This window comes from Hemiscyllium ocellatum, chromosome 23, assembly GCF_020745735.1.
Source record: "Hemiscyllium ocellatum isolate sHemOce1 chromosome 23, sHemOce1.pat.X.cur, whole genome shotgun sequence".
Classification (NCBI taxonomy): Eukaryota; Metazoa; Chordata; class Chondrichthyes; order Orectolobiformes; family Hemiscylliidae; genus Hemiscyllium; species Hemiscyllium ocellatum.
Window position 1 is genome coordinate 23,688,844 of NC_083423.1, and position 72,089 is coordinate 23,760,932.

The 72,089-nt window shown below is 45.1% G+C and overlaps 1 protein-coding gene across 7 annotated transcripts; it reads right to left on the reverse strand.

The window, feature by feature from the left end:
• Positions 1–2,271: 2,271 nt before the first annotated feature.
• flncb (filamin C, gamma b (actin binding protein 280)) lies at positions 2,272–60,638 on the reverse strand. Of its 7 annotated transcripts, XM_060842769.1 has the most exons (49): positions 60,113–60,637; positions 50,162–50,410; positions 47,955–48,052; positions 47,616–47,763; positions 47,226–47,344; positions 46,974–47,051; positions 45,802–45,964; positions 43,862–44,062; positions 42,228–42,353; positions 41,221–41,358; positions 40,461–40,587; positions 39,747–39,883; positions 39,287–39,480; positions 38,405–38,518; positions 37,766–37,909; positions 37,363–37,486; positions 36,270–36,430; positions 35,013–35,103; positions 34,187–34,356; positions 33,803–33,920; positions 32,717–32,979; positions 31,023–31,620; positions 30,517–30,690; positions 29,225–29,387; positions 28,707–28,867; positions 28,157–28,324; positions 27,807–27,930; positions 26,833–26,989; positions 23,940–24,129; positions 23,183–23,206; positions 22,189–22,436; positions 19,335–19,430; positions 18,166–18,265; positions 16,264–16,404; positions 15,739–15,867; positions 15,235–15,408; positions 14,434–14,595; positions 13,148–13,351; positions 12,268–12,420; positions 11,865–11,987; positions 10,011–10,250; positions 8,668–8,937; positions 8,343–8,480; positions 6,873–6,988; positions 6,329–6,461; positions 4,724–4,900; positions 4,118–4,336; positions 3,570–3,773; positions 2,272–3,418 (listed from the first exon to the last, which is right to left on the reverse strand). In XM_060842769.1, the coding sequence occupies exons 1-49, from the start codon at positions 60,447–60,449 to the stop codon at positions 3,231–3,233; spliced, it is 8,274 nt and encodes a 2,757-aa protein (XP_060698752.1). In that variant the 5' UTR covers positions 60,450–60,637; the 3' UTR covers positions 2,272–3,230. The 7 variants fall into 7 exon arrangements, with proteins under 7 accessions (XP_060698752.1, XP_060698753.1, XP_060698755.1 ...); XM_060842770.1 differs by lacking the exon at positions 23,183–23,206 and having other exon boundaries at positions 60,113–60,638; XM_060842772.1 differs by lacking the exon at positions 42,228–42,353.
• Between the last annotated feature and the right edge of the window lie 11,451 nt (positions 60,639–72,089).

Below are 72,089 nucleotides of genomic sequence, written 5' to 3' on the forward strand. Positions count from 1 at the left end.
ATGCTGTACATCTCTATGACCGACTCCCAAAACCCACTGTGCTGTCACGTTCTTCATTTAAACAACATTCAGCGCCTCTATTCTTGTTGCTAAAGTACACATCTCCCCACATCATGTTCCATCTGCCAAAGCTTTGCTTGCTCATTCAGCCCCTCTAAAGACTGTTAGCCTCAATACCCTATGATGTCATCCACAGACTTGGCCATTGTATACTCCCTTTCCTCAGCCAAGTCATTAATATATTGCAATAATTACAGCCCCAGAACAGATCCCTGTGGCACTCCACTCACTGGAGTGAACGGAAAATGTCACTTAAAAAACCCACCTCTCCTTTAACCTTCTTAGGGAAAGAAATCAGCCATCCTGACTGGGACTGACTGAGGGGACTCCAGATCCACAGCAATGTAATGGACTCTTAACCCTCTGAAATGGCCTCAGTTCAAAGGCAGTTTAGGGATTGACAAATGCTAGCTTTGTCCTTACCATATGCATCCCAATTTTATTCAATGTAAATGTTAGAGATAGGCAAGTGGCAGTTTGTCAGCATTGAAGACTGCATGATGGCCCATCAAAGAGAGGTGAAGACCTTAAATGCATTGAGTTCACAGGAAAACATTAAGAGCGGTGGGAGAAAATACAATCTCAGAAGCTTCTTTAACCAGGTGTTCATGGGACGTGGACTAAGCTAGCACCTATTACCCATCCTGAATTGCTCTGAACAAGCTGGTGAGCTGCAGTCCTTGAAGTGTAGATACATTCCCAGTTAGAGGTATCCTAGTTTTTTTGACCCAACATCTATATGGTCTGAAATCAGGATAATATGAGGCATTTGTAGGTTATGGGGTTCCCATCCATGATCTGCACATCCTGCTAGATGGTTTGGTTGCTATCAGAGGAATCTAATTGAGTTTACATGACCAATGATACAGACTTTCCCCTGTGATAATCATACTTTTTAGCAAGTGATTGCTGACAACAAATGAGTTCACTGCAACAACAAATGGTACATACAGCTGACACTGAGTGAGTGCTGAAGGGAGTGAATATTGAAGGTAGCAGATGGAGCTGCCAATCAAACAGACTGCTTTATCCTAGAGCCTCGAGTGTTGCTGGAACTGTGTTCATCCAGGCAAGCTAGGAGTCTTCAATCACACTGCCTTGGGATAGGCTTTAAAAGGACACTAACTTGTGGCCACACCCCACAGTACTCCTAGGATTAGTATGAAGTCAGTTGGTGTGGAATGGTGGATGTTGAGGGCTGTGCTCAGATTCAGGTTTGGGAAGGTCAGTGAGGAGGATCATCATGATCCTAAAACTTTAAACTACATGTACCATTCAACTTATCAGCAACAAAGGATCTTGATCAAATGGACATTAAAGGAAAAAAGACAGCTAGATTTCAACCTGGATAAATACAAGGTGTTGCATTTTGATACAAACAGGGATAGGACTTATAATAATGGTAGGGCATTGGGTAGTGTTCTAGAACAGAAGGACCAAGGAATGCAGGTCATAATTCTTGGAAGCTTACTTCACATAGATATGGTTAAAAAAAAAGGTATTTAGCATAGCTGCCTTCATTGTTCAGTCCTTTGAGCATAGGAGTTGGGAAATCATGTTGAGGTTGTACAGCACATTGGTGAGGCCCCTTCTAGAATACTGTGTCCATTTCTGGTCACCCAGTTATAGGAAGGATATTATTAAAACTGGCGAGGGTTCAGATTTACTAAAATGTTGCTGGCTGTGGAAGGTTTGAGTTATTAAAAAAAGCTGGATAGGCTGGGTTGTTTTTCACTGGAGTGTCAGAGGTCAAGAGGTGACCTTATAGAAATTTATAAAATCTGAGGGGTAGATAGTGAATGGTAGCTCTTTTCCCTAGGATGGGGGATTTCAAGATTATGGGGCAGATCAATGAAGAGAAAGATTTTTTTTTTAAGATTGAGGGGCAATTTTTTATTAAAAAATTAAGAAAAAGGGTGGTTCACATGTGAAATGATCTTCCAGAGGAAGTGGTGGATTTGGGAGCAGTTACAACTTAATACATTCTGATATGTACATGAACAGGAAAGGGGTGGAAGAATAATGTCCAGGAGCAGGCAGGGTGGGGCTGGTTTAGTTTGAGATTATATATTTGGCACAGACTGGTTGGACCAAAAGGGTATGGTGCCTTGCTATATGACTGACTCCACAAATGGAGAAAATAAAAGGCAGCTCAAAAATGGTGTCACAGGTACAATTCCATGAAGGAAAATAGGAGATCGAAAACTCATGGCAAGTTAGCAGGTGTATTTTATTATTCTGCAGTTTCTTACCAACTGGATAAATGTACCAAACACATGGGTATAACACTTTCGTACAAATCAGTTCTCTAGAAATGGACAGCATAACAACTTCAAACACATCCCCGAGGGCACCCCCGTGTGTCATCACCATCACACGGTCAGGCTCATTTCCAAGAGCACAGCAGTCCAACAATTAATTGCCTTCCTCCAAACTGTGTCAGTGCAGGTCAAGAGATCAGGGTCAAGAGGATTGACCATCTAGTGAAGGGAGAGGCGGGGAGAGTGATGACTGATTATTTCTGGGGACCAAACACCCAGGAGGTCCTAAGGCAAATCCTGTAGCTCCATAAAGCTACATCACAGGACCAGAGTGGAGATACTACCTGGGTGGTTCATCCCTTCCAGTACTGCAACACCACACACACTGGCCCAGACTGGAGGGGGTGGGAAAGAAATACAGACAGCCAACATTAAAAACAAAGTCCTTAATATGTTTTGCCAACTTTGGGTCTCTTGTCAGAGGAGGAGAAGCTGAAAAAAAAGTTAGTGTACAGGTGATGCACCTCTTCTCCACCCTCAAAAAAAAGGACTGTTATAGACCAGCCTAGGGCTGGAGCACCAGGAGACAGCAGGGTGGGGAGGGGGTACAGAGACAGACTGAGAGTCAGTACTGATTCTGTTAAACACCCTCCAAACAAGACAAAAACCATACAAAAATATTTCAACAGCTTTTAGTTACTAGGGAGCCTTACAAGAAAAAGAATTACTAACCATTACGGCAAATTCAGGCACTTCCAAATCCATTTGGTATGCAGCTTTTGACCAAAGACTCCCTCAGTTGGGGACAAAGTAAAAAAAAAAGAAAGTCTTTGGATTTAAAGTTAAATGTTTGTGAATTTGATAGTTTGGATCCTGGAAGATTGAGAGAAAAACTTAGTTCTCAGCCACTCAGGGGACAGTGGCATGGAAAGGGCTGCCAGGCACACTCTCATCTCCCCACTTCACTATTAGTATGTAGTCACCCTTCTCCTTCACAGTGTATGTGACATTGTAAACCCGGTTCCCCATGTGTTTCACATACACCTCCTCACACGGGGTCTTCGGACCATGAACGCCCACCATCAACATGTTAGTTCCTGCAACAAACAAGGATTGGGATTATTTCCAGTTCACCACACAGGGAGACAGTTGTCAACCACAAAAAACAGCCACATGTCCTCCCCCTCCCCTCACCATGAGGCTGATTGTATTGGAAGATTCCCCTTCACTTTGTTGTCTGACCCCTACCTGCTTTGCTGCAGTCTACAGTGAAGTTATTCTTCTGCCCAATGAAAGCCTTGGACAGGCCGGGCCCTCGAGCTACCACCTTGCTGGCATCCGATGCAAACTTAGGCATCGCTCCATACCTGCCAACTGTGGCCGACTTGGTGACCGTTTCAACCAGAACAGTAGATGTCTCGTGTAAACTGTGACCCCCAGAGAGGCGGACACCTGCAACAGGGGGAAAAAAAGATATGCAACCTGGCAGTTAGTCTGGTATTCAGCTCCAGCTTTCACATTTCAGTGCAGCCTGGAACCCCCAGCTCCCTGCCAGCAGCTAACACCAGGGCCTAGGCCCTTACTGAGCGCCACGCAAAAGCCCCAGGCCAAGGCTCACAGATTTCCTTCAACCAGATGGTAGAGCAAGGTGAAGGTCCCAGCCTTCAATTCAAGTGGTAATGCAGAGCCCACACCTGAGCAGGGACCATAGCCCACAAACACGCACAAAGATTCTCTTCCCCCACCCCCACCCCCTCACCTCCCCCAAAAATAGACATTTCCCAACCTTTCCTCACCTGTGACTTTGGCTTTGAATGGACTACCAACGATATGCTGAGGACCACCGTACTTGATGGAGATCAGGTAGTTTCCAGGAGCCATTGGGGTATAGGTGACCTTATAACCCTCAGGACAGTCCTGACAGTCCATCTTCACTTTGGATGGGCCATCAATGGTGACAGAAAGCGCACCGGCTCCAGCATCGCATGTATTGACGATAAACTCCGAGGGGACGCCTAAACAGAGAACACAGTTACCATGGAAATTCACAGCCCGTCTCCCATCCAGGTATAAACAGGCCTACCAACACTCATTCTTTTCAAATATCTAAACCCTCACGTCCTCCTTATTCCCTCTTCTGTTAGATCCCAGCTGAAAGACAAAGACAATCTATTCCACACACAAAACTACATTGCCTCTGCCTCTGCTCCCCCCTGCCACTCTCCTCCAAACCTCAAATTAGATTACAGCCTGCAGGTCTCCTTCTAGGTACTGAAAAAGGTATACCCAGTCACACCCCTTAACTTCAGCTGGTCACTCACTCTGGTGAGTCTGGGTTGCAAATTTTACATGAGGTATTCTCTGAAGAATATGCTGGGCTAGTTTGCCCTGAAGAACTGTACCTGTGACTCCTCCTTCCAGGCCTGGGCCATAGGCAGAGACCAGACCGGGATCACCCGTCTGGCCGGGCTCACCCACTCGGATCCTGAAGGGGCTGCCTGGGATGTGGCAGGAGTTGAACTTGACATCTATGGAATGGACACCATTTTCCCGTGGAATGAAGCGGATTGCAAAATTATCTGTGAACAGACAGAGGTATTTTAAGATGATAACAAAAAAAGTGCGCGCAGGAAAGCAGAAACAGAACCAAAATATACAAAACCGTTCACGCCTGACCACTTCTAAACAAAAAGGGAGAAAACGAGCTAATTAAAGTGTTTCAGGTCATTGACTCTTCTTCCATCACCTTTAAACTTTGCAAGGAACATTCCCAGCATTTGCTGCAAACCATGGTGTGTTGTTCTGGCCACTTCCTGGACATGTGCCATGATTAGCTTAACCATCACACTGTAAAGCTACGTGTCAAGAAACAGCATGGAATGTTCTAGGCTCTAAAGTAGCAGCCCTCGTGCTGCAGTCCTTTAGCCTCATGCTATGATCATGAACGGGCCTTTGCACTGAGGGACCAAGTCTGTGGTTAACCCCACCATCTACCCAAGCAGACCATCCTGGCCCCTCATTGTGTATATCACAGCATCCAAAGTGAAGGAGATAGCAGGAAGATGTCCTTATTTCCTCTCAAATAAATAGCTCACCCCTCTCTTACTTGCCCCCCACACACACTGCTCTGTTGTGTTCCAGTTAAAGTCTTAAGTCACCTTACTGTAGAAAGAAAGATATGAATACTTCCATTCCCCTCTAGTGTCTATGCCAGTCATTAGATTTTAAACAGGATCCACCCATCCCCAGCAGAGGGCACTGTGGGTATAGGGAGCAGAAATACCTGCACAGGTCAGAAACAGACATGGGCAGGCAGGCTGATGTACACAGTCCGACACCAGGAGAGAGAGAGAGAGAGAGAGAGAGAGAGAGAACAGAAAGACAGAGACACACAAAGACAAAAAAAGATTGACAATACAAGGTTGTATAGAAATTGCAACAACTAGAGCAAATACTAAAAAAGCAAGCTCTGGAAAAAGGTGTGTGGAGACAAAGAGGTTAAAATGACCTTGTTCTGTCCTTCTAGAAGTTTCTGAGTGTTATTGGAAGCTTCTGGTCCCTGAGTCTCATGTTACAGCTTAAGCCTGAGGCAGCTGCTGTGAGAGCAGACAAACCACGTGGTATGGGAATGAGCAGTTATTCTGGGTCAGGTCACTGACACCCCACAGCTAAGTGCTCCACATCTGTCTAGACTGTTCCCACCTCCCCCCACAGCTTGGGGGACTGCTTTGCTCCCAGACTGCCTCCCAACACCACCATTCCTGTGGGAGACAACTTCCCTCTAATCACTTTTCCTCTTGTTCCCTCAGAGACTCACTACCTGGGAATTCCATGCTCTGAATTTACACACCAGTGCCTTATTGGAACCTCACCCTGAATCAGGAAGCAAATTTGGTCTGCTCATTATAACAAATTATGAAATAGTGAGAGTGGCACAAAAAAAAATGAAACAAGCAGCAAACGAAACTTGGTAAGTGACATTACCCAAACCGGTCCCAGTTACTTACCAGCATCCACCTCAGACACGTAGCATTCCTCCACAGAACCCGATGGAGTCCGCACTTTTGCGTCAATGATCCCTCTTGCTCCGTTCAACTGAACTGCGAATGAGGCCTGTTGATTAACTTTTAATCCAGATTCCTAAAATACAGATAGGCAGATTAAATAAACCAACCAAGAAAGCTCCTTCTCTATTCCCAAACCAAGGATTCCTTACCCACAGTAAGTCCCAAAGAACATCCCCACCCCCATTACTTTTTTTTTTAAAAAAGGGAGGCTAGTGGGGTTGTGTCTCCAAAATAATATGGACTGGGCAATATCTGGTGGTGTTAAATTACTGCAGAACCTGTGGCCAAAGTAGTGACTGGACAGGCTGGACCTAAAAGCTGGGACACAACTCGAGTTTCCAGTGCTGCTGCTGACTCCTAATTGCAGGAACCTTGCCATCATTCAGTTGCCCTCTAACTAGTTTCAGATCTCCAGCAATTGCCTGTCTCCCCTGCAGCAGCAGTCCCCTCCCACATACCCCTCCACTCCCACCCTGGGCCTCACCTGGAGGCTAGTAACGGTGAGTCTACGAGCAGCGTCAGAGGGAGAGGCAATCGGAACAACAAACGGTGAGTCAGGAATATGCTCATCATTGAACTTGATGGATACTTCATAGTCACCTGGAAAATGAAGAGGAACTCCATTTAGATCAGCTGGCTACAGGGTTAGGGTAGAGAGACTGAGGGCCTGTGGTCAGGAGGCACAGTTGCTGCCCAGTGTACAAGTAGCAGCTGTATGTCAGACCAGGCACAGCAGAGAGTACCCTATAGTCAGCATACATCAACGGCATATCTAATGATATCTTGTCCATGTTGGACTGCACTCTCCACAATATGAAACAACTTGTAAAGAATCCAGGGATATCCCAAATCAGGTTTATTGGCTAATGAACGAAAACTTAAGTACAATTGAAGTGCAAAGTCATTGTATTATGGGATAGTTTACTGAATTAAGTTTGTTCTAGGGAGTGTTGCTGAACAAAGAGACCTTGGAGTGCAGGTTCATAGCTCCTCGAAAGTGGAGTCGCAAGTAGATAGGATAGTGAAGGTGCTGGTATGCTTTCAGTTATTGGTCACAGCATGAGTTGGGACGTTATGATGTGGCTGTACAAGATGTTAGTTGGGCCACTTTTGGAATATTGCATGCAATTTTTGTCTCCTTCCTACTGAAAAGGAAGTGTGAAACCTGAAAGGATGCAGAAGAGATTTAAAGGATGTTGCCAAGGGTTAGAGGATTTGAGCTATAGGGAGAGGTTGAATAGGCTGAGGCTGTTTTCCCATGAGCAGAGGCTGAGGGGTAATCTTAGAGGTTTACAAAATCACGAAGGGCATGAATAGGGTAAATAGACAAAGTATTTTACTTGGGAATAGGGAGCCCAGAACCAGCAGGACACCGGTTTAGGGTGAGGGGAGAAATATATAAAAGTGACCTAAAGGGTAACGTTTTCAGAGGGTGGTGTGTGTATGGAATGAGCTGCCAGAGGAAGTAGTGGAGGCTAGTACAATTACAACATTTAAAAAAGGCAACCAGATGGGTATATGAATAGGAAGGGTTGGGAGGGATATGGACCAAGCGCTGACAAATGGGACAAGATTGGGTTGGGATATCTGGTCAGCATGGACAAGTTGGACCAAAAAAGGGTCTGTTTCTGTACTGTACATCTTTATGACTAACTGTTAAGTAGCTGAGAAATTACAGTCTGGCTTTCATTGTACACGTTTTCAACCTCAAAGTTTGGAAAAAGGGACCAAAAAAAAAACTTTAAAAAATACTAAAGACTTCAGCAAGAATCTAGCAGAATGCAAAGGGGCAACTCAGAACAGAAAGGAGAAAGACCAAGACGTTAGCAGAACTCCAGGAGGCCCCAAAAAGGGCAGCGTACCAACAGATAAAATAACAGTAACAAAGTCATACAAAAGATAGATGTTTGGGGTTATCCAAACTCCAGAACGATTCAGGGTCTGATTTACTAACCAGGTTCTTGTACAATGTAGGAAACTCCACATGATCCATCCTTACGATCCTCAAATGAGATCTCGGCTTTGCTTGGGCCTTCCACAGCAATGGAGAGGCCTCCAGCTCCTGCCTCACGGGTCCAGATACTGAACTCCGCTGAAAGGAAAAGGAATGAGAATGTTAAAATGGCAGGAAGGATAGAGATGTCCAGACTGATCACCATCCTATTAGGCTGAACATCCCAGAGACCGACCAGTCATCCAACCTGACCTCCCCAGAACCTGGGCCCTTGTTCCTTAGATTGAGCTCTGATGAAACATACAAGTAACCAATGGCAACTCACCTGCCACAGCAGCAACTCCCCGCTCCAAACCAGGACCACCAGCACGGACCTTGTGGGAGCCTCCCTCGCCCAGAGGCCCGACTGTGAATTGGAAGGGGCTACCAGGAACATGTTGGCCACGGTATTTGACATTGACAGTGTGGGAGCCCATCTCCTGTGGTATGAAGCGCACACTGTACGTGCTGTCATCGCCTTCAATGATCTCTGCTTCATCAATCTTCCCAGACGGGCTGGTGACCTGTGCAGTCATCTCCTTAGCCCCAACCTCCACTGTCAGAAAAAAAAAACACAGGACACCATTACAAACTAACTTGGCCAAAAACACAACTTCCTGTTTTAAATACTTTGTCACCCTCTAATTCTGAAGCTGACAGAACAGACAGCAAATATTCAAACCAGGGTGACTGTCACTTGCTTTTGAGTTAATGCGTAGACAGCAGGCAGCTATTCAAAATGTGACTAGTGACTTCCCACAGGGATCAACAGTGCTAACATCCTGGTTACAGTGAGTAAAGAGAAAATGGTGTCCATCTTCACTGAAAGATCAGCATCACTGCAAGCAATATAGTTGGAAGCATAAAAGTACCAAAAAATATTTACAGATTAAAACTAGTAGTTAAAAAAAATCTTTGCCAAGTTGGTTTCAGTACAAGTGAATACAAGCTTTGGACCTAAAACAGTTTTAAGATGGTGAAAGCTTAAAAACAAAGGCAGCCCAAATAGCTTTGGAGATCTTGCATTGTAAAAATTACTACAGTTTCCTGATCTGCTACAGAAAATTCTTAAAGTCTCTCCTCTATTTTTTTTCTAAAATTCACTCATGGGAGATGGGTGTCAATAGCCAGGCTAGCATTTACTGACCACCTCTAATTACCCAGAAGGCAGTTAAGACTCAACCACATAGCTGTGGGTCTGGAGTCACAGGTAGGCCAGACCAGGTAAGGATGACATTTCTTTCCCTTAAAAAAAAGGTGACTTAGTGAACCACATGAGTTTTCCAATGATTGACAATGGTTTCATGGTCATTATTAAACTCTTAATTCAATTCTTTATGGAATTTACAATATCATCTGCCATGGCAGGATTGTCCCCACAATTAATCCAACATTAGTTAATTGGATTAATAGTGTAGTGACAGTATCACTAGGCTACTGCCTCCCCATTTAGAGAGGGTGATGATTTGAGCTTTTCATGGTATGTTTAACAAAAAAAAGGAGAGATACACACGCTTACAACAATTGCACTGATTGGCAGAGCAAGCTCAAAGACCTGAAAAACCTCAAAACAAGCCTAGTTTCTCTTTTTTTTAAAAAAAGGGCCAGCCCAGTGGGTCTGATACACACCTTCAGCCCGAGGGATGTTGGTGAAAGTGCCTAGACTGTCCCGGCCCATGAACTCGCCAAAGACATTGTGGAAAGGATCCCCTCCAACCTGCGTGGACTCCTCCACTCGCACCTCTCGTTTGGTCTCTCCACCCCGGGTCTTACTGATCTCTGTGCGCTCTGTGCGTGTGTAGGTGTGGCTACTGCGGGTAAAGGTCCGCGTCAAACGCTCCTGGGCAGATACCATCTGAAACCAGTTTCCTGAGGGATGGGGGCAGGAGGAGAGAAGAACAAAGAAGGTCATTAAAGAGAACACAGGGCCATCTCATCCCAGACCTATATTTGAACCATAAATATTACATCAAGATCTTCAAGTGATTGATGTTAATCTTAATTCAATCAATCAGCTTCTGTTGTTGCTAACACTGGACATGGATCAACAACATGACCATTGGTCTCTCCATATGTGGACTGTGTTAATCAAATCACTCACTATAGGAAAATTGCTGCAAATAGCTCAGTTCCTGGATCAGGTGAGCAGCTGGAAAAACTTTACTGCGGAGGAGGATTGAGAAACAGGAGGAAGGAGGAGGAGGACTAGAAGGACATGCTGATAAAATGGTAGAGAAGGCAACTTGCTGAGGAGCACGATTACCAGCGTAAAGCTGTTGAATTAATGCCTTGGCACTTAACGTTAGAATGTGACATTTGTATTCCCCAACAGGGCAATTCCTACAAATTCCAAATATAGTTATTCTATTTGGAATGTCTTTTTCTCCCCCTTCAGTGTCAAGATTCCTCCAGCTCCATTTCCTCAGCAAGTGAGAAGGAAAGCTTAGACTAAACAGTGTAGTCGAGCTGTAGTGAGGCAAATCAAAAATCTAATCCTGATAGAGAGAAAAAGAGCAGGGAGGTGATGACATTTTAGAAGAAAAAAAACAATAGGATCCTGGGAAGTACTGAGGATCAGGAGGACCTTGGAGCCTCTAGATCCTGAAGGACGACAGGACAAGTAGGTTTAAGATGGGATCTTTGCTATTTCCAGACAAGGCATTGATTATAAGAGCAAGGAGGAGGAGGAGTTTATGATAAAGCAGTGTATACAATGCTAGTTATGCAAACGCTGGAGTACTGTGTGCAGTTCTGGTCATCACACAACAGGAAAGGAGGTGATTACATCAGAGAGCATGCAGAGGACTTTCACCAGAACGCTGCCTGGGCTGGGAATGATTCAGATATGCAAGTGGGACAACAACCCAGCCTCGAGAGCAGAGAAAGCGAAGGGTTTGGTTGGGGGCGGAAGGGGGAGCTGAAATGTCATTGAGGTGTACAACATTTGAGGGGCATATGCAGAGTAGATAAGGGGAAATATTCCTCCCTAGGAGGGATGGATAACCAGGAAGCACACTGCTGAGGGCATCTTGAACACTCCCAGAAAAAGGGTAGAGTTTTTCAGTATTTGGATGAGCACTCGAGATTCCACAGCATGGGAGAGGCTCCTGGCTAAGTGCTGGGAAATGGGAAGAGATGGATGTTTGATGACTCACATCTTTCCATGCTGTAAAAGCTTTGAAAATCAAGAACCGGGAACCTAAGCATGAGCAGTTGAGAACCCTCCTCCCACCACTGGAGTGAGTGAAGATGGGAAACCCATTGCTGCTAAACCCAAACATGGATCTTGAGAGATTGTCCTCAAAAAAACCAATCCGTGACACTTGGGTTGCTTCCAGTCAGTCAGAACAGAACTTGAAAGAACAGTATCCAGTTACACCAAGCAAATACAGGTTAGGATGAGGAGAGATCAGAACAGAAAGAGGAATAATGAAAAAGTTTACCCAGTTACAGAATAACTCCTTGCTGGAGGTCTACACATACCTGGAATCTTCAAGTTGAGGTCACAGGTGCTGCCCACAGTGGCAATGGAGGGAGCCTGGCGTCGCCTAGTGATACTCTCCTTAATCCTTCCTTCACCAGTCACCTTTACCGTGAAGGGGCTTCCTACAACACAATCACAGTACTCAGTGTTACAGAGTTACACTGAGTGGCTCATGGGATGGAGTTTCACTACAAATCCAATGTTATTAAAACCATAACTGGACTTTTCCCCAGTGCCTGTCTCATCTGCCCCCTTTTCATCTCTGGGCCCACTCTGAACTTTATGTCCTTAACTATGACCCTTGACCATCTTCCATCTGCAGTGACCAGCAGCCTGCCCTTTGTTATCCCCTTCCGGTGTTTGGTTACTGAGGGAAAGCAGCTGGATTTCTCACTCCCTTACCTGGCACATGATGATCAGCAAATTTAATGTTGATGATGTAGTTGCCTGGTTCAGTTGGACAGTAGGTCACTTTGCACGTTCCATCCTCTAGATCCTCACAATTAATGTCAACTTTGCTGGGACCCTCAATGGACAGACCGAGTCCTCCATAACCTGGTAAGTGAGAAGGAGGGAGAGAGAGAAAAAGCAGAGAGTTCCTTCTGTTAATGTTTGGAATTGTCTGTCACAGAAAGCGGTGAAGGCTAGCTCATTTAATTTATTGAAGGCAGAGCTACTTTAATTGATAGAAGAGGTCAAGGGATAGGAGGCACAAGTGAAATTAAGGCCACAATCTGATCAACCAATATCAGAACGCGGAGTAGACTCAAGGGGCAGAGGCATTACTGCTAGCTTCACTCTTTTAGAGGAAGCTCATCAGCAATTTCCACTCCCCACCCACAAATTTAAACTCTACAATCGCAATGAAACATACAAAGGATTGTCATTTTTTTTTAAAAAAGTATAAACTTGAACAGTCTGTTCATATCTGCACAGAATAATCCCATTGCCCAATCAACAACCAGGTCAGTGATTGTAAGCAAAAATGGAATCCTAGTAGTTACATACAAAAAGAAAGCCTCACCACTGAGGACCACTCAAGTGGCACTGAAGGGCAGCCCTGGTTAGGAGTAGGGGTCTGGAGCACTGACCAAAAACATCCAGCCACATTTTCCACCCCCCCACCTCCAAGTTTACCGCCAGCTTCAAAAAGGCCCAAAATCGATAACCTGGATTATAGGAGAACTCTCAGAATGGGTCCAATTGTTAAATGTTAGTCTTGGTGATCAGTTTAAGGTTGCCCAATGCAATAACTTGCTACTTTTTTTGGAAAGGGCCGTACCTGCACCTCGCGTGTCCACGATGAATTCAGACACCTCAAATGTTTGACCCTCCACCAGGCCCTTCCCAGAAACCTTCACTTTGCTGGCATCACCAATCTCAGAGGCCCCGACCACGATCTTGAAGGGGCTGTTTGTAACATGCCGGTTGTTTTTCTTCACACTCACCACATGTTCTCCTACCTCCTTTGGGGTGAATGAAATACCTGTTGAAGGAGGGGAAAGAGGTCAGGGGGCTGACTCATTCTGCGGAAGCCAAATGTTTTCATTACTTCATGTACCATATCAAACAAGACCCTCCCATACTCTGATCCCACATTCTGGAATCTATATAATCATAAGGATGTGATTGCAATGGAGAGTGTAGAGAGGAGATTTACCCAGATGCTGCCTGGGCTGGAGAGTTTCCGTTACGGGGAGAGATTGGATGGACTGGGGTTATTTTCCTTGGAGCAGGAAACTGAGGAGAGAATAATATAATGAGAGGCCTTGACAGAGGAATCAAGGACCAGGGTTCACGCATTTAGTGTGTGAGGAACAGGAGGTTTATAGGAGATCAGAGGAACATTTCTCCTGTCCAAAAGTTATTGGAAATCTAACTCACTGCCTGCAAGGGTGGAGGGGCAGAAACTTATAACATTTAAATAATGCCAATATACTTGGTACCAAGGCATACTTGAAAAGTGGGATTAGAAGCTCAGTCAGAGTTTAAGGCTTTTAATCTGAGTGTCTAGGATTCATGTTGCTGTTTGGGCGTCTCTACTATTCGGAGGGTCAGCATGGACTTGTTGGGCCAAACGGCCTGTTTCCACACTGTAGGGATGATCACTGGTTAGCACTGCTGCCTCAGTGCCAGGGACCCAGAGTTTATTCCAGCCTCAGGTGACAGCTGGAGTGGAGTTTGCACATTCCCCCAGTGTCTGGGTGGGTTTACTTCAATAATCCAAAGATGTGCAGGTCAGGCGAATTGGCCATGCTGAATAGCCTGTAGTGTTCGGGGATGTGTATGTTAGGTGCATTAGTCAGCAGTAAGTGTAGAGTAATAGGGTAGGGAGGAATAGGTCTGGGTGGGTTACTCTTCAGAGGGTCAGTATATACTAGTTGGGCCAAATGGCTTGTTTCCACACTATAGGAGTTCTGTGAATAGCTAGCCATTTGATGAGCGACATAGACTTGATGGGCTGGAAAGCCATTTTCTGTGCCATTGATCTGTCTGACTGTGACTCAGGCAAAGACAAAGACCACCTGGCAGTCAGTTTCTGGGCACTGACCCTGGTTGGAATCTTACCAATATGCCTGTTGGGCAGCCTCTTGAGCAAGCAGGGCTCCTCATTACCAGATGGAGCTTTGATGCTGGCATTGAGTAGGTTCAGATCAGTTTCTGTAATCTTGAGCGAGACCTCTGTGGATGTGCCGACATTGAGTTGCGATGTTCTCATCGAGTCATCACCTACATAGAAATGGTTTCGTCAGTCAGGTACAATTCAAAGACACCTGCAGTTCCTGGCATCGGAATCCAGGTCCAATGTTTACAAATTAATCCCATCACTGCACCGCTGTAGGTGACTGGCCATCAGTCTGGCTGAAGGACAACAGGGAACTGGTTACTCACCCAAAGAGACATTAATTTACCCTTTTCTATACCATTCACCCAACACTCCCATATGCAGCAATGACACACTCACAACAGTGCTCCATCTTCAACTATCATCTACTCACTCAACAGAAACCGTGCAATTGGCCAGAAAACACCTCCCCACTAACAGGCAGATGAGACCCTGACATTGTGAACGTGATGGTTCACTTTATCCACCGCTCCCCCACATACAAACTCCCTACTCCCTCTTCTCGTGGACCTACCACTAAGTGGCTAAGATCAGAATAAAAACTTAAAACAAAAAACGGAAAAAGAAAATAAACTTAAAACAAGACCATGATAGAAGGTACATGGCCACAACAGCAAACCCAGGTTAGGAGCATTCTTATCAGGTGGGAGTGTCAGTCTGAGAGCACCAGGATCCACAACCATTGGCCGACATCAGGCACCAGAGCCGCGGTTTGAAGAGTGGAATAAGAGCGCGGGAATTACCCATGATCTTGGCAGTGAAAGGGCTTCCCGCAATGTGCTTGTCGTCAAAACGAACAATGATGTTGTAATCTCCAGGGGCTGTGGGCAGGTATGACACAGTGCAGGTGCCATCCTTATTGTCCTTGCATGTGATTTCAGCTTTAGAGGGACCTTCTACAGCGAGAGAGAGTCCACCTACAGTGACACACAGGCAGAGAGAGAGAGAGAAAAAACATTACAGCAAACTGCTGAAAAGCACCTGAACATCCCCATTCCAATGCTTACTTCAAATAAATCTGCATCCCTGGTTGTTCACCATCTCCAATCAAATCCTTCCCTTCAAGTCGCTCCCTCCAACCCCACCAAGCCTCACCCCTCAATCACACCTCTTCCCTAGTCAGTGTCCAGCACAAATGCTGATCCCTCTCACCCATGCTCACTGTCTTCCTCCCCACCCCACCCCAAAACCTTCACATTGCAGCACCATCGGTCACCCCTCCAGGGCTCAGCCCACATCCCACCTACCTTCACCAGCATCCTTGGTGACTATGGTGAAAGTTGCAGGTTTGTTCACCATTCCATGGCTCAGACCAGGACCAAAAGCAGTCACATGACGACTGTTGATGGCATCCACGTAAAACTGTAATGGGCTGCCTATTATCAGAGGAATAACCAAATATTAGAGTCAATGCAGCAATCAAGGTCAATGCAAAAGGTCAGCCTCCCCCCAGGGTAACAGCTCACAGTCAACATGGAGCAGGACCAATATTCACTTAGGCAGACCCACAATCTGCAGAACCTTTTGTATGGGGTAACTATTCTTTATGCACATCCTCTCAATCCTAAGATTAAAAGGAGGTGGTGGTGAATGTGATGGAGCTCAGTGTCACAGCCATCCTTGGAAAAGTAAAAGATTCAGACTTGGAGGCCTAGAGACAAGAATTAGCCCACTGACAGTAAACAGACATGCGCACATACAGAAACATGCATTTGATGTGGACAGACCATAAAATCTCTGGGCTGGGCAGGTAGTCAGCTTATTTCACTCACCTGGGATGTGGTTGCCATCATACTTTATGTCCATCTCATGCAGACCCTTCTCAATGGGAGCGTATTTAACAGTGATGGTTCCATCCTTGTTGTCAGTAATATTTGGGCGGCCAGTTTTACCAGATGGCATTCGGACTTCACCTGGAATAAAAGGAATGTTCCAGAATGAGTCCCAAGAAAACAGGTCACATGCAATTTTCAATGCACAAGTTACTTTTCCTCAGTAAATAAAGATTAAATTGACCTTTCACCTCTTAGTTAAAATCTAGTGCAGACATAAGGGGACAAGGCCTCCTCAACTCAATAGGATAGGGAGATAGAAAAGTAGTCAGATCTTTGGGAAATAGTGATCATAACCTAGAGTGCCTGCAGAGACTCCTCTCAGCCAGATGTTGGGTTCAAATCTCAACTTAGACACGAGCCTAGAATCAAATTTGTCCTATGTAGTACTCTTCCATGCTCTGCAACTGGATCCTCAGTTTCCTGACCCACAGGCCACAAATCAGTGAAGATTGGGGACAATATTTCATCCTCACTAAACACTGGAGCCCCCAGGGATGTGTACTCTGCCTCTGATTGTACTCCCTGTATACCCATGACTGCATCACCAAATACTAGACTAATGCCATTTGCAAGGTCACTGACAACACCACCATAGTCCGTCGAATCGCAGACGGCAACAAAACACTACAGACAGGAGGAGGTGGAAGACCTGGATAAAATGGTGCACTGACAACATAGCTCAGTGCTGGTAAAACCAAGGAACTCATTGGCTTTTGGTGGGATGTTACTCATGCCCCCTACACATTAACAGCACAGAGGTGGAATGAGTGCAGAGTGTCAAGCTCAGAAGTGGTCATCAACAAGCTTTCTTGGACTCACGTGGATGCACTGGTTACAAAGGCCCAACAATAGCTCTTCCTCAGGAAGTGGAGGAAGTTTGGGCATGACGGCAAATACTCGTGCAAACTTTTATAGGTGTGCCATCGAGCACATTCTGTCTGGGTGTATCACTACCTGGTATGGCAACTGTACCATTCAAGATTAGAGACTGTTACAGAGAGTGGTGAACTCAGCCCGGACAATCACAAAGGCCAACGTCCCATCTATAGAATCCATTTACCAGGCCCGCTGTCAAGGAAAGGCCGCCAGAATTCTCAAAGATCCATCCCACCCTGAAGGTTTTTCTACAACCTCTACCATCGGGGAGAAGGTACAGAAGCCGGAACACACACCAATCAGTTTTGAAACAGTTTCTACCCTACTGTTAGAATACTGAATGGACTCTCACCTGTACCTATGTTTTTGCTGCTGATTAACTATTGTTTACTTATCTATGCTACTTCACTGATCTGCCTGTATTGCTTGCAAGACAAAAGCTTTTCACTGTGCCTTGGTCCATGTGACAATAAATTCAATTCAGTACAAAGGGAGTGCTGTACTGTCAGCAGCACAGTCCCACACTACCGGCCAGAGGAAAGTGTGATTTTCAGAGGAGTTAAATCAGAGAGGCCATCTTTCCTCTCAGCTCAGTGTTAAGGGTCTCACTAGTGACTAACAGGGGTGTGGGAATTCTGCCACTTACATTGGGAATAATGCTAAATAAATAGTTGAGGAAATCTAAGTCAGGGTGAGATGAAGGGTTTGGCACCGATAATTGATCTCAGCCAATTAATTTTTTTGACTAGAGCTCTTATGTTCTAAAGAATTCTACACTTTCATTTCTGAAGCATCACTGGCCCCATATAATGCATATCTCAGCACCAGCTCATTCTGGCACACCACGTGTGTCTCAGTGTCAACACAATGAACCAAAACAACATCGCAATGGAAGTCTCAACACCAACAATTTGCACCATCTAAACCACCCTGCTGCTGCAGAGAGAAGGATTGCAATCCCACCTGTGATTTCTCCTTTCTGCACGGTGAATGGGATGACCAGGTTGAATGGCCGGAGACCATGATCTAGAACGTCAACTGGGACAGCAGACTCCTCAGTGGCCTGTATGGAGCAACAGAAGGTGAGCAAACTTTAATATCCAGGACTCAATATTAGGTGATCACAAAAAGGAAACTTTATGATAAGCTACTGAAAGGAAGTGACAAAATTTATGGAATGCTGAGATCCCAATTTAATGCTGGTTCAGAAGAAAGTATGAATATCTGCAAAAGGAAAGATGGTCTGATGAATGGGAGAGAAAAGAGGAGAGTGAGAGTGACAAAAAGTGACTTAGACAACATCAAAAGAGAGACAAAAAAGGAAATACTGCACTGGGACTGGGTCACATTGATGTCATTGGAAAGCATGTCAGCCAGCCTTAGCAAAACCAGCAGCCTATGTGGCAAGCTCTGATTGGATGTCACTCAAGATCCCAAGGGATGTTCAAAATGGGTGGTGGTCTTGGTCCTCCACCAAAATGCAGTTTAAAATCATTCGATAGTTAACCCCATCCATCACTGTCCGAGCTGCAGACAGACCCTCGTAGCACGTGCACTCCTTGGTGAGATTGCAAACTCCCAGTGATCTGAATCCACTAGTTGTGAACAAGGTGACAGCAAACTCAGCTCAGAGGTAAAATCTTTCATTTCTCAGTGTTCCCCAAAGCTATTTGAAAGCCAATGAAGGCATGAGAAGGACAATTGTGTGGTAGGAACTAACAGAAGACCCCTGGAGCCCCATGACTACAGTCTCTAGACTAAACTGACCCCTAATAGAGGTCAACAAAAGATGACATCAGGCCACAGTTTTATAACAAATAAGTGATATAAAAATGAGAGAGTGAGTGAGTAAGACAGCTTTCTGGATGATAAATTAGGTTAACAAATGTAGGAAATTACCAGGAGCTTTACTCCAATTAATAAACTTTGTATTGAGAGACAAGAATCAGCAATAGATGACCCAATAACAGCAGTGCTGCAAGATAGGATTACACCTCAATAACTAGCAGCTGCAAGATTAAACAGAGAGCAATTTGGGTAAAGAACACAAGATGATAGGTAAGCAGGAAAACAAAGCGCATGAGAAAGAGCAGTCCTGTTTGAAGTAACTAGTTAGTGGTTGAATCTTATACCCAGTGTGTTGGATAGCCAGCATGGGAAGGCACGTAGGGCTGGTGTAGCTGCAACGTTTCACAGGGCTCCTCTATGGTGGGGATGGCATCACAGGCCTGTGATGGAGGCAAGCTAAAGGTTAATCATGAAATGTGTCCAATGCACAACCTCCAAAAACTTGGACCTGCACAGTCCATACAACAAAAAAAAAAAGCAAACATGGTAGACACCACTTTCAGCTACAGAAATATCAGTCCAGTGAGCAAAGAAATTACTTTACTTCAGTCAGAGCCTCTGAGCATGTTCCTTACAGCTGTTGTCAGAATTCTTATATCCCATGTACCACAGACTGCCCATTCAATTCATACTTGTGACCTAACAGCCAGATGTTCTCAGTTTGTCTCACACAGTCAGACTGAATGCAAGGAATCTGGGTGTTCAAGAGTTTCAGATTACTAGAAGCTCTGAGCAGGTATGACAGTAATTATTAAAGAGGGATATGAAACTGAGTCGTACAGATCATTGGTTAAACCCCAACTCAAATACAGGACTGAGTTTGGATGTGGCATCACCCAGGGTTGTAAGTGACCTTTGGGGCTAAAAAGGATTTCAGAGGATGCACTCCCTTCAGTGTAGAACTTTAAAGAACTTTCGTAAATAGGCGTTTAGTATGGTTAATGGATTCAATTGACAGAAACAAAGTTTTCCCAACCCCCACACACTGGGCTGAATGGCCACCTCCTGTGCTGCAACAATTTGGTGATGGGGTGTGACCAGAGAGAAAATAAAAGTCAGATCTCAGCCATTCCAGAATTGACATGAGGAAGTGTGTCTTCACTCCCAAAAGATGGGGAGATCTGGAACTTGCTTCTCAAAAAAAGCTGAGGCTGGAGGTCAGTAGAAATTTTCACGAGAGAAAAAAAGTGTATCAAGGTGATGACAGAAACGAGGCAGGCGAATGGATTTTACATCAGCCACAATTTCACTAAATGGCAGAGTAGATTCAACAGAACTAAAGACAGACTTCTGTTTCGGTCTTTCAAGCAACTAACCTTCTCACTCTCAACCCATCAGGTCACTTCTTTCACCTCAGAGCTTGGCCTCTGACCCCCAAGTCTCTGGTATCTTCCCACACCACCCAATTCCCCAGTTAGATGCAGAGAGAAATTCCAGCTTGGATCTTACAAACAAACCCTGGGATTGGAATAGTTCAGCACAGGAGGGGTTTCCCTGGATCAGAGGTCATACGGAGGGAATTGTGACGACCAACATCTTGGAGAATGTGATCACTGGCTGATGACAGCACACAAAAAAATTCCATTTAAATGATTGTGGGTGGTTACTGCTCATTCAACATTCTCCAAAAAAAAGTACCACTTCCCAGTTCTTCACACAGATTGGATTGTTTTCACTTGAGTATTTATCCATTTGAAAGCTAGGATTGAATCTAGATCCACCATCCTGCCAGGGAATGTTCTGCAGAGTATCATTTTTTCCTGTACAAAATGATTTATCTTCATTATGCTGGCACTTTTGATAATTATCAAAAACCTGTATTTTGATTACAGACATTTGTCATAATTAACTAATTGTCTCCTTTCACATTAAAAGTGACAGACATCTCAGCAGGATTGTTTGGATCCCCATTATGTGAATAACATCCTTCCTTTTAAAAAAAAAATGCAATAGCAGTGCTGGACACGTTACAAACAAAGTCCAATTAGGTTGACCAGAGTTTATTACAACTCCACCACTTGTGCTGTATGGAGGAAGGGCTTATGCCTGAAAACGTCAATTCTCCTGCTCCTTGGATGCTGCCTGACCTGCTGCACTTTTCCAGCAACACATTTTTCAGCTTTGATCTCCAGCATCTGCAGTCCTCACTTTCTCCTGCTGTATGGGAGATGTATACAGATGCAAAGGAACTCTTACATCTCCTTTTACTTGTTTTCAAAAGGAAAAGAAACATTTGGTGATTCATCTTGCCAACATTAAAGGATTTGATATGCACACTGCCCCAGATCCAGCTACTGCACCTTTCCGTGGTAATAGTAAGGTTTTACATTATCAGGCAACAGATTACATTTTTATTAATACTCAAACTGGAGTACTCCTGATGCTGGAAATCAAATCAAAACAAGTTTTGGAATTACTGGCGGTCCCCAGGTTGCAAAAGGATTCTGTTCTGGAATCTGTTTGCAAGTCCATTTGTATGCGAGTCAGAATGCAACATGAATGAGCTGCTTGTGAGTGAGTACGGGAAACATTTGTATGACACATTTAAAAATACACCCTGATTAGGGTCGCATTTGTACACAAGAGTGTGTTCTTCAGCTGGACATTCCAACTCCGATCCCTTGTATTCCACACAACCCTGTGCAGAGGCAATGTTTCAGGCCAGCAACTGCTCATCAGAGCTGGGAAGGTTAAAAAAAAAAGTTGCAAAAAAAATGGGAGAAGAAGCCTGAATTTGACAGCAAACAACAAGGTCAGTTTGTGGTAAATTGCAAGATGAGACAGCAAGAGGGATTAAGTGCCAGAAGAGGATTAGTCTGCCAAGGAGGAAAAAGGTGATGGAGCAAGCTGAAACAAATAAGAAAATAATGTTGAGAACAGATGGGTTGCTGTCTGAAAGTTTAAAAAAAAAATAAAGATTTGAAATTGTTGAACTCAACGTGGAGTCTGTAAAGTCCCAACCTAAAACAGGTCACGGGGCAGCTTCTCCCAGTTTGAAGCAAGCTCACAGAGCTGAAACCTATCCCTGTTTCTCTCCACAGATGCTGCCTAACCTGTTGAGTATTTGTAACAATTTTCATTATTTCAGAGTTTGGAAATGTGTGCACACTCTGGCGTTGTTAGACTGACATCACTTACCACCACATGGAAGGGGCTGTTGGGTATGAGCTCACCACCAAAGCGAATGGTGATGACATATTTGCCAGGTTCAGGTGCAGTGTAATAAATGTCGAATGTCCCATCTCTATTCTCCACCACATCAACATCGAGCTCAGCTCCATCAGGGGTCGAGACCTTGCAGGTGACCTTCCCTTTGCCGGCAGCCTTAGCATCCACAGTGATGACCGTCTGCTGGCCAATCTGGATGGTGGGACCAAGTCCTGCTGCTGTAAAAGGATCAAATGTCATCATGAAGTTGATGAGAAATATACAGTTCAGTATCAGCCACCATACTTGGAGTGGTTTTTTTTTCCTGGGCGAGTCAGTCAGTCTCTCTCAGGGCAAGACCCACACGATGTTTTGTCAACAATGAGCTTTTATATTTAAAAGAATACAATACAGCCTGCAGTGGAGATTGGGACAAAGGGAAACCTGCTCACCCCCTGGTGTGTAACACGTGCAAGTACGCCAGAAGAAGGAGTTCATCCTAGCATGGGGGAAGGTCAAAGGGCAGTGGGATGTGGCCAGCACAGGTCAAAAGGGAGACAAATTCCATAATGCCTAGCTCCATCTCGCTGGGTTACAGAGAGGGTCAAAGATAAAAATCAGTGTTCCTGCTCCCAAAGCAGAATACTAAACCTGCAGCAGATTGGAAATAAAAACAAAAACATCTGAAATACTCAGGTCATGCAGCATTTGCGGAGGAAAAAAGGTGTATTGGTGATGATGATCTTAACTCAGTTCTGGTGAACGGATATCAATCCAAAACATTAAAATGGTATCTGTCTGTCACCCTCCGCAAACAATGAGTGACCTGCTGAATATTTCAGCAGATCCTGTTTTTACTCCTGCTCTAGATCAGTCTAGTGGCCCCTGGGTGGAGGCAGTGTCGGTAAGGGGACAGTGCAGGAGAGCAGATGGCTTGGTGGATGGTTGAAGATGGAAGGAGCAAGTGTGGTGGATGGTCACTCACCGAGTCCATGGCCGCCGATCGACACTGTGGAGGGAGAGCAGCCGGTTAGAAACAAACAGTCACCCATAAACTCAAACATACAAAGAGACGTCAGCAAGAATTGCAAGATACGTAGAAGGAAGTTAAAGTCAGTCCCTGGTTTCCTGTACAGCTCTGCTCTCAGGCCATAAAAGAAAGAGGGGTCCTGGACATGGCTCGAAAGGACAGACCCAAATCCCCAAACTTTGTCTCCTGTGTAATGGGCTGGGGCATGGGACAGCACACACACCGTGCCAGACACACAGCGCAAACCAATAGCTGACAGTGCTTCCCCAGGGACTTGTACCCCTGAAATACACACTAAATGACAGCCCCTGTGAACACCTGCAACCAGGTATGTAAAGCTGGCCAGAGTCAGAGGTCACTGGTTGGGTTGCAATGGCCTTGATAGTTTCTGCAATCCCACTGCATACTCAGTTGTGAATGTTAACCATTCCAGAGTAGCTGCACTCCCTGCTAGTGAGTTAACCACATGGAACAGTGCCTGCTGGTAGTGTGGGGATTGATGGCATGTACTGTCATGTATCAGTGTACCCATCTCATTCTCTCACATACACACCTTCCAAGGAATCCAGGGATCCACCTGGAACTCCTCTCAATTTTCCCCTCACCAGATTCCAGCAGCTGATTGATTACCAGATCCAAGTCTCTGTACCCCAGAGAAGAGAATCTCTGTATTCGTCAGTCATGCAGAGATGGCTGTGAGCACTGATCATACCTGTGACCAGACATTTGCTGGCATCTCCAGTTGGCACAGCATGGATACGATATGGTGAGTAGGGGATTTCATCACCGCCGTATTTGATTGTGATGGTGTAATGTCCAGTCATATCAGGAAGGTAGGACACAGTGTATGTTCCATCTCCATTATCACGGATGTTGGCTTTTTTCGGTTTTCCCTCAGGATCCTGGGAGGATATGGCAATGTCACAAATCAAAATGCAGCAGGAATGGAACTTAGAAATAAGGCTTTTGCACACACCCCATGTGTCTATTCTCCCACCACTCAGATTCTAACAGGAACCTCAGCCAGATTAATTTGATATATCTAATTAGATAACCCAGACCTGGTGATCCAATTAGTTATATTTTGCATTCAAAAATGTTCTGCAACACAGTCACCAGATTGTCTGCCTGCCTGTGAGACCAGTCTCATCACATGGCCTGAGCATTAAATCTCAGCAAACAAACCAGAGTGTCATAGAGTCAGATGTACAGCACGGAAACAAACCCTTCAGTCCAACCCGTCCATGCCAACGAGATATCCCAACCCAATCTAGTCCCACCTGCTAGCACCTGGCCCATATCCCTCCAAACCCTTCCTATTCGTATACCCATCCAGATGCCTTTTAAATGTGGCAATTATACCAGCCTCCACCACTTCCTCTGGCAGCTCATTCCATACATGAACCACCCTCTCCACGAAAACATTGCCCTGTAGGTCTCTTATATCTTACCCCTCTCACCCTAAACCTATGCCCTCTACTTCTGGACTCCCCGACCCCAGGGAAAAGACTTTGCCCATTTATCCTATCCATGACCCTCAAATTTTGTAAACCTCTAATGTCACCCCTCAACCTCTGACGCTCCAGGGAAAATGGCCCCAACCTGTTCAGCCTCTCCCTATAGCTCAAATCCTCCAATCCTGGCAACATCCCTGTTAATCTTTTCTAAACCCTTTCAAGTTTCACAACATCTTTCCGATAGGAAGAACAGAATTGTACGCAATATTCCAACAGTGGCCTAACCAATGTCCTGTACAGCCACAACATGACCTCCCAATTCCTGTACTCAATACTCTGACCGAAAGCATACCAAACGCCGCCTTCACTATCCTATCTACCTGCAACTCCACTTTCCAGGAGCTATGAACCTGCACTCCAAGGTCTTTGTTCAGCAACACTCCCTAGGACCTGACCGTTAAGTGCATAAATCCGGGTAAGATTGGCTTTCCCAAAATGCAGCACCTCGCATTTATCTGAATTAAACTCCATCTGCCACTCAGCCCATTGGCCCATCTGGTCCAGATCCTGTTGTAATCTGAGATAACCCTCTTCGCTATCCACTACACCTCCAATTTTGGGGTCATCTGCAAACTTACTAACTGTACCTCTTATGCTCGCATCCAAATCATTTATGTAAAATGACAAAAAAAAGTAGAGGACCCAGCACCGATCCTTGTGGCACTCCCCTGGTCACAGGCCTCCAGTCTGAAAAACAACCCTCCACCACCACCTTCTTTACCTTTGAGCCAGTTCTGTATCCAAATGGCTAATGTTTCCTTATATTCCATGAGATCTAACCTTGCTAAATCAATCAATCAATCAAGTCTCCCATGGGGAACCTTGTCAAACATCTTACTGAAGTCCATATTAGATCACATCTACCACTCTGCCCTCAAATCCTTTGTTACTTCCTCACAATGCTCCATCAAGTTTGAGACATGATTTCCCATGCACAAAGCCATGTTGACTATCCCTACTCAGTCCTTGCCTTTCCAAATACATGTACATCCTGTAGCTCAGGATTCCCTCCAACAACTTGCCCACCACCGACATCAGGCTCACTGGTCTATAGTTCCCTGGCTTGTCTTTACTGCCCTTAAGCAGTAACACCATGTTAGCCAACCTCCAGTCTTCTGGCACCTCACTTGCGACTATCAATGGTACAAATCTCTCAGCAAGAGGCCCAGCATTCACTTCTCTAGCTTCCCAGAGTTCTAGGGTACACCTGATCAGATCCTGGGAATTTATCCACCCTTACCCATTTCAAGACAACCAGCACTTCCTCCACTGTAAAACAGACAATTTTGCAAGATGTCACCATTTCCCCTACAGTCTATATCTTCCATATCCTTTTCCACAGTAAATGTGGATGCAAAATACTAAATTTAGTATCTTGCTCCATTTTCTGCAGCTCCACACAAAGCCACCTTGCTGATCTTTGAGGGGGCTATTCTCTCCCTAGTTACCCTTTTGTCCATAATTCTATTCGCCAAAGCTCTCTCATGTCCTTTTTGCTCTCCTGATTTCCCTCTTAAGTATACGCCTACTGCCTTTTTACTCTAAGGATTCGCTCAATCTATCCTATCTGTCTATACCCTACATAGGCTTCCTTTTCCTTAAGGAAACTCTCAATTTCTTTAATCATCCAGCATTCCCTATACCTAACAGCCTTTCCTTTTACCCCAACAGGAATATACTTTCTCTGGATTCTTATCATTTCTGACAGCTTCCCATTCTCCAGCCATCCCTTTACCTGCAAACATCTGTCCCCTATCAGCTTTCAAGAAAAAAAAAAGGTCTTGCCAATACTGTCAAAAATTGGCCTTTCTCCAATTTAGAACTTCAGCTTTTAGATCTGGTCTATCTTTTTCCATCACTATTTTAAAACTAGTAGAATTAGGAGTGGCCCAACATGCCCCACAGACCAATCGGAAGCAGCAATTCTTCATGAAAACAGTGCTTGATGGGCACTCCCTAACAGTGCTATATAAACATTAACACCACAGGATATAGGATGCTGTTGGTTCTTTAGGTGACATGAGCAGGAACTGGGGAAGCATCTGACCTAAGTCAGAGGAGCAGGAGACACACACACACTTGACTTACAATGATTTGCACAGTAAGCAGTCCCTCTCCGGCATCCCTGGCATCAATAGTGAACTCAACAGGAAGACTAGCTGGCACTCCAGAAGCATTAAGTCCTGGCCCACTTGCTCGCACCTTGCTGGCATCATGGGTTGGCAGAACCTTGATCTTGAAGGGACTGAAAAAGAAGGGCATTATAAAAAAGGTTAACTGGCACTTGGAGAAATTTAAAGCAGCAAGGGCTTAAAGCAAATCATGCTGAACTAATTTAATCCGATTCTTGGAGGTTGTAATCGAGGATTGGTTAGGATAATTTGGTTAAAGACTTTGCTTTTTAAAATCAGCGATTAATGAAATACCACATTAGCAACACTGAATCCCATGAGATTAAAAAAAGGACAGTCGCTATGTGGATACAATAATCAGCCAAGGCTGAAAGTACACAGCAGTGGGGAACATTGGGAATATCTCCTTCCTGTCTGAGGAACCAGCTACCAGAAGTAGGGCATGGTGTTAGATAAGGGCTTGGACAATGTTCATGGGGAGAATTCTAAAGAAAGGAAATCCAATAGATGTGTTAATGAGATGACCTTTGATTTTTGAACATTCCATATTACTTAGTGATCAAATAGACGTACAGCCCAACAGCCAAATTCCACTTGCCAAAAAACTCTAACCGGACAAAAACACAGGACAGGCAGTATCTGTTATCCGGAGTGTAACAGAGTCAATAAGACAGGTCAATGATCTTGCAGTTTTGATGAAAAAAAGTCACCTACCCAAAATATTAAATTATGTCTCTCTCCACAGGTGCTGCACATCCTAAACATTTCCAGAGTACTGCTGTTTTTAAGTTTATAGTTTGCTTATGCTTCACCAATCCAGTAAATCACACTCTGCACCCTCTCTGGAACCCAGATTGGACAGTTTCCAGCTAGAGATTTATTTAAAAAGTTTAGCTTGAGATTTTCATGGATGTATCATCGAACACTTACCTGCGAGGAACCTCCTGGTCTGCATATTTGACTGAGACGGTGAATGGACCATCTGTGGCGGGTGTGTAGTGAACAGTGTGGGTACCGTTGCCATTATCAATAACCTTCACAGGTTCAGATACACCTGGAACAGGGAGAGAGGAGCCACAGCTCACCAATAGCCAGTCCATAAACATTTACCACTGCACCCTCCGCACAATTCATCCCCACATCTTGTTCTCAAGTCATAACCATGCCCCCACCACAAAAAAACAAATCAAATCTTCAGACTTTAGTTTTAACAGACATGTCATTTCGTAGCAAACCCCAGTGAACTCATGGGGTCAGGAACAGCCACTGCATAGACTTACCGGTGGGCCCAAGGATCAGAACCTTGAGTGGTGCCAGCCCAGCCTTACTACAATCGACAGTGAAAGTCTGGGGCACATGTGCCCGTACCCCGGTGCCCAGCCCAGGGCCCGAACACTTCACCTTGCTTGGATCTACCATATCTTTGACTGGAACACGGAATGCACTTCCTGTCAACACAAGCAAAATCAAATCAAAAATCACACGTGGTACTGGTCATAACCAACACAAGCAGGGAGTTCCCAACACTTCAGAGGAGGCACTCCACCCTTAACACTACTTTCTATTAGTGGTAACTGCAGGAATATAGGGATTTGAGGAGACCACAGCAACAACTATAGTATAGTTTTGGTCTCCTTGTCCAAGGAATGAAGAACCTGCTTCTCTACATTAGTTACTCTACAAGTTTGTCCCTTGGAGAACAGATCTTTTCTCCAGAGTCTAGAAGATTTCATCAAAAGGTATAGGACTTGACAGGGTCAATACTGTTTCCCTTTGGCCAGATAAGGTAAGGCGACCACTCCGCAGTAAATCCAAAGCAGGTCTACTCACCTGGAATAGGGTGCCCTCCAAACGTAATGTTGACATCGTAATCTCCAGGGGTGAAGGGGATGTATTCAACACTGCAGCTTCCATCCTTGTTGTCCTTGCAAGACATCTTGGCCTCTGAAGGACCCTCAATGGCCAGCCCAAGGCCTCCAGTACCTGCTCCCCTAAACAGACAAGCACAGAAGAGGGGGGTCAGGGTAGACATTAGGATAAAGCAGATTGCCACCTGTCCCAAGGGGCCATATAGCTGGTCATTTATTACAGCTGAGCACTAAACCAAACAGAGACTTGTGGCCAGGCACATTCCATCTTATTGCCAACTTGCAAACTGGAGCTGCCAGGAAGCTCCTGACCTTCAGACACTGCCTCAGAATAAGTGAAGTGAGGAGAACACCATTAAGAGATGTTCACAAAGCTGAACGCTTAGCTGGAACCTTCTATAGGGAGGACATTAAATGGCTGCCCTGATGGCTCATTTCTGATTCTCTAACTGTACCTATAAAGCTCAGGCTGCATCTCACCTGGTTTCCACAGTGAATCGGTTGGGTTTGTTGACTAGGCCTCCCTCCAGACCCGGTCCATAGGCACGAACACGGGTTGGGTCGCATCCTTCAGTGACTCCAACTCTGAATGGACTCTTAGGAAGTGGGACATCGTCATACAACACTTCAATCATATGTATTCCTGAAAAGGAGAACAGGAGCAGAGACAGAGGACAGAGGGAGAAAATAAACAGTGTAAAGAGAATGGTAACCCATCACAGCAATCAGGGTGCCAATGCTACTGCCCCCTAATGAACTAACAGCTAACTCAGGTGCCAGCAATGGACAGCTTTCCTGCTCGTTAAAATATCCCACCATGGGCCTGTCTTCCTGCAACAACAAGGAAGGTAGTCCCTACTCTACTGGAAGACAACAAAGTTGATTAGGAGGAAGAAAGTGGAGGGAAAACAGATGTTTGAGGACCTCTGATTGGTGGAAGATCAGATAGGATTCTGTTAACCATTTCCTCAGGTCCCATAAGATCTGCCTTGAGGGACAAAGAATCCCAGTGTCTTTGACTCCCCAACTCCTGGACAGGACACAGGGAATTCAGCAACACAACACAGGAGGGAGAAAGGGAACACAGTAATAGGCTTTAAGACTCCAAAAGCAGCCAGGGTATTCGAGGGCAAACTGAGTGGCCTAATGAAACAATGTCAGTTTACTTGGTGCCCAGGGGCTGTCTTCAACTCAAATAACTTTCCAGAAACAAAAACAAAAAAGTGCTGGAGAAACTCTGGTCTGGCAGCTTTTGTACAGAGAGAAACAAAGTATTATCACATTCAAATTGAACTTTCTAGAAAGTTCAACACTGACCATTGTTTTGCACTCTGTCAAAACAGGAGAGCATGTTAGTGCTGACTGGAAACAGCTAGAGTCACCTAACCATGGAACACACTTTGGATTGACTAGGATTGGGACACTCGGAGTCAATATGTTGGCTACAATAAACACTGAAAAATGTGTTGCTGGAAAAGCGCAGCAGGTCAGGCAGCATCCAAGGAACTGGAGAATTGACGTTTCGGGCATAAGCCCTTCTTCAGGGATCCATTCCTGAAGAAGGGCTTATGCCCGAAACGTCGATTCTCCTGCTCCTTGGATGCTGCCTGACCTGCTGCGCTTTTCCAGCAACACTTTTTCAGCTCTGATCTCCAGCATCTGCAGCCCTCACTTTCTCCTACAAGGAACGCTGGCCTTACTCGTGATTTCAATTTCCAAGGGCAAATTTAAAAACTGGGAGGAAAAAAAAGAAAAGCCCTATTGTCACTTACCATCTTCATAGGCAGTGTACTCCACATGGTACGTTCCATCACCATTGTCCTTGATGTAGCTGTCAGTCTTTGCTCCTGATGGATTGACAATATGAACTTTGATGTGGTTCCCACCAGTCTTGTTCAGAGACCGGGAATCCACAGTGAACCCAGTAGTAACCTCCCGGAGAACACCTGGAATATCAAGAGATTAAATCAGACTGTTCCACTCAGTTCTTCTCTACAATAACGATTCTAATGCCCTTAGGTTTTCCACCCCATTCAGTCCCAATACTTTGGAGCCACTATAGCAGGTCATTGTATTACCTGGTCTCATCTATCTAAACAATGATAGACTCTGTTGGTGCGTATCGGAGATGGATGTTTGACACAGGCTCCCAATCACATGCACAATGGTCAACAGCAGGTAACAGTCAAGACAGAGACTGCTTCTCCCAGACGGAGGTCTTACAAGAAGGGTTTAGGAGACAGTAGCAATTGGATACATGCACAAACTGTTGCCTTACCACGAGGTTCAACTCCTGGTCCAAACACCTTCATCCCCGTGGTGTCGATAGCTGGATCGACCCTGACCCGGGCTGGAAATTTGGGCACCGCATGCCCACCGTATTTGATGGTGATGGTGTACATGCCAGGAAATGGTGGGATGTAGGTGATGCCAAAAGTCCCATCGCTGTTGTTCTGAATGTGAACTTCAGCCTTCGCACCAGATTCAGAAATAATCTCAATTGTCAGCTCAGCATCTCCTGCCTTGGAACAATCCACAGTGAAAGTTGCTGCTTCACCCACTTTACCGCGCTCCAGCCCTGGGCCGCTGGCTGTGACCTTGCTAGGGTCAAAAAGTGACTTGATGTCTGCTTTGAAGGGAGATCCTGGGATGTGGGCCTCAGCAAACAGAATATTGACTGTATATTCACCGGGTTCTGTTGGGAGGTATGAGACAGAACAGGAACCATCACCATTATCTTGACACTCAATCTTAGCTTCACAAGGACCTTCCACAGTCAGACCAAGTCCACCAGTGCCTGCACCTTTGGTGTCAATGGTAAAGGGAGCTGCTTTTCCTACTACACCACCTTTGAGGCCTGGTCCGTAGGCCCGAACCTGAAAGCAAATCAGAATTGCTCATTTAAATTTGTAGAAAAAAAAAAGGACCATCTCATCCAGGTCTTCATTATTTTCAGACTTGGCCAAGTCTGGTCACGTGACACCATAGTCCTGGCCTCTAGCCAGGGATCCCCATTACTTCTGGGGCACTCCACTCCTATATATTAAATTTTTTTCTTTTTACAAAAAAGTAAACTAAAAACAGCATTCCCAACATATTCCAGAATGCCTTACAATCAGTTATAAATCTGAAAAGGAGAGCCAACATACACAGACAAGCTCCAAACAGCTCAGCATGTATGTCCACACATACCATTTAACTCATGATAGTGGAGACTAACATCAGCAAAGATAATTCTCCTGCTTCTCTTCAAAATGGCATAGTAGGATATTTTACTAACACCAGAGAGGATAAGTCTTAGAGTCCCCTTTTGTCCCAACCAAGCTGCTTCCTTGGTTCAGCTCTGGGAGGGATGGTCTGGATTCAGGGCTCTGGACACTGGAGTGGAGTTTAAGTGCAAACCTATCAACTTAGAGTGCTATCCACTGATCCAGGTCTTCAGGAGGGAGATGGGAAAACTCAGGAAAGGATGGATAGGGTCAGCTCACTAGACCAGAGTAAGGAACACAGGAATGCTGCAGTGGGGCTTTTAAAAATAAAAAGATGGATGGCGGAGGAGAAAAATCAACAAAGTCAATGAACTGCCCAGTTTTGGTTTAAATTCAGATTTAAATGAACAGGAACTTATCATCCATCTTCATCATGCAGTTTTACAACTGGAGAGAAATGGACAGTTGAGACACCAGTACCCAAAATGAGAGATGAGTGAGGAGTTTATCTCCATCTCCAAATAACTACCATAATTTTTTTTCTTGTAGTAGGGGTGGTTGGGGTGGGGATGGGGCAGGGGAGGGGGGTTGGCAGGCAGAGGAGGTGGGGAGAAGAGATGGCAGTAGTTAAGCAAGAAATCTTTTCATCAGTGAGTGGTCATTGCCCATTTGTCCCAACCCAGTGTTAGCCCTGAAGGGTCTCATTTCCACCATCATCAGCTCTTGCTATTCTGACACCAAAGTATCTTCAACATTTCCTCACCTTGGTGGGGTCAGGGGGCATGACGCCCTCCACTGTGAAGGGGCTTCCAGGTACTGGGTGCCCATCATAGCTGACATCCACTTTGTAAGGCCCCTCCTCAGGTGGCATATACTTCACAGAGTGAACGTCACTGGTCAAACCCGTCTCCACCTTGCATGGGATAGGACGGCGGGATGGGGAGGTGATTTTCACATCGACCTTGCCCTGACCTCCTGCACCTCGAGTGTCAACACTGAATTCCTGATCCTTGCCGACATCAACCTCTGCAAGACAGAAACAACAGCACCTTATGTTTACTCCCAACCTGCTTCACAGAAAGTCAGACAAAAGGTGTAACGCTAAGCCATATTACAATCAAAAGGCTGGGGAGAGGTTTAAACACCACAGGGTTAGTGAGAATTTCAGAGCCTGGGGTACAGGGAGTTGAAGGTATAGCATGGCCAATGGCAAATTGAAATCAGAGATGCTGAAGAGTTAGAACTGGATTCATCCACATCAGTCAAATCAGAGGGCTGGAGGCTGTGAGGAAATGTGAAAACACAAGTATGGTCAGGAATCAATGAGCAAGGCAGGGGAGTCTGGGAGTGGTGGTGAAGTCATGTCAGTATCTACCTGTGGATTTCAATCCATTATCTCCACTGCTTTTGAGCCCCAGCTCTCAAAGTGTTGTACTAAACCTCAACCGCTCTGGAGAGAATGTCCACACACCCACCTCAAGGGCTTCACAAAGATCAATCAGGACCACCCTTTATCACAACAGCCTCACAGCTCCGTAGGGTGCTGAGCACTCTCCAAAAAGGGTGTCATCACCAGCACATCAAGCAGAGACAGATTGTGCAAATGTAACAGAGCCTGGGTCACCCAGCGTAACGGGGGAGGTGGGAACTGGCAGAAACAGGGAATGGAGGTGCACAAAGACATGGAGCTGAGTAAACAAAAAAAAGTTCAGATCTAGCTTGGGAGTAGGTGGAGTTACAAGCAATTGTCAAGTGGTCACTCTATGGTCTCAGACCACCATGCTGACATACAAGTGAGAATTTCAGAGTCTAATCATCCAAAATATTTACAACAATTTAGTGATCTTACTGTTGTTAAGTCCCTGAACTTTGACCTTGTTCAGATCAAGAGGTGGAGCCACATGGACAGTAAATGGACTCTTGGGAACCTGGTCACCTCCATAAGTCACAGCCACCAGCAAGTTACCCTGCAACAAGACCACAGGTCAGTGGTTAGAAAGAGCAGACCTTCAAAGTCCATTGCTTTACGTACAATGCTTAATCCAGATATATAGAGCATAAGGTACAAGCTGCAGATTTCCAAACTACCCAACTAGGCACATACCCCACCCAATCCCAGGGCTGCATCCCTGGAAACAATCCCCAAAAGATCGTTCCAATCCCCTTAAGATGCAAGCACCAGCATCCCCCTAAACAACAAAGAACCTTGGCACTGCTCCAAGCCCTCTCCTACCTGTTGGATAGCAGTGTATTTCACAGTGTATGAGTAGTCATGGTTATCGATGATCTCAAAGTCTCGGACAGCCTCGCCTTTCGCCACTCCAGTGAACTGGACATCCAGTGTGGCCTTGCCAGCTCCCTTTGTGTAGACGGTGAAGTGCGTAGGTTTGCCAACTTCGACACCTGAGAAACAAAGAATCAGCTTCAACAGCAGGCCAGCATGATGAACCCCTCAAGGACAATACCATGGGACAGCACAGCTTACTCAAATGAACATCACTAGGAGGCACCAGTAGGTCTCCCTTCCTTCCCCACCTCACCACTCAGTGCTGGCTGGAGTGGTTTGGTGTGGGGTTTAACCCATCTCAATACCTGGTATTCCATGCCACTGCTCCACTAGCCCCTAGTGCTGAGAGCTGGACATGACGGTTTGCTGTAACGCAACTCTTCCACTCAGCCACACTGACAGGAATCAAAGCTGAAGTGACCCAACAGGGACAGGACTCCTCAAGTCAGCAAGACTCCAAGGGACTTATTCCTCAAGGATTTATGAACTCCTCCCATCTCCAAGTGGGAAAAACAGCCTTATATCATCTTTATGATCCTTTTCTGTTTCCATTGTTTATAAATATGGAATGGCTACAAGAGCAAATAAACCCATTCTGCCCAGCCAATCATGGCTGACAAGCTGGTTAAGACCAGATTTATTCTTTTCCTGGTAGTGTCACTTATTTCTCCACCCAGAAGGAGTGCTTTTAGTTTGGGAGACTCCAGGACAGTCCTGGAAATGGTGGTGACCCTCAGTCTGAACTCAGACACTTCGAACAGCATCGCCTTACCTGTCCGACTCAATCCAGGACCTTCAGCCTTCACCTTTCCTGCATCATGTGATGGCTCCACCTTAATGCGGAATGGGCTGATGGGAATTTCCTGTTGGACAAATTCGACAGGAACGTGTTAGAAATGAGCCAGAGACACAGTCGGTGGAGATCAGCAGATTGTGGTTTGGAATGGGGTAGAGGGGGCAAAACTGATCAAAATGTTGCAGACTTTAACCTGTTAAAGCATCCCCATGGGTTCCCAGAAGGGATTAGTGGAAATCTGCTGTGGACTGCTACCCATCCCAGCCCCGAGTGTTTCTCAGTCAGGCCCAACTCAACAGGTCAGTGACCAAACTTTGGCAAATGACGAGTGGTTGTGCACACAAGATCCCACAAGCAATGAGATAAAGTGAGTAGTTTACATCATCTGAGATGTGTACATTCAGGAATTAAACTTCCTGCTTCTTCCAGTAGTTACAAAATGCCCAACTGAACAAACAGAATTTTGGATTAACATCTCGGGGGAAAAAAAAAAAGCTTCTTTAATTGTATGTCTGATACCAAACAACTTCAGTTGTACACTCCTGGATCCAGAGATCTGGTACATCCAATCATAGCTCATCCAGGAGTTGACTGAACTTAAAACATGATCAAAATAGGATTGACACTAGGACTAGAAGTCAAAACAGTTGGAGAGCCTTAGTTAGGCTGCACCCAGAGTATTGCATTCAGCAAGGATACACAGGGGGCAGGTCCACCACAGTAACACGATGGGTTCATGGGGAAGTTGGAGGCCAGCTTATGCTCCCTTAATCAAAGCGAAGCAAGATCCAAACTAAAAAAAGTGTCCTATTGAATCCTTTAGTCAACTTAAATGAGAAAAACTATTTATCAGTGTGCAAGTCCAAAGGGAGCAGAACCTCACTTAGTTAGCTGCTCGATAAGGTCTTCATACAAAAGATGGCATGCTCATGCCTCAAACAGCTGACATGGGGACCCAAACTCTTCAAGAGTTAGAACAATAGATTGTTGGAAGGGTATTATGGGATATGGAGTATAAAGACGACAATTAGCTACAATCAAAACAGAAATGCAGATAGGATAGAGGGCTAAGTGGTCTCATGTTTATTTTAATGTCCCTTTTTTTAAAACAAGGAAAATATTTAGTCCCTGTTATACCCCAATACAAATTCCAGCCCTCTCAACAGAAGCCAGATAGGAATTTGAACTTCATGTAATTGAAGACGTCTTTAACAGGGTCTGTGCCTGACATACCTGGTCAGCAAACAGCACCATGATGGTGTAGCGTCCTGGTCCAGGAGGAGTGTACTTCACAGTAAAAGTGTCATTGTCATTCTTAATGATGTCAAAATCAATGTCAGCCTCAGCAGGTCCCACGACTCCTGGGGCACACTTAATGCCAATGCTCACATCACCTGCTCAAAACAGAGAACAGACTGAGACCCAGGTTTAAAAATAGAGGAAATCCTAATAATTAGGGCTAAAAATGGTGATGGAGGGCTCCACTCAGTAAGACAGCTAATACCTAGCACAAACTGGTGAGAGAGTGAGAGTGACAGTGTCTGGTAGAGCTGTGTGCTCCCACCTTTATGCTTCACCATCTAACAAAGATGGTCAGATCCCATGGCTGTTTCATGGGATTTGGGCAGCACTGGCTGGGTCAGTATTTTCCCTTAAACCCCAATTGCCCAAGCCATGCCAATTGGCCTTGAAGTCCCTGCAATCCATGTGGTGCAGGTACATCCACAATGCTGAGAGGACAGGAGATCCAGCAACATTGAAGAAACAACAACAACATTTCTAAGTCTAAATGACATGTTGCTCATAGGGCAATTTGCAGAATGGCATTTCCACACATCTGCTGTGCTGGTCCTTCAAGGTCAAAGGTCAAGTATCCCATGCACCAAGCCTTAGGATCCCAGCACATCCATCTTTCCTGTAACTGAAGTTTCCACATCCATTCTGAATGCCCTGCTATTCTTTTGCGACCAAATTTCCATTAAATGTGGACTTTTAAAAAAATTAATGCTACTAACAATCCATGATGTGGTACTGTATTGGGGTCAAATCACCTTGTCCAAGTCCATATACAGATCAATAGTGTAACCCTAAACAATTCCATCCAATACCTCAAAACAGTGCTCAGAGTCAAAACGCTGTCCTGCTTTATATCTCCACTGACTTCCATTTATTAGCTCAATTTTCTGAACAACAGTCCATAATTGTCTCTACTTTCCTTGCGCCTGATGGAGACCGACAGGTCAGTCTTTCTTTGGTCAATGCTCCCCCCCCCACTTTTCACACAAAAATACACTAACACGAGGTGAAGGGGTTGCTCGAGACTTACCCTGTCCGGCCTCACTACAGTCCACAGTGAAATACGTGGGCTCATTTGCCTTGAGTCCAGTTTTCTCCACACCTGGCCCGTAGACTTTCACTTTCTGTGGGTGACAGCCCTCACCAACAGATACCTGCAGCACAGGAGGTACAAATGAACAAACAAGTAGTGGGCCAAGGGCATGTAATAGCAAGGAACAGCATAGGCCTCACACAGAACATGCAAAGTGCAAAATGTACATCAGCTTAATTCATATTCAATAAGAGTTTACACCCTGCAAAACTGAGCACTATTGCTCACTAAGCAGTCGCTCTCAATCGCGGTTTTCCAACTGTCAGCGAGAGTTGGTGGGATCGATCCCACCAACAGAACTCTATTTCAGTTCCATTGCACTTGAGTGCCCCACACCTACCCTGAAAGGACTGTTGGGGATATTGACACCTCCCCAGCTGATGATGATGGTGTGTTTGATGGGTTTCCGGGGCACGTACACACATTTGAACGTGTTGTCGTGATTATCCTTGATCTGGATGTCAATAGGAACACCTTCTGCATCCTGGGGCAGGGAAGAAATGAGAGAGAGAGAGAAAAAATAAAATCATTTTATTGTGCCAAGCAGAAACTGAAAAGAACAGTCAACCTCCACCCACTAAAACAGATATCCCTTCCTCCACATTGTTCTTTAACAGTTAACTTAGTGCCAGATGGAAATTGCTATCTCCTCGAAGAAAAATAAAAAAGGTGTTGACGGTCTTCCTGCTGGACCCCACTCCAGTGAAGGTGCTCTCCTCCCATTCCCATTCCCATTATGAAGGTGCAGACTGACCTGGTTTCCCCAACCTACTCCAATACCTAAATGATAAAATGGCTGGTGAGAGACACAGTCAGTAAATGGTTTGACTCAGATGGTAGCTCTCCACATAAAGAGCTGCTCCCTCTTCCCATCCCAGCCTCCTGGTCAAGCAGCAAATCCAATCCACTGGCAAACACCAGCCAGATCACCACCCACCTTGGTACATACCAGCCCAGAAGGCATCAAGACATTACCAACCTGTGCATAGATCTTCAGTTCACCCTTGCCTGCTGCCCGTGCATCAATAGTAAACTCGGCCGGTTTGTTCACAATGCAGCCAGTCGGCTCCAGACCTGGGCCGAAAGCTTTCACCTGAAAAAGAATAAGATTGAGTGAGATGACATAATGAGCAGTAACTTCACCAAAGTGCCCAGTAATCAGTCAAGGGAGACAGGGGAATGCCAGTGTTACACAGGCCGGATGTTTCATTCTCACATTATGACTAAGTCACAATCAATCACACTTCAATTCCTACAACTAATTTTTTAAAAACAAGACTTAAATTACAGGATGCAGCAAAAAAGATAAATCACTGGCAAGGCTATCATATACAAGACATGCCGAACAGTCCAAGAAGGTAGCAGTCAGCTGTTCTCTTGATCCACAGAGCATAGCATGTGATTAGAGGCCAGCAATGTAGACCAGCACCTGGGAGCACTGTCCTGTTGGAGGGGCAAGCCAGAGGGAATGCTGCATTATCAGAGGGGTGTTAAAAGAGGCATTGCAGTATCTCACCACAGCTCATTCAACAGCACCTTCCAAACCTGCAACTTCAACCAAACAGCAGCACTCACAAAACACCACTGCCTGCAAAGCTCCCATCCAAGCCATTCACCATCCTGCCTCAAAAACTATAACTGCTATCCCTTTATGGGATCTGTCAAAACCCTGGAACTTTCTCCTGAACACTATAGCTGCAGGACTGTAGTAGCTACAAGGATAATCAAAATGCAATAGGGATGGGCAATAAATGCTGGCCCAGTCATTGAATGAGACAGAAATTCTAAAATACTTCATAGCCAAGAAACACATGGTGGTCACAGCCAGATTCCTGGGATTTGTTTACACAATGACACCCACCTTCTCTGGAAAGCATTCATTGTTTGCAGGGAGGATGTGAGCCATGTAGGGACTGTGCTTAATGTCTTCATCATCACAGATCACATGCACAGCATAATCACCAGGCTCAGTGGGCCAGTACCGCACATCACATGACCCATCACCTTTGTCATCACATTCAATCTTAGCCTGAGAGGGCCCTTCGATAGAGAAACCTGAAAACAGAACAGATACATTTAAACTATTTACAACCATTGATCAAGCTCCACTAGACATTCCTACAGTAAGTAGAGCATAAGATAGCAAAGTAAAGATTGTTTTGGTGCATTGACATTTTACAATAGCCTGTGTGCACACCATTAACTCCCTTTTCACCTGGGTGATGTCAAAGACCAAGTGGAACAGAATCAACAGGGTTTGGCACCAGTGCAGCCCGTAGATATGGGAACCCCATCCTGAAAACAGCAACAAACAGGCTTACCCAGTGTTCCAACTTCCGTTCCAATCGCCTCAACAACAAAATCAGCTGACTTGCCCACGACCCCAGTCTCCAGGCCTGGTCCCCAGGCTCGCACCTTCTGAGCCCCAGCTTCCGGTCCAACCTCCACCTCGAACGGACTGAGGAAGAAAATAAATGATTATTCAGTACAACCAACAACTTCTATTGCTCCATATTCACTTCATCTTGCACAGAAAGGGTTGACATTTACAAACGGCTTCTCTGCCTCAGTGGCTAGCATTTATCCGGAGTCAGGTGGTTATGCATTCAGGCCTCAATGCAAAGACTGAGTCCTGAACCCAGATTGTCATTGCATTGTTCTCCCTCCGTACTGCACTGGCATATACAGCCCAGACTATAGACACCAACCTCCCATCCATGGGCTCCATTTACACTTCCCATTGCTGCAGAAAGGCTGCCAAAGACCTCTCCCACTTCAGTAACGCTCTCTTCCACCTCTCAGGATACAGAAGCTTGAACACATGCACTAACAGGTTCAAGAACAGCTTCTTCCTTGCCGTTATTTGAGACTGTTGAATGGACCTCTCTAATTTCAAATAATGTTGATCAAGACTCCCATGCCCCGTGTTGCTCAGCAAGCTCAACCTGCACACTTGTCCATCTCCTGGTTTCAATATCATGGCTCCAATTTAATCACACAGTTACATTTCTGCTGAACTGCAAGGCGTGACTCACCTCCTGGGAATAGCATAACCGCCCCAAGTGATGGCCACCACATACTTTCCCCCAATCATTGGGTGATATTCACATTCGTAGACACCGTCACCAACATCACGGACTTTGACTGGCTCCTCTGTACCCTCTGGAAAGAAAGCATTCACAGAAGACAGTGACTATTACTGGCAACTTCTCATGCATTACAGCTTCTTCAGAAAGGATGGGCTCCTCAGATGTCCTGGGTGCTACCTAGTGAATTAATGCTGCAGGTCTACATGGGGAACAGATCACTGCTGCACATCCCACTACCCAGGTTTGCTTCCAGGTCCAAGGACCAGCTGGTGATTTCCAGCATACCCAAGTGTGCTATTATTCACCAGGGAGACAGCAGCTGGGTAAAAAACATGGTCACTGCCTAGCTTCCTACTAATGTTAGTGCAATCAGCAGATTGATTTTTAGCTTTCCACTATTTACTGGGACTTGGCAAATTTGCAGTCAAAACAACAGATTGTGGGAATGGATGAAAAGCTTAGAATAAAGTAATAGGGTTGGAGAACAGGACTAGCTGGGCAATTGTTCCATGAGATAGTACAGAGGAATTGAATGGCCCCCTCCAAAACTGTACATTTTAGTGATTCTGACAACAGGAAGCAGCCTAACCACAGCAGGGTAGGACTAAGCCCCTTGCCAGGCTATACCACAGCTTCTTGGGCCTTTTCAGCCTCTTTGCCCACATCCATAACACATCAGCAGTTTCAGCCCTCCACCCCAACTCACTGGGTCCTTTGATGACGACCTTCAGCTCTCCAGTTCCTGCTCCTTTAGTGAAGACCTTGAAGTCAGTCACCTCCTTTACTCGCACCCCTTTAGGCTGCAGACCTCTCCCAGAGGCTCGACACGCACTCGGGTTGCATGCTGCCAGAAACAGTTCAGAGTTAGTGCCAATGAACCCGGGCAGAGTGCCACCCAGCCAGCTCCACCACTCCATTCCCATGGCCTGAGGCAACACCATCCCATCAGCCAGGCACTGCAGCAACCCTGGTTACACCAGGAACGAAAGAGAAGCCAGACTCCCCACAGGATCAGCTACAGAAACTTTCCACCCGATCACACATGTAATAGAGGCACTAGGCCCCACCCCAGACCAGGGCACAGTTCACCAATGTCTGGTTTCAGAGACAGGCCAGGCTCTTGGCTCCTCAAACATATGTTGATCTAGGTGGGGGTGGGTACATGAGGTGGCCAAATCTAAAACCAATCTACTGACAATTTCAGTCAGTCAATTAACTACCCCACCTCCACTAAATTCATAGCAGTCAAGACAGAGACAAAGCCAAAGCCAGTCTGGAGAAGTGCTTACAAACTCCCATCAACTTGTTCTGACAGAAAAGATATGCAGATCTCAGCCAAACAGGACAGCTAACATGACACCACGACACCACCACCCTCCCCCCCCCCACCCCATCCCACCTCAATTTCAAAAAGATTGCTGGGTTAGTGTTCCAAGCGACTGAACAATCACATTCCAGGTTAGTAAAGAACCAGCAAGGTCAAGTCAATGTATCCTTGTAGACTTGGAGGGCTTCCACAGGCTCCATGAACCGGTCATCATGACTTGTCCAGCACAGGCTCTGCAGCAACCTGTGTGTCAGGGTCACTCACTCAGAAGCACAACCAATTGCCGTCAGTCACAGTTGGTGGCCTTCACTCAGACAGAAGCAGGACCCATACCCCTCAAATCAAATACAAGCACAGGCAGACACTCATCGCAGGCCAATACTAACGTGGTCGTTTTGGTTTGGGAGGAGGGGGTGGAGCTTTCTTGGCCTTGTCTGCTGGCGGGGTGCGAATGGACTGAGGAACGATCGTAATCGGAACTGGAGCAGCAACCGGGGTCGGAGAGGGGGCTCCTGAGGTCAGTCCAAGCACAAAATCACCCGGAAGAGAAGAAGATGAAATAAGAGATGCAACAGTGTGAGAGATGAAGGTTCATGTGGCTTCCTGCAGTTCAGTTGGCAGGGAGGGCAGTCGTGGTGAAGGAGGAAAATGCAATTATGCTCTCAAGGAGCTGCAAACTTCACCCACCATCCCTCCCATCAACAGCTCCCATCTCTGGTCATTGAGAAACAGCCGGAGGAATTTATGCATTAGCTCACTGCAGCCCAATCTCAAAGTCACCTTCCAACTAACTGATTTAAATCAACCTTGCATTGCCATTAACTAATCACATTAGTCATTCTTATCCTCAGGCAAGTCAGCATAACATTCTGTCCTCTTAACTAACTGCATAAACCCAACAACCTAACAACTGCATTATCATTGAATCATGTGCTAGTGGTAAGAGATTACCATTGACCAGAAACTGAACTGCAACAGGCATAAATAAATACTGTGACTACAAGACTAAGTCAGGGCACAATCGTAGGGGTAATTAGGGACAGACAGGATTTCAGTCAAACCAGACAGTAACTTCATTGACTGTCTACCTTACTGTGCATATTCACAATGACCTGGTTCAAATGAGAAGGGTGACAGTCAAGCCATACCACAGATGGTTCAGCTCACAACACAGGCAGTGCCACACCACAGCACTACACTAAAAGGATCCCACTGTATTATTCACATTATTGCAGGATTATTCTCCACAGCATCCTGGTTCATGTTTATTATTCAAAATCAATATCACAAAATAAAATCTGCATCATGCAAGGTGGATTACAATGCTGATTGGAGAGCTTGCCTGTGTTTGAGTTGGCTGATACAATCCTGACAATGTTGCAAAAACATCATAAATAATAGAGCACTTGGAACATCATGGTGTACAATAAAAACTCTAACACAAACACACGTTAGAAATAAAGTGTCAAAGTCATCCCCTTGACTGCTCATCTTCATTAAACCCTAAAAAAACACACAAACCATGACCAACTTACAGCTGTTTGGAACAACAGCACAAACATAGTGAACAGAGGCTTTCACATTCAAAGTGTCATCAATAGATGTGATCTCCCCCAAGATAAATGTTTTGCTTCCATTAACCCTCATGTGCTGCACCTCTCTGGCCCCCACTAGCACCATTGCTCATCCTTGATCTCGTTGCAATTGGAGACTTGGCCACTTTGCAGATCCAGCCTCCTATACCTGCCATTTCCAATCTCTGGCCTCTTCAGCCCACCAGCAAGTATCAGCCACCCTCTTGAGTGGCTACCTCTCAACCACCCCATACCCTTTCCTGGCACCCCCCAGTCTGAACTCCAGTTTCCATTCTTTCTGCCTTAGAGAAGGAAAGTTTTCTTCCCCTCCAGCTAGCAACCAACCACACCCTCACTCTTGAGTTCCCCACAAGATGGAGGGGGACACCAAGGGAGGGGAAAGAAGAGACCCACCTCACATAGAAAGGCACCATTGTGGAACTTACCTTCTGAGATGTTGACAGTGAAAGGGCTCTTGGGTATCTGGGCCCCAGCAAATGTTACATAGATGGTATGAGGGCCTTCAAGTAGGGGCCTGTAGGTACAGCGCATTACACTGTCACCTTTATCCTCCAGAATTACCTCCACCGTGTCCCGCCGACCCTGGGGATCAACAATAACAACCCCGACATCTCCTGATCCGGCACCTAAAAAAGGTAAACACAAGGGACAGTGTAGGTTGAAGTTGGACAGCAATAGCCACAATCCAGCAGCACCATATAAATTTGTGAACTCTACATTGATCCCATCACTAAACATGCAAATCAGAAGTTGACTGAAGGACTGCAATTGATACACATGAACAAAAAAGTGATGGTTAGATCTGTAACTACAGGCTAAATCTGTCAGCTGTGGGAAAATTATAGGGCATCATTAAAAAGATCAAAAATTCAAACTTGGAGCAGCACAGGTTAAATGGAGAACTCCAGAGATTTAAGTAAATAGTTATTAGTTTCTAACAAAAGATAGAATCCTTGAAGTAAGAGTTACTGAAAGCAGTGCATGAATTTTCACAGACTTATTTAGAAAAGCAAAAACGAAGCATGATGGTAGTTTAACTATAAACACTGGCTGGGTGGTGGGTGTACAGAATAATGAAGTATGCATTATTTGTATCCTTCTGACTGGAGTGTTGTACAAAAAGGTGGGAGACCCCCAGTGAGCCAATATCAATATGGTCACTACTTATTTTATTGTTAACTATCCTGAATGTGAATAGATGAAGTACCAATTTCAAACCTACACAAATAATGCAAAACCTTGCAACGCAGCTGACAGACTTCAGAAGGCCAGAGATAGAGACTGGCAAAAATCAACACTGTTTCCAGGAGATACATTTTTTCAGATATAGCATGAGATGGTTCACTATAGGAGGGACAACAAGCAATACACCAGTTGATATTAGCTTGTGGCGGCTCAGGAACAGATTGATTTGTAGTGTTAGTTGGTGTTTAAAAAAAAAAGGTGGGTGTTTAAGAAACTGAGAGGATACTTTGCATTCCAGATTGAGACATTGTTTATAAAACAAAAAAGGCAGCAAGTGAGACTTTACAACTGGCTGCTTCAGCACCAGCTAGAGTGCTGTGTACGATTTTAGACATAAACCTTAGCAAGTTCCTGCTGAGGATACACAGGGATGACAGAATAAGGACTTCATTCCTGAGGAGTGACTGGGGTAGTGGCAATTATTCCTAGAGCAGATAATGCTAAGGGGAGACCAAATCAAGTCAGACTTACATGAGGTTGCTATTCCGCTGCTAAGGTGAATGAATCAGACAAACAGTTCGACTGGGACGGGCTGGTGTTTAAAGAGTACTGCACACTACCCAGACAGGCAATACTTAGGCACACTTAAGCCTCTCCAGCCAACACCGATTTCAAAGAAGAACTACTAGAAAGAGGAGAAATTTCTTCTCCTAGAGAATACAATCTGTATCACACCCTCTGCCATGTGGATGGGGCTCTGTAGGAATTTTCACAATGTGAAATGTATTGAACAGGAAAACCTTGCAGGATGACAGAAAAACAACTGAGAAAAAAAGTGAGTCAGAACTGAACAGTTCTTTGAAAGAGCTAGCACAGACATTACAGGCCAAATGGTCTCCTTCCACAATGCACCAATCTGACTCTTTCGGAATAATGACACATCCTACTATTAGTTTCAATAAGTTATTCAAAAAAGTCTTATTAACCAACTACCGGTTTAAGTTTAAAACCACATCACTGATAAACTCTGCAATACTCTAACCACAGGCCCATCATTAAACCCCACTTCATCTCAAATCAAGTTATAACACTCCCAGTCCAACAGCTCATTCCCACAAAGCATTTTATTGATCTTGCCATGGAGGCCATCAGCAGGATTTATCTTCATTGCCCTCCTTACCTGCAGTGTATATGTCAAAATACGTTGGTTTATTGGCCACATTCCCATTCAGTTCCAAGCCAGGCCCTCGGGCAGTTACTTTATTGGCATCACCCAGTGCCATGCCAACTTGAACATTGAAAGGACTTTTGTCAATCGGTTGTCCAGCAAACAAAACTGTTACCTAGAAATAAACACAGGGACTGTATGATTAAAGAAAAAAGATAACATGTTGGGGTTTTTTAGTCATTCAACAATCGCCATCCTTATGGGCAGCACGGTGGCTCAGAGGTTAACACTATAGCCTCAGGTGCCAGGGACTTGGGTTGGATTTCAGCCTCTGGTGACTGTCTGCATGGATTTGCAGAGATTTCCTCCCACGCTCCAAAGATGCACAGGTTAGGTGGATTGGCCATGCTAAAATTGCCCCATGGATTCCAGGGATGTATGGGCTGCATGGATTTTCGTGGGAAATTCAGGGTTACAGAAGCCAGGTGGGATGTCCTTTGGAGGTCAGTGTGGACACTCTAGGCTGAATGGCCTGCTTCCACACTGTAGAGATTCTATGATTCAATGAAGCCTTCCACAAACTGCAAAGATCTTAAACCATGGAGTGGAGAGATTTAAATTAGGAAGAGATATGCTAAATAGGATTAACAAGACAGAAGGAAACAAGCCCTGAACAAGGGGTCATGACCTTAAAATTCAAGATAGCTTGTTCAGGGTTGCTGTCAGAAGGTGTTTCTTCAGTGTAGCAAAACCTTGGACCCTCTGAATCACAAACCTATCGATGCTGGAGCTCAAGGTTTACTGAGAGAGAAAGTGAGGACTGCAGATGTTGGGAGATCAGAGTCAAAATATGGCACTGGAAAAACACAGGAGGTCAGGCACAGGCTGATAGTTTGGGGTTTTTGTGTGTAAGGGATGTAGGGCAAGTGGGGTTGAGATGAAAGTAATAGAATGGCGGAAGAGCTCAAGGACCTGAATGGCCTCCTCCTGTTCACTTGACTAGTTACAAATTTGGTCTAGTCCTGTTGGACTCGGTCATTGAGAAGTTTCCAGGGCAATGGAGAGAAACCCAGCACAAACCTAACTATGCACAAACAAATAACTCAAGAATAAAGGAGGTGGGTAATGAGAATTGGTTAATATAGAGCAGAGTGCATATTTGGAGTAGAATGTGAGAGAATTACCTTGTGAAGTCCAGCAACCTTGGGTATATAGGACACAGAGTATGTGCGATTCTTATCATTGTTTGCGATCACTCTGGCCTGTACAAAGAAAGGAAACAACTGAGTGAGTGGCCTTTCCACACAAACCAGTGCTGGTCACTCACCCACCCAGAGCAGCTGTCAGTCACTCAGGGAAGGAGAGATTTCTAAAGGATGCAGTCCCAGTTCTACAGTTGTCAGAGCATACCCACAGCACAGACTTGCACACATTACCTCTTCAGTATGGCCTTCAGGGTCCTCCACATAGACTAGGACCTCCCCAAGACCTGCATTAATCGTCTCCACTGTGAACTCTGCTGGCTTTAAGACCACATTACCCTGGGGGGCGATTCCTGCAACCAAGTCAAACAGTAGTGATATCAGGCATTAACAGTATGACATTAGACAGGTCAAAGTGCAGACAACTAGAATTATGGAACTCTATTAAAAAGACTCAGGGTTAAAATTTTACCCCCAATATGGACCAGATTTGGTTAACCAACAAAAGGAACTAAAGGATACAAGGAAAGGTAGGCAGGTGGATTAAGGTGACAGATCAACTATGATCTCAAATGGCGAGATAGCTATTAAATGCTGATCTTTCTCTAGTCCTATGTTCCTTACCTGGTCCATAAGCACGAGCTTTCTTGGGGTTGATTTTGGTCCTGAGGGGGGCACCAGGTTTGAGTTTTGCCTTGGGGAACTGGGAGAGGTAGGTCATCACTGAGTGTTCATCTACATTGGGGTCTACAATCTCTTCAGGAGCAATCACCTACAGTGACAGGAAGCAATAGAGAAATCCGTGAGGACAAAGGCAAAGGCAGGGAGAAGATTCCCAAAGCCAACAGCAACAGTAAGAAGATGGCAGCTTGAATCCAGTGTTGCAGGGGATCAACATCTCACTACAGCAGAGATTCCATGAAGCTGCTCCACAGAATCTGCTGTATCTGAACAGATACGTACCTGCGGGACTCCCAGCCAATCATCAGCCTGTTGCATGGCCTCCCTGGCATTGTCCACAGGTTGATTTGGGTCCCAGTCCAACCAGTCAGGGCACAGACCTGCAATCAAACAAGGATAAAATGTTTCTCTGCTCCTTAGTATATTAATGGGAAAAGCCACATGGAGGTGGACAAGAGATTGTGCTCTGACAGCAGGACAGTCCCACCCACCATTAAGATCCTCCAGTTAGTTCTTGCTCTGAATGTTGCAGTTTATTCTAATATTGTTTCCACTGACTGTGCAGCATTTGCCCCATACTGTCAGCTCTAACAGTATACCATTGCTTCATGTCCCTCCATCAATGCAACAGTGTAGCACTCTCCCTGTACTGTCCCCTTCAATTACACAGCATTCCTTCATTATCACTGCCCCACATTACAGTGCTCTTCCGGTTTACATTTTGGACAGTCCAGCATTCTGTCCTTACTCTCTCCAGGTACAGTGCAACTCTCCTGCAGTCATGCCCTGGGCACATCAGCCCAAATTATGGGTAGGAGTCTACTGTGGTTGGCATGAACCTACAGTTTCTCACTCAAGTGTCACACCAATAATAAAGACTCCAACATTGCCATACACAGAAGAGCCTCAAACTCCCTCTACCACAGATCAGGGTAGCTCCAAATTCATTCCCAATGTAACTCCCTGAAGACAAACTGCAATCAGTGAATGGTCAGCACCAAACGCTCCTGGCTTGGAGGAGGACTGAAGTAATGGGGGTAGGGAGGGGCCTCCTTATTTGAAGATCACCAGATCTCAACATGACATTACATATTTGATTGACAAGATTGATAATTCACAACATCAGCCCCTGCTCTGGGCCCAAATCATACCAGCTTTTGTTTTATCTCAACACCACTTCACTGTGCTTTCAAACCCAATCTGAACTTTTCTGCCTCATGGTAAACACCAGGAACCTGATGTTAACTCTGGGAGAGGCATGTTTGGCAGGTTGGGGATGGAGGGGAAGGAAGACAAGAAAAATAAATACAGACATGGGGTCATTGTTAACACCCATCTGCAACCTGTCCCTGCCTGTATCCCTTGCAGTTGCCTGTCCCCTCATACCTCAGCCCCCACACAATGACCCCACCTATTTTAAATGTCTATTCTTGACAGACAATTGTATAATGCTGTCACATTAGGCAGTCCCTTGGCAAGCAAGGGTGACTTATGTTCACTCCAGAGCTGTGGATCCTGAAATAACTAAACCATCTAAAATGATTGAGTCACACGCTATGCGAGTGGGGTTTGAACAGGTGAGGACGTGGGATTCTCTGATTTTTGCACAATTCTTCTACTGTTTACACTTAGCCTCCACTGGGGGAGACAGTGATGCGAGAGATGGTTGGACTCCTTGTTCTTTAGAATAAATCTTCGGACATTCACTGACTGTGCTATCGGAGCTCTACTTTCCCCAATGATTTCACAGAATCCCTGCTCCTGGTGGTTGGTTTGTAGTGATTCCCCCACTGGAGAAGATAAGTGATGGTCTCAAGGATGATGCTGGCAGGAGGGAGCCTGGCTTGCTCTATTGAGGGCACCACATAGAACATAGAACATAGAAGGATACAGCGCAGTACAGGCCCTTCGGCCCTCGATGTTGCGCCGACCGAATCCTACCTAACCTATACTAGCCCAATAACTTCCAAATGCCTATCCAATGCCCGCTTAAATGACCATAAAGAAGGAGAGTTCACCACTGATACGGGCAGGGCATTCCATGAACTCACAACCCGCTGTGTGAAGAATCTACCCCTAACATCTGTCCTATACCTACCACCCCTTAATTTAAAGCTATGTCCCCTAGTAACACCTGACTCCATTAGCGGTAAATACCTGACTCCATTAGCGGAGTCCAATACCTGACTCTTTAGTTTCTGAACTGTGTATCAGAGCAAAGGTATACATCTCAGCATATCATACAGATTACATTACAATTGAGTCATTGATAGTGTTCAGTGATCCTCCTACTGCCTACAATAACCCAATACCACCACCCTGCACCTCCCCAAACACTCAAAATACATGCACCCACCAATGACCTATCACAGAATCAGGCTCCATGTTTTAACTTCATGATCCTGGCACCCACCCTCAAAAGTCTTCTTGCTCTTCTGAAATCCCCACCCCCACTAATTGGCGATGCCACATTCACTAGAGTTCCTCACCTGGGGCACAGTTGTCCACTAATGCGCCCAATGCCTTGCCGTCCTGCCAATCCCGGTTGAAGTTGGTGATTGGAAGTTGTGGAATCTTGTTCTGAATCCATCCCAGCAGCCTCTGCTTGGGAGTCTGCTTCTTGACATCTTCATCATCCTCATCCTCCCACATGGGCATAGAGATGGAGTAATGGAGGATGAGGGTCCAGATCAGGCCCAAGATCAGCTTCAGGTTCCCATCCACAATGGCCTTACTGTCTGTGAATAAGAAAAACAGGGGACAGAGTCATTACTGAGCAACAACTTCAAAACATATAAAACATCAAAAACAGGACTTGCAAGATGGAGGGCAAGTGAAGAACACTTAGAAAAGGAAAATCTGAAATTGAAAAAGGGAGAAATGTATACAAGGTTTCTCTACTGACATGTGGGGGAAGGGAAGAGGTAAAAAGAAAAGGAGCAGTTGAAGTAACATTCCTGATGTACACTTCATAGACCAGTAGTGGTAAAGGTGTGCCCAAACACAGGCAGCTAGTGGTAAGGGGAAATGAGATTGGTGGGGGAGGAAAAATAAGTGGACAGGATTTGGCCCAGGGAGATGCTGTCAGATTAGATGGTCACAGGACATAGGGGCAAAAACATTCCCAAAGCATTGAACCAACACAGACTCCAACTCATCTAATCCATGCTGGACAAGTCCTCGAAGGTTTTTATTAGGGGATTCTTTACTCTATCTAACCCGCACTGGACTGTTCCTGGGAGTGAGTGCTTGGTGAAACAATGCATCCAACCCACATTAGTACTTCCCTGGCTCACATATGCAGGGACAGGCCAGATACTCAACTGACTATCTAAACATCAGATGCGGTTTACAGGAAGAATACATTGTTGAGGGTCATGAAGCAGGTCATGTTGAACAGTGACATCCCACAGCCTGATTAAGAGAAACACCAGTGACCCTTCCCCATGAGGGACTCTCTCCCCACATGAATAACTGCCTCACTCATCTGAAGGTTTCATGGACTTGGGCCACTGCTGGCAATATTACCCTGTGCAACCTTCTAGCCCATCCACAGATATCCTGACTGGTGCACTGTTGTGGGCAACACTGGGAATTCCTCTCCCAGGTCTGGGGATGATGGTGTGCTGAGCTCAGCTCCTTATGGCACTTTTTCCAGTGTCCATCATTTTTTAAATCTAGTTTAGTTTATTTTCCCCTTCATGACCTCTGTTCCTGTCACCGAAAACACTGCCATCAGAAATTCCATGATCAACGGAAACTTCAGGAATGTCAGATTTCCACCAGCAGTTCCTCTGCACAGATCACTAAACACCCACTCCCAATGCAGCCACCCAGTGTTCCTCGCACAGACACTGCATCGCCCCCTCCCACAGCCTGAGGGGGAAGGTCCCTCTACCCCACACTCAGTAAGTGTGCAGAGAGGAGGGACACAAGGGTCATTCTCTCACGATTAGTTGATGTGGGACCAAACTTCGCTCACTCGTCAGACTAGAGAAATCCTTATTCATCTGTTACCAAATAAAGCCTGACGTTGGACAGCTAAAGTGCCACACAGTCTGCTGTAAACATTCCGCAGCTACAGGTGATATAACTGCTCAGACACAAGCCAGTACTGAATGAGGGGGGGGGGGGGGGGGGGGGGGGGGGTGACTCATACTTTTACAATACAGGGTATTCTAAATAGATGAGAAAGGTTCTCTCCAATCATCTAAGATCAGCAAGTCTGTACAGTTACATCATTTTACCTCAAATAAACTGTAGCTGCGTACAGTTACCCAGACAGTAATCATTATCCTGAACAATGAGTGACAGTGATTAGCACTTCATAGAACGATGCAGCACAGAAGGCAGTCATTTAGCCTATTGTAGCACTGCCAGCTTTTAAACAAAGTTATCCATTTGTCATGCTCTCCAATTCCTTCCCTAAAGCCCTGTCAATGTTTTTCCTTTCAACTATTTTTCCAAAATCTCTTTTGAACATGATTGAATCTGCTTCCACCATGCTGCATTCCAGATTTCAACAACTCACTGTAAAAATAATTTCCTCATGACATCTCTGGTTCTTGTGCCAAAACCATTCATAAAATTTTGAATAGTTCAAAATCAAAAAAAGTTTCCATTTAACCTTCTCTGCTCCGAAAGGAGAAGATTTCTAGCCAATGTGACTGACGTCCCTTAGCCCGGGTACCATTCAGATCAGCTACTTTCTATCCTCGCCAAGGCCATGACCTCCTTCCTGAGGCCCCAAATGGATCACAATTCTCCAGCTGGGGCTAAGCCAGCCATTTATACAAGTTTAACATAATATTGTGGTTTATGCATTTATTCATAAAGCCAAGGGCTCCCGCTGCTTTTCTTAAAAAGAAGCTTTCCTAAACTCTGCCTTCAAAAGATTTGTGAACATAGATCTCCAACTCTGTGTTCCTGCACCTCCTTTGAAAACTTGTATCATTGAGGTCATTTCATCATTTTTACCAAATCATATCATTTCACACCTCACTCAGTTGATTATGTGTTTGCCTACTTTGCCAGTCCAAATACTCCGAATTATGTTACCATTCAGCTCATGGTTCCCTACAATTCCAAACTTCCCAGATCATCTGCAAACTTCAAAACTTATGACCAAGCCCAGATCATCCTAACAAAGCAAAATAACACTGTCCTCTAGGGACTCAATAATATTTCCAACTACTTTCAATCCTTCAGCCATGTTAGTATCAGTGCTTCAGTACTGTGGGTTTTGAATTGTACTCCAAGAGAGTGAGTGTTAGATGGTACACTATCAATTTCCTTTTGAAAAGTCATACACATCCTATCAACTGCACCATCTTCATCAAACCTCTCCATTTCTTCAAAAATGAAATGAAGAAACCTGATTGGGTGTTTTGACCAACTTAATCTGCCTTCAGCAAATCCATATTGGCCTTTGTTTATTAGCTTCATAAGGTTCCAATCATCAAGTCAAAATTACATCCCACATTATTCTAGACCTTCAACTGTTTCCACCATAGGTATTGCCAGGCTGAGCTGAGCAAACAGGAGTCTGTACAATTGTACACAGTGTTGGGTTTGAATGTAGAGGAGTGAGACAGTGGCCTAGTGGGATTGTCACTAGACTGTTAATCCAGGAACCCAGGCAATGTTCTGAGTCCTGGGTTCAAATCCTGCCACAGAAAAATAAAAATATGGAATCAAGCATCTAATGGCCATGAATCCATTGTTGGAAGAACTCATCTGGAAGCTGCTGACTTAACCATATCTCAGTTACATACAACTCCAGACCCACAGCAATATGGTTGATTCTCAACTGTCCAGTGGGCAATAAGTGCTGACCTAGCCAGTAATCTCCACAGGACATGGGCAAATTAAAAAGCAGATGGGGGTGCTGGTTAGAGAGCAACGATGAAACTGAGTGGGTGTGGGGGCCAAATTGAGGGAACCGTTTCCAGAGTCAATAATTTCTTACTTTTAAACTCAGGACCTGGTGTATGCTCAAAGTGAGCAAGCGAAGAGACATGTTTAGTTGGTACCTGAACCAAAACCAATTTCAGTGGATTCTGGACTATCAGAATTTGGGATTAAAGTGAAGAAGAAAAAAAAGAGGATATCATGTTCCAATTTCCAGCTCACTGCCTCCTAAAAGACCAGATACAGTTCCCTGTCTCGTGGGGAAGTGACTCTGTAGCACAATCACTTCACAAGTTTTAAGTCTCACTCCAGGGAGGGGAGCTGGAAAATCTAGCTCTAAACCTATAATGCAACACTGAGGGAGAATTGCATTGAGGTGCCAACTTTCAAATGCCACATTAACTGGAGGCCAGACTTGCCTGCTTGGGAGGATGTAAAAATATCCACGCTGTCATTTTGAAGAGATGGAGTTAAGAGTTTCCTGGCTCATTTATTTCCCACCAAAAAATATCATACATTTCTGATTGTGGACATTTACTGAACCTGGGTACATTTAAAAATAGCCACAAAAGGATTTTAGATGGTTGCAGATCACAAGCAGCTCTGGATAAAATGAAAGACCCTCCCTGAGCACCTCTCCCTAAACCCTCCCCCTGCTGATACACATTTCAAAAGCATTTTCAGTCTAACATCTTAATTTGGACATGGACTGAAGCTGTATCTTTACAAAAAAGTCTAGATTAGAGTGAGCTGAAAAAGCACAGGTCAGGTAGCATCGCTTCACAGAAGTGACAAGTACTTATAATACTTATAATAGTCCATTCAGCTCAAAAGGACCAAAATCACTGTTTCTGCTTTACACAGTCTCCTTCACTCCATTTTAGGAACCTACACAAACAACTTCCATTCTTTTCCCTTCCAAATGGGTTTATCTAGCTTCTCTTGCATGCATCCATTCAATTTCAGCAATTCCTCTTTGAGCGAATGTGTCCAGCATTCAAACCATTCACTGTATAGAAACTTCTTTCCAAATTCCCAGGTGGATCACTTATGAACAACTATGATCCTGAAATGTTAATGGTGTTTGTCTTCACATATATGGAGAAATATTCTGGGTTATTCAGTGTTTCCTTTTTATTTCAGTTTCCAGCATTTACTGTATTTAAATTTTAAAAAGCTACACAGCCATCAATTTTGGTCTCACCAGAAGCTGAAATATCTCAAACAATATGCTACCAAACGAACTCATTTTGGAGGCCCTCTATCTGGTCATAGTTTCCTCCCCACCCCAATATTGTCTCAAGAGATTATATGCCCTGATGGGTTCTTTATCCCATTTGCTCTTAAAGTCACAATCACTGCCAGCCGAGTTTGAATGGTTATGTAGACACTGCCATTCTCCTCGTTATTCTTGCAAAGGCATAATAGGCAGGAACAGTAGGCCAACACTGGGCCTGGGTCTCCATTGTGGAGGGGTCCTTTTTCAAGATATACCAGCCATGAAAAAAAGGTGCGCATTTCTGTTCGGTGCCTAGCTCAGAATCCAAGAATACTACTCATCTACAAATAATCAAATACTGCATTTCACAATAAGCTCAACTTTCCCAACCAGTTTATTCAGCTAATTCATTGCATAATGGACAGCAGATAAACACAAACATTAGGGTATGGAAGGATCCTAAAAACAAGGAGATAAACAAAAAAGTAATAAAAAGCAGAGGACAGGAAAAGTTAGATAGCTGAATGGCGAAGGGACAGGTCAGGTCATTGGAGTAAAGGTCATCATTTAACCATCAGATAAACTTTCCTCAGTGGTACTGATGTGTGGACTGAGCAGGGAGAGGATCAGTAAGTTAGGATGGAAGCTCGATTTACAGAATGGTTAAAACCTGCAAACACAGCAGTCAGTGACTGGCAGGAACAGAAACAGCAACAGCATCAAACCCTGGCAGAGTGGAGCAGAGTGCAAGAGGACCAACACTTAACCACAAGGGGTCAGGCCTTGGGCCAACACATTGAAATAATTTACAGTATGAAATGTTTACCTTGTCTTCCAAGGGTCTGATGTGGGTTTGCCAAATGTCCAAAGAATTGGCAGAAACCAAACAAACTGCCACCACAACCTCCAGACAGCAATAAGCAAAGCTATATGGTGTAGGAGCAGGTGGTGAGGAGAAAGAGAGATCTGCAGATGCTGGAGATCGGAGCTGAAAATGTGTTGCTGGAAAAGCGCAGCAGGTCAGGCAGCATCCAAGGAACAGAAGAATTGACATTTCGGTCTTAAGCCCCAAAGAAGGGCTTATGCCCAAAACGTCGAATCTCCTATTCCTTGGATGCTGCCTGACCTGCTGCGCTTTTCCAACAACACATTTTCAGCTAAGAGCAGAAGGTGGCCACTTGGCCCAGTTAGGTCTCTTCCATCATTCAGTGGGATCATAGCTGAGCAGAATCCTCAACTACACTTTCCTGCCTTTCACCCCATAACCCTCGATTCCCTGACTAAAATTTAAAACTTGTCTATCACAGCCTTAAATATACTTAAAATGATCAAGCCTCAACAGACCTCTGCAGTAAAGAACTACACAGATTTGATAACCCTCAAGAAATTCCTCTCAAACTAGTTTTAAATGAATAACCCATCCCTTGGAGATTAAGTCCTCTGGTCATGGATTCTCCCTTATGGGGAGAAATAACCTTTCCAGGATTACCCTGTTAAACCACCAAAGTTTCAAAAAAGATCTCATCTCATTCAGTTAAGCTTCATTGAGTACAGGTCCAACTTATTCAATCTTTCCTCATAAGAAAATCCCTTCATAGCTGATATCAACTTAGGAGAACCTTCCCTGGGCTGTCCAGTGTCAGTACATCTTTCCTTCGATTCAACGGGACCAACACTAGACATAAGGCAGCTTCAGATCCACAGCAGATATACTGTCACGCTTTCACCTGTAGAGAGGCAACAGTTATTTGATATCGTATGGAATTATGCTCCTGAGTTCCTGTGTGCTGACATTGGGACTCTCTCCCACTCTATTGAGTAGAAGTGAGAAAGTAAGTAAGAGATGTACTCACTCTTTATGAGAGAGATTCAAAGTTGGAATCATAGAATCCCTACAATGTGGAAACAGGCTATTTGGCCCATTAAGTTCACACTGGTCTTCTGAACAGCATTCCACACTGACCTACCCCACTCCTGTATGCCCATAACTCTGCATTTTCCACAGCTAACCCACCTAGCCTGCACATTCCCAGAAACTATACACCGTTTCCCTCGGCCAATCCACTGAACCCATCTATCTTTGGACGGTGGGAGGAAATCAAAGCACCCAGAGGAAACCTATGCAGACACATGGAGAATGTGGAAATTCCACAGTCATCCAAGGCTGAAATCCAACCTGGATCCCTGGCACTGAGGCAGCAGTGCTAACCACTGAGCTACCGTTTGAGAGGGGTGCAGTGACATAGAAGGGGTTTTTGGGATAAATCCCCCTCTGCCAACTACATTAGGACTTTGGGAGGGATAAACTATCTGCCAAAAACCTCAACGTACCAGTGCAGATTCAGTCTAATGGTTATTGAAGTTTCCCCACTCTGTACTCAAACTGCTGAAGTGAACCAGTCACCCTGGGGAGATTTGGGTATTTGACAGCACACTGGTTTGGACCCAGCAGTCAGACAAATGAGCATCAGGACAGGAAGAGAGCAGTGTGACATCGCGAGCTGTCAGACTCCAAGGTTATCACTGACACATTCCAGCCAGCTGCATGGGCAGCTGTATATAGCTCCTGAGCTCAGTTCATGGAGGAGGGGGATGGATAGCAGCTTGGGACAGGCGTGACTTTGCAAATGTGTGGGGAATATTCTGGAAGGGTAAGGCACAGAACCACTGCTGGGTAACCAGATACCTCAGGGTCAGGGATAGCCTGGATGCTACTAGACAGAATTATTCTGACTCAAAGTGGGGGGGTGGGGGGGGGGGGGGGGCAGAAACTGAGAACCAATTCACTCGTGATGTTGGATCAATCATATTTTAAAGATACAGGTGGATACATTTTACTTGAATAATAGAACAGACTCAGAGCTGAAAAGCCAATTCTCATTCAGACACCCCAAAGCAATTTGTAACAAACTCAAGGTTAAGTGAGCAGTTTGGTTCAACTCAAGGCTTGAACATGGGTCCCTCTCCTTTTGTGGTAGTAACTCTCACTTTGTAAATTAAGAGGTTGAGAGTTCAAGTCTGACTTCAGGGACTTGGCAATGTACAAAATAAATACAAGACTCATCCATCTATCAAGGCAGCTGGATTTAGACTGAGTGCTCACTGAACACTGAGAAAAGTGTCCTGTGGGTATATAGCGAAACCTGAACTATAGCTTTCTGATAGAGCTTGACCTGCCTGGCAATTTCCATCTTGTCTACAGTGGGGTTACTGGCTTTGTCCAACAAAACTGACCTATCACAGCAAGAAACACTGCCATTCTGGCTATTTTGTGATAGGCAATGAGGCAGGCAGCAGTTTCCCTTGTTTCACAAATTTGTACTTGTACAGCACCTTTAACAATAAGATACTTTACAAGAGAAATCACAAAAAAGAGAGAGAGAGAGGGGAAGCCAAGAGAGGAAATCTTCAGACTTTTGGCTAGGGAATAACTTAAGAGGAGCTAATGCTGGAACTCCAGATATCGGGATCTAGATTGTTCAAGGCATGCTCCCCAATAGTTACACGGATTAAAATAATACAAAGATCTCTAACAGCTTGTAGAAGGGCAGGAGACTATGGAAGAATTGAAAACAAGGATGAGAACTTTGGCCAGTGAAGGTCAGCAAGCACAGGGCAGGGCTGGTGGAGAAAGAGAGAGAGAGAGATAAGACATAGCCAGAATTTCAGATGAGTCGTCGTGTATGGCAAGTGGAAGATGGGAGGATGGCCAGGAGATCATAGCAATACCTGAATCTAGAGGTAACACTGGCATGAATGAGGGTTCCAGCAGCAGATGAGCTGAGGTGGACACTCACAATCTGGGTGGTGAAGGGGGATGTGGAAATCAGCCATTCCACTTGGTCAACTAGGAGACCAGGACTGAGAACACAGTCTGTGTCAGCCTCCAGTCAATGCCAGAAATTAGGAACTCCCCAGCCCCCACCCTCACTAACAGAAGCCCCTGTGATCACTAACAGGCTGTGCCAATTTTTACAAATCTCTACTTCTGCACCTGTTGCAATTAACAACTGCAGGACACTCACACCCTGTCACTCATATACTTAAACCAATGATCTCAACTGATAGTATTGTACTGAGCTGCACTGGTCCTCAGTTAAAATGTTAGCCAGGGGCCCACAGTTCAGCTTGTGTGCAGAAGACCCAATGAGTGAAGATTAAGGAATTCTTCCAGTGCCACAATTAACATTCTCTCTGCCAACATTACCACAAAGAGCCTCAGTATAACCCATATCTGTTCAACCCTTCTGCTGTACTCAGTTGTAATGTCAGAAATGCTGCAGCCAATTTGCACAGAGCAAGATTCCATAAACAGCAGTAACCAGACTCTGTCTTATTAATAAATATTGGTCAGGCTATGCTTTTTTCCCCCCCCCATACATAGTGCCACAAGGACTTTTACATCCATCCACAGAGAGGGCTTTGAGTTAATGCCTCATCTGAGGGACTGCACCCATACTAGGGCAGACAATATATGGCAGCCCACTCCCGAGGTCAGTCTGGGATTTATGGGTTCAGGTCTCTACGCTAGCACTCAAACACGCGCTTTCTGACTCAGTGTTGACAGAACTATCTCATTGCCATTTGTGGGAATCTTGCTGTGGGTTTAATAGCTGTTCCCTTCATTTAAAGGAGTCAACTGCCAAGTAATTTACTGCAGCTCTAGCACTGCTGGGCCTTACTGAGAGATGTGATAAGATTCTGTATAAATAGAAAAGTCAGACTTCAAGTCAACGCAATATTCATCGAAACGTAGTGCAGACGGCCATTCGGCCCACCGTGGCCGTGTCGGCTCTTTACAAAAATTATCCACACTTTCTTGTTCTTTGCCCGTAACCCAGCTATTCGCCCCCCCCCCCCCCTCTCAAACCACCCCCTTTCCTACTGAAGGTTATTGTTAACCCCGTTTCCAGTGGCCTTAGTGAGACAGATGACAATTATCCGCTCCTCATCAACAAACTCATTCCACTTCTAACCAAAGTTGAGCAGCAGCCGGGTTGAGTCTGCCTCCTCTCCGGAGACACGCGGATGGGGTGTAACGCTCGGCTTTCTTTCGCTCTTGGCAAAAGCCACTCGAGATTTCTTCACATTGATATTTTGTTTTTAAAAAACAAGAGGGGACGCTCAGTGCTGGGTTTAAACTCCTGTGCAGTGAGGAGTCGGGCCAGTGCAGGGGTGGGGGGGGGGGGGGAAGACTGAAGAGGAGGGGATGGTTTGGCGTCTGGAGTCACACACACACACACACCCCCACCCACCCAGAGCCGGGACTGCCCTATCCCTGGGGGTAAGGAGACAGGGCTGCTGTTCCTACCGATGGAGACCAGTTTAATCCTCTCCCTGTCCAGGAACTCCAGCGCCACAGACACGTTCTCCAGCTTCATCTGGCGAAAGTTGGGCCGCGAGTGGTACTTTCGGTACATCTTCTTCTGACTGAGCACCTCCAGGAGGCCGATCAGCTTGAGGCCATCGCTGAGGTCTTTCTGCAGGTCCCCGATCCTCTTGTTCACACACTTGAGGTGCTCGTTGCACCAGCGGGTGAACGTGTTCTGCTGGATCTTCTTCCAGGGAGCGTCTTCCGCCAGGTCCTTCTCAGTCGCCGGCATCTCCCCGTCCTCCTGGCCATTGGCCGCCGCCTCTTGCTGCTCCATTGTCTGCCTTCCCCGGACTGTACAGAGCGGGTCCCGCCGCGGTAACTCACTCTCACACACACTGCTGCTGCTGCTGCTGTCTCCGCCCGGCTACCAGCCGCCGAATGGCCGTCACTGGTGGCCCCGCCGCACTTTTTAATGAGTGACGGCCGCTCCGGGCCCACGTCAGAGAGCAGGCTCGCCAGGAATCCCGAGGCGATGGCCATATAAACTCCAGAGCCAGGCCACGCCACGCCGCTAATCATAGCCGCTCACTCATTGGCAGCTGCCGCTCCCTGCCGCCTTCACTGAGCACCTCAAAACTTGCAGGGCAGCAATGGGTTAATCCCGGAGCCTGGGTTTAAACTGCACCCTCCACTCATTGAGTTAACTCACTCAACTCGACCCTGGGTGTAATCTGTCTCGTGTGTTCAATGGGTTAACTCAGTCTGGGTCTAACCTGTCTCATGCATTCAATGGGTTAATTCTCTTAACTCTACCCTGGATTTAAACTCCACCCTCCACTCATTGGGTTAACTCACTCAACTCGACCCTGGGTGTAATCTGTCTCGTGTGTTCAATGGGTTAACTCTCTTAACTCAATCTGGGTCTAACCTGCCTCATGCATTCAATGGGTTAATTCTCTTAACTCTACCCTGGATTTAAACTCCACCCTCCACTCATTGGGTTAACTCACTCAACTCCAATCTGGCTCTAATCTTCATCGTGCGATCAATAGGCGAAAGTGAGGACTGCAGATGCTGGAAACCAGAGTTTAGATCAGAGTGGTGCTGGAAAGGCACAGCAGGTCAGGCAGCATCCGAGGAGCTGGGAAGTCGACGTTTCGGGCAAAGGCTCTTGATCAGAAATAGAGGGTTAACTCTCTTAAATCTACCCCTGGGTGTAATCTGCCTTGTGCGTTCAATGGGTTAACTCTCTTGGCCTCATCTTAACTCCACCCCGGGGTTTAACCTGTCTCCTCTCACCACTATTCAAATAGTTAACTGGAGCAAATCATGTTTAATCAACTTGCTGGCTTTTTTTCCCCCTGGGGGGGAATAACACAAACGAGTAATAGTGTTGATGTTGATTACATGGACTTCTGAAACGGCATCTAGTACAGTGCTGCAACAAACCTCTGAGCAAAGTTAGAGCTCAGCTTTAAAATGGACAGTAGCAAGTTAGTGAGGAAGTTGCCAAGTGACACATTAAAGGGAGTAGTGGCTAATAGAATAAAATAAGAAAATGCTGGAGGAACTCAGCAGATCTGGTAGTGACTCTGGAGAAAAAGTTCACATTTTGAATCTAAGTTCACACTTAGAATCCATTAACTTAGAACCCAAAGCAGACAAAATATTCACTCTGCTTTTCTCTCCACAGATTCTACCAGATCTGCTGAGTTTCTCCAGCATGTTCTATTTTTAGTTTGGATTTCCAGCATCTGCAATACTTTAAATTAAGTTTTTAGAGAAGTTTTTCAGAGCAGTGTTTATAGTGATACTTCTCAGTGTCAGTGTTGAGAACCTTGCTTTTCCTGATCTATATTTATTATGGGGTACCGAACACAGTTTCAAAATTTGTGGCTGACAGAAAATTTGAATAGAATCTAAATTGTGAGGAGGACAATTTGGAACTGCAAAACAATGTAGAAAAGTTGGTAGAATGAGCAGATGCGTGGCAGATGAACATCGATGAGGAGAAGCGTGAGGAAATTCTTCTTGGAAAAATGTGAAGAGACAAGAAAAAACAGGACACTACTCCAGGAGGGATGCAAGAATAGAAGGAATTGGGGGTATAAGTCATCCAAAGTGGCAGACCTGATTGAAATCAGTTAACAAAGGATACAGCATCCAAGGCTTTGTTAATACAAGCATAGAGCAAGGTTATCTTAAACCTGTATTAAACATTGGTTCAGCCTCAACTTGAGTATTGTTCAATTTACGTTCAGAAAGTTTCTGAAGGCATTAAAGAGAGTGCAAAAAGATTCCAAAGAATGGTTCCAGAGATGAGGAACTTCAGTTACATAGATACATTGGAGAAGTTGGGAATGTTTATCTCGAAGAGAAGAAACCTGATAGAGGTATTCAAAATGCTGAGGGGTCGAGATGGAGTGGATAGAAAAAGTTGTCTTTACTGGTTGACTGCTCAAGACTGAAAGGATACAGATTTAAAGTAACTGGCAAAATAATCCATGGAGACACAAGGAGAAGATCTGGAACGTAGTGAGTGGTTAAGATCTGGAACGCGGAGTGGATAAGATCTGGAACATGAGAGTGGTTAATCTGGTACGCAGTGAGTGGTTAAGATCTGGAATGTGGTGAGTGGGTAAGATCCGGAACGTAGTGAGTGGGTAAGATCTGGAACGTGGTGAGTGGTTAAGATCTGGAATGCGGTGAGTGGCTAAGATCTGGAACGTGGTGAGTGGTTAAGATCTGGAACGTGGTGAGTGGGTAAGATCTGGAACGTGGTGAGTGGGTAAGATCTGGAATGTGGTGAGTGGCTAAGATCTGGAACGTGGTGAGTGGTTAAGATCTGGAACGTGGTGAGTGGGTAAGATCTGGAACGTAGTGAGTGGGTAAGATCTGGAACGTAGTGAGTGGTTAAGATCTGGAACGCGGTGAGTGGCTAAGATCTGGAATGCGGTGAGTGGCTAAGATCTGGAATGTGGTGAGTGGTTAAGATCTGGAACGTGGTGAGTGGGTAAGATCTGGAACGTGGTGAGTGGTTAAGATCTGGAATGCGGTGAGTGGCTAAGATCTGGAATGCGGTGAGTGGCTAAGATCTGGAATGCGGTGAGTGGTTAAGATCTGGAACGTGGTGAGTGGGTAAGATCTGGAACGTGGTGAGTGGGTAAGATCTGGAACGTAGTGAGTGGGTAAGATCTGGAACGTAGTGAGTGGTTAAGATCTGGAATGCGGTGAGTGGCTAAGATCTGGAATGCGGTGAGTGGCTAAGATCTGGAATGTGGTGAGTGGTTAAGATCTGGAACGTGGTGAGTGGTTAAGATCTGGAACGTGGTGAGTGGGTAAGATCTGGAACGCGGTGAGTGGGTAAGATCTGGAACGTAGTGAGTGGGTAAGATCTGGAACGTAGTGAGTGGGTAAGATCTGGAACGTAGTGAGTGGTTAAGATCTGGAATGCGGTGAGTGGCTAAGATCTGGAATGCGGTGAGTGGCTAAGATCTGGAATGCGGTGAGTGGCTAAGATCTGGAATGCGGTGAGTGGCTAAGATATGGAACGTGGTGAGTGGTTAAGATCTGGAACGCGGTGAGTGGCTAAGATCTGGAACGCGGTGAGTGGCTAAGATCTGGAACGCGGTGAGTGGGTAAGATCTGGAACGCGGTGAGTGGCTAAGATCTGGAACGTGGTGAGTGGTTAAGATCTGGAACGCGGTGAGTGGTTAAGATCTGGAACGCGGTGAGTGGCTAAGATCTGGAACGCGGTGAGTGGCTAAGATCTGGAACGTGGTGAGTGGCTAAGATCTGGAACGCGGTGAGTGGTTAAGATCTGGAACGCGGTGAGTGGCTAAGATCTGGAACGCGGTGAGTGGCTAAGATCTGGAACGCGGTGAGTGGCTAAGATCTGGAACGTGGTGAGTGGTTAAGATCTGGAACGTGGTGAGTGGTTAAGATCTGGAACGCGGTGAGTGGTTAAGATCTGGAACGCGGTGAGTGGGTAAGATCTGGAACGCGGTGAGTGGTTAAGATCTGGAATGCGGTGCTTGGGAATGTGGTCGATCAAGGCACTCAATAGCGTGGTGGATTTTAACTTGAAAAGAGAAAATGCGCGGGGTTATGAGGAAAAAGAAGGAATGGCAGTAGGTACATTGTTCAGAGACTTAATGCAGGCTCAAGTGCTTCGTCTGTCCTGTGACAATTCTGTGAAATCACCAGTTTGCACTAATCTGGGGCTTTCCCAGTATATTCAGAGGGTTACTCTATTGGAGGAGGGGGTGTTGGCCTGTCAATGTCTTCAATATAAACTCTCTACAGGAGGGGTTAGGATCACCAACCTACCCCCTTTCCAACTACATTCAATCCATTAATATATCTTTCCACATCAAACCAGAATCGCCCCAATTCCATTCGTGCCCCTATCCTCCACTCCTCGGTGCATTTGGGTTCCAGAAACAGAAAGTGAAGTAGGAGTTATTGGAGAGCAGTCCCAGTCTTACTGAGCTCAGCTGCTATTCCTGAGTATTCTAGGGTCAGTGTTAGAATGACAGAAGTTCATTTTTATATATTTATTCCTGCTCCTTCCCAGGAATAGCTGTACACATGTTCTCATTGATCGAATATAGCACGAGGCATCATTGCCAGGAGCCAGGCATCATCACTCAGCAATGTAGCAACTCACTATTGAAAGCTTCAGGGACGCTGCATGAAAGTAATTAAATCTGTTTTTCTCCATATCTTAAAGGTGCCTCACTGGTCAGTCAGCCTTTGAATTAGTTGTGTGAGCTGTGTGTGACATTCCTTACAGACCGATGCTGAGATATCTAGTCATCGCCACTGCCCCTCTGGCTCCTGATCAATGTCTAAACCACATATCCAGTGACAGACCAAGTAAACGCCACATTTCCAACCCAGCCAATTCTTTTTACTTAGACTAATATCCACATGAGGCTCTGATCTCTCATTCTCACTTGTTTTGCTATCTTTTTCTCCCCTGTACTGAACTTTCAGAGTTGCTGATATTGTTGGTAGCAGGCTGAATTCCCTGATATTATTGGGGTGAGTTTCCTGTCATCAGGGTGAAAAATCATGATATTGTCTGTGTGATTGTCACTGATGTTCATTGGAAAGTGGATTTCAAATTCCTATCCTGTTATTATGAAGGAGAGGGGTGATAAGTGGTCTCATTGATTTTCATGATGATTCATCAAAAAATACTTGAACATTTTTAAATTGTATCACTTGAAATAAATATTTAATAGTAAACCATTGATAAGCAAAATACATTCCACTGATTACAGCCCCAGCAATAGATGAACAAAGAATATCATATTCTGACAACAGGGAAGTTTCGCAGGCAGACATTACTGAGGGCCCTAGACTGCCCAGTACATCATTTCACCATTTATAGGTGGGCAGGCTTTGGGAGAAGGAGAGATGTAAGGAGACAAGGATGCCCTGGAATCCTATTTGGAGAAGTTGGGACTGGGGTGGGGAGGAGGACTCCCCAGAAATCATCTCTAAGTTGGCTAGGACTTCCTGACACCTCCATCTCTGGTAGGTAGGTGTGTTGGTGGGGATATAGTTACAGGTCTCACCCATGTTCGGGATAGGACAGGAGTCCGATTTCCTCGGATTCCATCCCAGGTGTTTAGTTGCAAAGAAATCCTCCACACAAATGCAGTGCGCTGATTTTTATTTGTAATGGAGAGCATGGTCTCAGTGAAGCAACATAGGAAAGAGTACAGAAGTAAGCTGGCCAAGAGAGGCAAAAGTATGGCACAAGGCTCATACAAGAGCTCAAATTAGAGAAAAAGGAAAACACAGATTTGAAAGGAAGGCAATTTGGTGCTGGGCCACCACTCAAGTTTCCCTGTTTCTCTTTCACTCCAACCTGCATTCAGAGCAGCTGGCTAGGAGCATGTCAATGTTTGAGTGACAGGGTCAGTATTAACAGTACCCACTAGCACAATACAGAATCTCATTTTACAATATTTTACAAAAAAATGTCATTTCTTACTTGCATTTAACGATCAATGAGATTATTTGCAGGAATATTCACAGAACACTATTACTGACAGAGAGAGACAACAGTTGGGTGAGTCAGTCATCAGACAGCAAAGAATGAAAATGGCCTCTATGTTACCTCATCCAGCTTCAATGTTCCATGTGCTCTGCCTTCCTCTAATTTCTGGTCTTTCACACATCCCCCAATTTCCATCAGTCTACCCAGGGTGGCTGTGCTTTCAGTCTCAGACCAAGGCTTTGGAATTCTCTCCCTAACCGCTCCATCTCTCCACCTCCTTGTCTTTAATACACTCTTCAAAAATTACCTTTTTGATTAAACATTTAGTCATCTCCCTAAATAATTCTGTATGTGGCTCATTCTCAAATATTTGTCTGCTCAGCCTGCTGCAAAACACCGTTAGATATTTTACTTTGTTCAAGGTGATACATGTTCAAACTGCTTTTGTTCACATAGAGTTCAGCGTCTTCACATTTAAGTTTAGATTTCTGAAACTAAAACAGAACTCCTAAATGTAGGCAGTTTAATAGGATTGATTGTCTCCACTCTTTTTCGCTGGGAATGAAAAACCTCAGACTTTCGAACCATTCGGTGTGAAGGAAATTTACAGGACAGAACAGGACCATTTGGACCACTGTGTCAGCCCATTAAAACAATCCCAAACATGTTCTAATGTACACTTTCTCCCTGTAGCTCTGTGTCATTCCCAAATTATTATAGAATAAAATCCCTACAGTATGGAACAGGCCATTTTGCCCAACACGTCCACACCAACCCTCCGAAGAGTAACACCCAGACCCATTCCCATACCCTATTACTGGGCACATAACCCTGACTCATGCACCAAATCTACACATCCTTGGACACCAAGGGCAATTTAGCATGGTCAATTCACCTAACCTGCACATCATTGGATTGTGGGAGGAAACTGGAGCACCCAGAGGAAACCCATGTAGATACGTGGGAGAATGTGCAAACTCCACACAGAGAGTCACTCGAGGCTGGAATCAAACCCGGGTTCCTGGCATTGTGAAGCAGCAGTGCTAACCACTGAGCCACCATGCCACATGCTGTCCCCATAGCCCCGTATCCATCTCAAATTAAGCCTGTTACCTCTCTCCCAGTAACCTCAATCTCAAACTCCCTGCCATACACTCTCAGGTAGCCCTGAATCTATCCCAAATACCCTGTTACAAGCTCTCCGTCCCAAAATAATACCACTGATCTACACTCACCCCAGAGCTTCCTATCAGTCTCAAACTAATGTCACTGCCCAGCATTCTCCCTGTAGTTCTGTATCAGTTCTTATCCCACTCCACTTTCTCCACATAGCCCCATATAAATCTCAAACTAATTACATTGGCCTGCTCACTCCCTATAACACTGGAAAAACTAATCTGAATGCTGCACTCTCTTCCTAAAATTCAGAATGAAACTCAATTAAAGCCTCCTGTCTACTCACTTTCCATTGCTCAATATTAGTCCCAAACTGATCCCATCCTCTCCCTTTGACGTGTATCAATGCCAAATTAATCCCACTACTCAACTCTCACCTAATCTGTAACAATCCCAATATAATTCCATTATCTACTCATTCCTCACAGCCTCCTATCAATTCCAAACTAATCTAACTGCCTCACTCCTTTGATATAACTCAATCTTAAAACAATCCCTGCTTAATTCCAGACCACTCCAACTGCCCCTTTCTGTCCCTATATCACTGTACAAATCCAGCTAATCCCATTGCTGCATCCTCTTCCCCACTGCTCTGTGTCAGTCCCAAACAAATCCAACTGTGCCACTCTCCCCACTGGCATTGTATCAATCCCAAATACATTCCACTGCATCACTCTCTCCTCCTAGCCCTATCTCAGTTTCAAAGTATTCTGCTTACCCACTCTGTCCCAGACTCCTGTGTCTATTTTGAATTAAACCTTTTGCTTCACATCCTGCATAGACCCCGCCCTGGTGCATACAATTTCTGAGGATTGCTTTGAGTCTGATCCACAAAAGACCAGTATGCAGGAGCTGATGCAGATTTAATCAGAGAAGATACACCTTGATGGAATATCAGCTCACTTATTGCAAAGATGCCAAGGTAATGGATACTTTTAGAGGTTATGCGATGGGAGAGTCACCAAGAGATTTGTCAAGGTACCTCCTGCATCTAGGAGCAGGAATGGGTGCTCACTATGAATGTGGGGATGATGCACTCAACCTTGGAAAGAGCTACAAGAATAAATGTAACACTGCCAAGCACTCAATGCAGTCATCTTGCATGAATTGGTCTACCTTCTAAAATCCCAATTGGGCAGGTTGTCTGTCATGAGATAGTGACAGATTTCATAGTAACAGTCCTGGAACTGGGTCTGCCTATCCCAAGGGCAAAGTGACAGTACAGACAGGTAATGAACCGAGGCATTGTCTCTCCTTGTGATAGCACACTCTTTCTGTGTGGACACATAAACCTTCTGCATTCACATTCCTTTGTCCATTGACAGGTTGCCTGACACTTTGAATACAACTGAGAGACTTGCATACATCGTGTGAACATTCAAATAGTGTACATGGTAATGGATCTGGGAGAGCACCAGTTTCATTCAACTAGTTGATGCTGTTGTCTGAGTATTGCATAACAAAGTCCAAGGACACGGCAGTCAGAATACCCAGCATACCAACCCTTGAATCTGTTCTTGGGCTGGTAACAGACCAGCCTTGGGGTCTGTGTCTGTGTGGAGTTTGCACATTCTCTTCGTGTCTGCATGAGTTTCCTCCAGGTGCTCTGATTTCCTCCCACAGTCCAAAGATAGGTTAGGTCGATTGGCCATGCTAAATTTCCCATACTGTCCAGGGATGTACAGGTTAGGTGGATTGGCCACGGGAAATGCAGGGTTACAGGGATATAGTTACAGGGGGAGCAGGTCTGAGTGGGAAGTTGGTCAGATGGTCAGTGTTGACTCGATGGGCCAAATGGCCTGCTTCCCCACTTAAGGTATTCTATGATTCAAACAGTCCAGCGTAGCAGACAGTCTCAAAGTGAAATTATACTTACTGCCAGGAACCTGGCATTGGTTTGCATAATTTTCTGGTTCTCCAGCACAAGCTCTCACTGTATGTTACTGTATCTACCAACCCTGAGGCCTGTATATACTCTATCATACATACAGCACTTCTTGGTGGGTATGACATTTATGCCTATGTACAATATAATAATATAATAAAACATAACATATTACTGGTTACAGATCAAAATCGTGAAGAGTCTGGACAGAGTAGATTAGATTACTTACAGTGTGGAAACATGCCCTTCGGCCCAACATGTCCATACCGACCCTCCGAAGAGCAACCCACCCAGGCCCATTCCCCTACACCTAACACTACGGGCAATTTAGCATGGCCAATTCACCTAACCCGCACATCTTTTGGACTGTGGGAGGAAACTGGAGCACCCAGAGGAAACCCACGCAGACACGGGGAGAATGTGCAAACTCCACACAGACAGTTGCCCAAGGTGGGAATTGAATCCAGGTCTCTGGCGCTGTGAAGCAGTAGTGCTAACCACTGTGCCACCGTGCCATCCAGTAAATGGGGAGAAACTGTTCCCTTTGGTAAAAGGATCCAGAACTGGAAACACTGATTTGAGGTGATTGACAAAATGAGCAACAGTGACAGCAACATGAAGATAAAGCTTGTGTTAGCATCAGGAATGCACTGCTTGAGAGTTTTATGGAGGCAGATTCAATGTGGCCTTCAAAAGAGGAATGGATCATTGTCTGAAGAGAAAAATTGGCAAGGCTGTGGGGAAAAGGCAATAAAATAAGATGAGGCGATTTGCTCTTGCAGAGAGCTAACATGGTCCCGACAGGCTGAATGGCCTCCTTTTATGCAATAGTCATTCTATGATAACATTCCTGACTCCTATATGTACATAATGCACATCGCATTGTAGGTGTTAGGCTTATGTATGTATATAACATATATATCAAAGAATGTAGCTTCTTGTGTATAAATCACAGATGTCTATATATTATAGATGTGATGCTTTAGTGGAGATAGTACTCTGTATATAACAGCATGTTGTGTATTACTGTGTATATCACTTCTGTGCAGATTATGTAACAACACAAAATTCTACTGGAGTAGCACCTTTAGGGGAAGGTGATGGTGTAGTGATAATGCCATTGGACTCGTGATCCAGGACCCCAGGCTAAAGTTCTGCCGACATGGGTTCAAATTCCACAATGATAGGTTGTGAAATATGAACTCAGTAAAAATTTGGAATAACAAACTAGCCTAACAGTGACCATGTAACCACTGTTGCTTGTTGTAAAAACCCACCTGTTTCACTAATGTCCTTTAGGGAAGGAAATCTGCTGTCTTTACCTGGTCAGACCTAGACGTGACTCCAGACCCAAGCAATGTGGTTGACTCTTAACTGTACTCTAGACAATTAGGCACAGGCAATAAATACTTGCCTAGCCAGCAATGCTACACTGTGAACAAATGTTTGAAAATACAAGACCTGCCACTAAGAAATCACAAGAATATTTGCTAAATTTACACAGGATGCAAAGTAAGAGAAGTGATTGATGCTTAAGCTGAACAAGGTAAGCTACAACAGGGTCTGCATGTTGCTAGGAGTCAAGCAGATCTTGATAGATTCAATTTAATATAGAGAAATGCAAAGTGCTTCCATTGGAATGAAAATCCAAGAAGGGACTATTTCTTAAATGGAAAGCAAGAAGCTACATAAAAAATGAAAGGGATTTGGGGTATTGATAGCTGCAGTTTATTGGCAATCATAACAATGTTCAGTGGCTGCAAGTATAGAAAATCCGATGTTGGGATATATTAAAAGATGATCTCAGTTTATAACTCAACCAAATTTGTGCAACCACATTTAGAATACTGTGTACAATTATAGTCACCAGAGTACAGAGCATAGTGAAGGGGGCAAACAAAATATTTGAAGGGTGGAGGTATTGGATTAGGAGGAGTGATTATGAAAAGATTTTATTGGGGAAAAGAACATTTAAGAGGTGATAATGATTGCTGTTTTAATGTTCAAACAAAATGCAGCATATTTGGTGAGAGTGATGGGATACATTGCTATGCCACAAAAAAGCAATGTTTGCAGCTATACCTCCAACTCTTCAAAACACCAAGATTCACTCACTTCACTCAAACTGCTAAATGGTACTCAGCAAGGGTCCACCATTAGGCCCAACTGGCAAACACCAACTACCGCCATGGACAATCTGTGCAAGGGGAAGCAAGAAGGGTGAGCTCAGCTGGAGCCACTGAATGGCAACCACAAGGAGCTCTCCACCAAGCTCAAGATCACTGCGGGATAAACACACTGTGGGACAAAGACCAGGGGCCTATCACTGAGGAAAGATCACTGTGCATCTCTCCTCACTGGGCAATCCCTGAGGGTCTGTCACTGAGGGCAGATCACAGTGAACCAATAAGCAAGGTGCAATAACTGAGAGTCAATTAATTACTGAGGATAAATTTTTCAGGGCCAACCAATTTATCAAACAACAGCCAAAGCGCCATAAGATTCCACAGAGCATTAATATATTATTGGAACTGATTGTTTATAAATGGGGTTCTCTCTGTAGATGGGGGCAATCATTAGAAATGAGGGAACAATCTTAGTTGCCTTGGTATTAACCCTGATTTTAACAAGAGTCCATTCATTTTATGCACAGATGTAGCAGACCCACCCCAGCTCTGAACTGTATCATGCGCTGTTGCTGTTCATGTGATTCTATATAAAGAGAGTTGCATTGCAGTCTAATCCTTCCAGAGGAAACAGGGAAAGAACGGTGTGCAGTGCATATCACGAAGCCAATGTGTGATCATTCAGAAATTCCACAGGCATCGATATGTACAGCTCTGTTCCCAGTCCAGGAGAATTCCCAGTGCAGCAGCATTCCCTGTTCAATATGCCCAGCA

Coding starts and splice junctions, on each gene's coding strand:
- flncb (XM_060842769.1), bottom strand. CDS start 60,449: ATGGAGCAGCAAGAGGCGGCGGCCAATGGCCAGGAGGACGGGGAGATG. Junction 47,345..47,615: donor AGCTCGTGCTTATGGACCAG/GTAAGGAACATA, acceptor ACTTGGTTGCAG/GAATCGCCCCCCAGGGTAAT. Junction 26,990..27,806: donor GACCAGGAGGTTCCTCGCAG/GTAAGTGTTCGA, acceptor CTTCTTTTTCAG/TCCCTTCAAGATCAAGGTTC.